General features: G+C 43.8%; 5 protein-coding genes and 1 pseudogene across 27 annotated transcripts in view; 3 read left to right on the top strand and 3 right to left on the bottom strand.

Moving 5' to 3' along the window:
* The window catches only part of LOC103720668 (uncharacterized), a 6,685-nt gene extending 6,422 nt beyond the window's left edge, over positions 1 to 263 (top strand). Inside the window, exon 4 of the transcript XR_015969156.2 lies at positions 1 to 263. This exon is cut by the window's left edge and continues 286 nt beyond it. The gene's annotated coding sequence lies outside the window, so the exon portion shown is untranslated.
* A 5,024-nt stretch (positions 264 to 5,287) lies between these two features.
* LOC103720660 (brassinosteroid LRR receptor kinase BRI1-like) lies at positions 5,288 to 8,975 on the top strand. The gene has a single exon (XM_008810486.6). The coding sequence runs from the start codon at positions 5,385 to 5,387 to the stop codon at positions 8,778 to 8,780; it is 3,396 nt and encodes a 1,131-aa protein (XP_008808708.4). The 5' UTR covers positions 5,288 to 5,384; the 3' UTR covers positions 8,781 to 8,975.
* Positions 8,976 to 16,964: 7,989 nt separating this feature from the next.
* Positions 16,965 to 35,160, bottom strand: LOC103720653 (putative WRKY transcription factor 13). Its single transcript, XM_008810476.5, has 3 exons — positions 34,772 to 35,160; positions 34,128 to 34,394; positions 16,965 to 17,418 (listed from the first exon to the last, which is right to left on the bottom strand). Exons 1-3 carry the CDS (start codon positions 35,044 to 35,046, stop codon positions 17,250 to 17,252), a joined length of 711 nt encoding a protein of 236 aa, XP_008808698.4. The 5' UTR covers positions 35,047 to 35,160; the 3' UTR covers positions 16,965 to 17,249.
* A 7,153-nt stretch (positions 35,161 to 42,313) lies between these two features.
* Positions 42,314 to 53,999, top strand: LOC103720638 (zinc finger A20 and AN1 domain-containing stress-associated protein 6-like). 14 transcript variants are annotated; one of them, XR_015969154.2, is made up of 5 exons: positions 42,314 to 42,463; positions 42,619 to 43,209; positions 46,905 to 48,307; positions 49,891 to 52,492; positions 53,447 to 53,999. XR_015969154.2 is itself a non-coding variant. In XM_088705117.2 (2 exons), exon 1 carries the CDS (start codon positions 42,688 to 42,690, stop codon positions 43,180 to 43,182), a length of 495 nt encoding a protein of 164 aa, XP_088561243.1. In that variant the 5' UTR covers positions 42,329 to 42,687; the 3' UTR covers positions 43,183 to 43,209; positions 44,416 to 44,689. The 14 variants fall into 14 exon arrangements, 2 of the variants coding, with proteins under 2 accessions (XP_088561243.1, XP_008808665.2); XR_015969153.2 differs by having other exon boundaries at positions 42,329 to 42,536; XR_015969148.2 differs by adding an exon at positions 45,361 to 46,348 and having other exon boundaries at positions 42,329 to 43,209.
* On the bottom strand, positions 48,631 to 53,618 carry LOC103720629 (putative disease resistance protein RGA3; annotated as a pseudogene). Its single transcript, XR_016396574.1, has 2 exons — positions 49,926 to 53,618; positions 48,631 to 49,060 (listed from the first exon to the last, which is right to left on the bottom strand). The product of XR_016396574.1 is annotated as a putative disease resistance protein RGA3 (transcript).
* Positions 54,000 to 54,155: 156 nt separating the features above from the next.
* LOC103720600 (type IV inositol polyphosphate 5-phosphatase 3-like) lies at positions 54,156 to 65,230 on the bottom strand. Of its 9 annotated transcripts, XR_015969140.2 has the most exons (12): positions 65,010 to 65,230; positions 64,692 to 64,842; positions 63,956 to 64,027; positions 62,658 to 62,745; positions 62,346 to 62,450; positions 60,848 to 61,691; positions 60,217 to 60,303; positions 59,993 to 60,121; positions 57,945 to 58,053; positions 56,115 to 56,257; positions 55,059 to 55,284; positions 54,156 to 54,558 (listed from the first exon to the last, which is right to left on the bottom strand). XR_015969140.2 is itself a non-coding variant. In XM_026810031.4 (11 exons), exons 2-11 carry the CDS (start codon positions 64,728 to 64,730, stop codon positions 54,535 to 54,537), a joined length of 1,821 nt encoding a protein of 606 aa, XP_026665832.3. In that variant the 5' UTR covers positions 64,731 to 64,842; positions 65,010 to 65,181; the 3' UTR covers positions 54,156 to 54,534. The 9 variants fall into 9 exon arrangements, 8 of the variants coding, with proteins under 8 accessions (XP_026665832.3, XP_008808629.3, XP_008808637.3 ...); XM_026810031.4 differs by lacking the exon at positions 60,217 to 60,303 and having other exon boundaries at positions 59,993 to 60,177; positions 64,706 to 64,842; positions 65,010 to 65,181; XM_008810407.5 differs by lacking the exon at positions 60,217 to 60,303 and having other exon boundaries at positions 59,993 to 60,177; positions 64,692 to 64,797; positions 65,010 to 65,181.
* Positions 65,231 to 70,422: the final 5,192 nt, after the last annotated feature.

Here is a 70,422-nt window from a genome sequence, read left to right as displayed (position 1 = left end):
CAAAACGTCGGTCAGTCTCTTTTGAGGAACAGCGGGAACGTCACCATGAGACCGGCATGTTTAGTTTGTTGATGTCAAGAATATCATAAACTGGGCCAACTGCGCTGGCTGGTTATTCTCACCAGTTTTCACTTTGAACAGCTCGAGAGGTTGCTGGTTTTGCACGCAGTACGAAGTGCACCCTCATTTTGCTGACGCGAGCTTTGGCTGTGATAGTGAGAGGAGGAAAGAACAAAGATGATGAAGTAGGGATGAAAATTGATCAAATAATATCTATCCGGATTCATTTTGGTATTCAAATCTATCCGAATATAGACAGAAATTTGAGCATCCAATTGATATCCATATCCATATTTGTTAAAAAAAATAAATATAAATAAACAACTATCTGATCTGTATCCGAATATCCAATTTTATTCGTAATTCTATTTAATTTTATATAGTATTTATGAATTTTTAGAAAAAATAAATGACTATAACGATTTGTTATTAATTTGATTCATCGTTCACCTAATAATATATATGATTCTCTTGTCATAAAGCTTAATTATCGGATTTATATCTGTATTTATATCTATCTTTCGGTATTGATTTGTATCCATATCTATTTAAAATAAGTATGAATATAAATTTTTGTATTCGACTAATATCTATATCCATATTTGTAATCGTCAAATAAAATAAATATGAATATGGATATGGGCTACTTTCTCCGCCCAAAATGGACCAGTCTTTTGGGTAATCGGAAGACCAGAGAACGGAAGGACAGAGTTTAGGTCCCAGGCCACGTTCCGCAATCGAAGGGCCAGCACCCCATGCGCCTGGACCCAGGGCAGTTTGATGGTCCTTTCAGGGGCCACTCTTTGATTTCTCTGAAGGTCTCGTCTGGCTAGGAGACACCAACCAAAAAAATAGCAGCACCATACTTCAGTGGCGACTGCTGTGCCATTAACACCATGTGATGTGAGGTCCGCGCGCACCGGCCCCAGGCCATAATCGGTAGCTCAAGAAAGCCATAAGTGCCTCACTCGATTAGAACTCTGAATAGAGGCTCCCTGGGACGCAGAGAACGCACAATGAAACAGATGTGAAGGAAACTAGAAAGTCGAAAATTTCGCGACCGCGGATGGCTCTAGAAAATAAACATAACGAGAGATTAAATTTGATAAGATTGTCGTGATTAAGGATGGGGTAACTTTTATTGCTCGAGCAAGATCAAGCTTCATTAGATTCGCATATATAGCATCGGTTTATCTTTTTAGATGGATCATCGATATAATAGTAAGTCCATCTTTAACCGCAATTCATGCAGTATTTTTGACGATAGAAGATTACATCATCAGTCATGCATGGTCCCGGAATTGGAAGTTGATGGTAAATTACCCCTCCACCGAAGGCGATCGAGCTCACTCGCTTCCGCTCCACCATCTCTGCCCCTCCCCCATGCACAAGCGCACGATGCCGGGCGCAGAGAAGCGGCGAGGGGCGAGGGGCGAGGGGAAGGGCAGCGGAGAGTGCATCGTGGAGGCCGCCTGCGGCCCGGCTGGCAAGGCAAGGCAGTGGTCTAGATGGGCTTGCAGGCGGCCACCAACGCCGGTGAGGGTCACAATACTCTCTCCGATACGTCGAGCCCCCACCTGGACTATAGCTCTTATGTTTCGGAACTTACCTTTAGGATTCATTTGGTTCGCAGAAAAAAAAAAAAGAGGAGAAAAGTGTGGTCAACAGGAAAGTAATGAGATGCCTCTTGTTTGGTTGAAGTTTTCAAAGAAGAGAGACGGAAAAGTTATACTCTCATTAAAATATGATTCCCATATTTCATTGAAAAATTTTTTCCATGAGAAACATGGAAAAGTTATTTTCCAATGAGGCGAGAATCACTCCATTTTTATTTTTTCTCAAAAAAACCCTTCAGCATTAAAGAAGCATTAAAGAGGTATTAAACACCTAATTTTTATTAAAGGTATAATAACAATTATACATAACTTTCTCAGAAAAGTGGATGGTCAACCAAATATAAGCACTTTGGAAATCTGTCACTTTTCCATGGTTATTCAAACATGCTAAAAGTACTTTCATAGGCATCATCTTCCTAGGAATCTGCTTCCTAGAAATCATATTTCTAGGAGGAAAAATGCTTCCCACGAACCAAACGAGCCCTTATTTTTTCCTTCGACAACCATGCCTTTTTTTTTTGGGAGGAAAAGCTACGAATATATCTAAGGAATAAGCATCAGTTAAGGCATTAAAGACATAATTTTTATTAAGGATATAATAAGAATTATACATAACTTTCTCAGGAAAGTGGATGGTCAACCAAATATAAGCACTTTAAAAATCTGTCACTTTTCCATGGTCATCCAAACATGCCAAAAGTACTATCTTAGGCTTCATCTTTCTAAGAATCTGCTTCCCAGGAGTCATATTCCTAGGAGAAAAAATGCTTCCCGCGAACCAAACGAGCCCTTATTTTTTCCTTCGGCAACCATGCTTTTTTTTTGGGGGGGAGAAAAAGCTACGAAGATATCTAAGGATTAAGCATCAGTTAACTTTGTGCCAGCCACCGTAGTAAGATAGAGAATGCAACTGTTATCCAGAATGATTGTGCATAAAATATCTGTAGATGGCTTTTCAAGTCAAGCGGTGGAAACCACCAAGCTGGAGCACGGTAGGGGCAAAGAGAATCAGAATTACTAAGCCAGCACAACAGTCTTATGAAAAGTTATAGTTGCCGATGTATGATATTCTCATTGGACTTGTTGTGAGGTCAGATTTCACCTATAATGTATTGAGGTTGGTTGGAACCAAAGTGCGTTGAGGTCAGATGGGATCGAGGTGAACTGAGATCGGTTGAACTGAAAATGGAAGACAGGGTCAACCTGCAAAAAAAATCTAATTGCCGGAGGTTTACCGGTGTTGTTGTTGTGGGGACCTTCCGATGTTTAAGTCAGAGGTCTAGAGCAATAGTAAAAAAAAGGAGAATAATGCGAAGCGAAGAGTCTTAGATTACTTGCCTTAGGTCCTCGAATTATTTCTATATATAGGATAAAGTTAGTGTCCATTATTTGGTTTATCGAGTACTGTTGTAACTGCATATGACAATCAATCGTGCATTAACCGCATAATAACGGCTCGCCATAATTAATACTTGGCGATAATTGCGCCGATCGTGCATACTGATGCAATTGCCGGTGCCATTATTACCATTCATGCAATGATGTTCAGTGTTATTCTCATTTCAGACTGTCTAGAATGATACCTTGGTCCAAATCGAACTCATTTTTTGGGCTAAAATCAAGATCAAGATAGTTGGCCGAAGTTGGGATGACTAATATTTGCCCTATCAAGACTCACATTTGATAACCTATATTACGATAGGTATTAGTTAGAAGGGATGCATCTGATGAAAGATTAGCTCGTGTAATTCTTTTTGTGCGAGACTTTGCACTGCTCATCTACGACCTCATTTGTACGTGATAAGCATGAAAGGCGATACCCTCACATCCTCCAACCACCAAACAGAAGACACTCGAGTGTGCAGTTCACTGCCTTTTTATCCCTCCTCTCGCTCTCTCTCTTGTTCTGTTACGCCGAGTGGCAGCATCAGACGGCCCATCTCGCCATCATTAAAAAGGGTGGGTCCCTTTCCCTTCCCCCCTCTATTTTGTCCTCTCCTCCCAATTATTGCTTATTATGACCCTCGCACGTGCGACAACCCGCTCCCATCCACGCTTCCACAGCCGAAAAGGAGCGGATACACCTAAAGTTGGGTGCGCCATCAATCCAACGGCGCTTCTTGACCCCTTCTCTCCCTCTTTTAGATCGGCGGGTCCACACCTTAAATTTTTAACCCTTATCCCTCATCACAGATCGAACGGCCTTGATCAGCGCTGACGAGAACCTACCGGTGCTGGCTTGCTCAAAACGGGGATGGCCCCGATGTGGGGTCCTTTCTATATGCGCCACATCACGGTACGCAGACAGCCGCACGTGTTCGTCCCGTTTGTGGGTCCCACCTTTCTCCCTCACCAGTCACCTCCCATCTTTCTCTATCTCCCCCTCAGGTTTTCACCGCCCCTTTTAAAAGAATTGAGAAGCCCCACTTGCCAGTTTTCGTACTCCCTCATTTTTTTCCGGGGTTTGAAGTTATTCTAGTGGTCCAATTTTTGGGTAAATAATGTCGGTGTATGTAGACCAGGAAAGGCAGCCAATGGGGGGCTTAGATCATAGGCCACGTCATCTCGGCTTCCAGCTATATTTATTGCACGGGCGTGCGTGGCCATAACTCTGCTGTACAGTGCTGTTTTGCCCGTTCAGTCTTACGACCGGAGAGATTTCTACTTGCTTTGCTCGGATCACCAGTATTGCCCTGAAAAATTTACACGCATATCGGGGCAGTATAATTTTCTTAACTCTGTGCTTCTTCCATTTTAACCTTTTTTTTTTTTTCGCTATGGATAATTTTTCGGATATTTTTTAATCCTCTTTTTTGCCTCCTTTTCCCGCCCTGTCTTCTGCTTTCCCTTTCTACGCTTCCGGTGGACTCGTCAGTCCCATCTACCATATCTCACCTTCCATTTTCGGCAAATTTGAAAATCGAACGGTTCGAAAGTAGACGGCCGAGATCGATCCTCCACCGACTCCCGAGATCTCGTACGATGTTGACAATTCATTCCATGTTTTAGCCCGACGCAGTCTTCACCCATACGTAAAAATAAAAAATAATACTAAAAAAAAGCCAATTTTACTTTCACTTTTTACCCAGGCATTGCTCCAAATGACCAAAACGCCCTCAGCTCGAGGAATTGCCTCGGAAAGTAGTGACGGCTATTTCGTAAACCCATTCGCTCTCAACTCCCCACGATTGGACCATGCGGGCCATCCTGCTCCTCATAAAATTACTAAAAGACCCTCCACTATCTGCAGAGCACTTAGCTCCTATAAATTGTAAAATTACCCCGACATATAGGGGCAATTTGGGTACATGGCCACGTAGAGGAAAGGACCGGAACCACGTGACTCCACCTCGAGCAGAGCACCCTCCACGTCGCGAATCTGGGCCGGATAGCGCACCATCCCTGCATCCCTGCCGTTCGTTCGGCGAACCCCCGTCGAAGATCCGAACCGGGGGTGCGTTGGTAATTGGAATTATGGATAAAATTAGATTATCCTGATAGTCAATTAATTAAATTTAGAAAGCGGAAATTAGACGGGCACATGGCCGGTGGGCCCACAACAGCTCTCTCCGCCTCCTCCTCCACTGCCCGATAAATAAGCCGGCCTCTGCCTCCCTCTCAACCTTTCGACTTAACCCCCGGCCACCTCCGTGACTCTGTCCGTCTCTAATGGCGGAATCCAAACCCTAGAAACGCTATCTTCCCGCCATGAGTGGAAGAGACCGAGACCTCGACGGCCCCTCAATGGACATCCTCCCTCTTCTCCTTCTACTGCTGCTACTCTTCCTAGGTCTTGGATCGAGCGAGTTCGGGGACTTGGAGCTTCTGAACTCCTTCAAGAGTTCTCTGCCCAGCCCCCAGGTCCTCCGGAGCTGGGACGCGAGCCAGAGCCCTTGCTCCTTCGCCGGCGTCAGCTGCAAGGCCGGCCGCGTCGTCGGCGTCGCCTTCCAGAGCATCGCCCTCAGCGCTGACTTCCGCTCCGTCTCCTCTTCTCTCTTGAGCCTTGGGAGTCTCGAGTTTCTCTCCCTCCGCTCCGTTAACCTCACCGGAAGTCTCTCAGCGGCGGGGTCCCTGTGCGCCGGCCAACTCGCCGTGCTGGACCTCGCCGATAATGCCCTCAGAGGGTCGGTCGCTGATGTTTATAACCTTGCCGGCACCTGCAGGGGTTTGAGATCGCTCAACCTCTCCGGCAACTTCGTCGGGATCCCTCCCGCCGGGAAAAACCCCTCCGGCGGCGGCGGGTTCTCGCTGGAGACCCTCGACCTCTCCTTCAACAAGATCTCCGGCGAGGCCGACCTCCGGCGGTTGCTCTCGAGCCTCGGCCTCCTCCGGCGACTGTACTTGACCGGAAACCGGCTCACCGGCGGGATCCCGGTGATTAGCAACTGCTCCGGCCTTCAACGCCTGGACCTCTCCGCGAACGAGCTTGCCGGCGATATCGTGGCCGGAGTCTTCGGCGGGTGCCGGAGTTTGAGCTATCTGAACCTCTCTGCCAACCACTTCATCGGTACTCTTCCCGCCGACCTGTCTTCTTGTTCCGCCCTGACCTCCCTTGCTCTCTCCAACAACAACTTCTCCGGCGTGTTCCCCTTCGAGACCCTATCCTCTTCCCTGCCGAATCTCGTGGTTCTTGACCTCTCGTTCAACAACTTCTCCGGGCCCCTTTCGAACTCGGTCTCGAAGCTCCCGATGCTGGAGCTGCTCGATCTCAGCTCCAATGGCTTCTCGGGGTCTCTCCCCTCGTCACTTTGCCAAAGCTATGAAACTAGCTTGGAAGAGCTCTACCTTCAGAACAACCAGTTCACCGGTCGCGTTCCGGAGTTCCTCAGCAACTGCTCCAAATTGGTCTCGCTCGATCTCAGCTTCAATTACCTCAGCGGAGCCATTCCCGCCGCCCTGGGCTCGCTATCTTCCCTCCGCGACCTCATCATGTGGCAGAATTTGCTGGAGGGCGAGATCCCGGCGCAGCTGTCCACCATCCGGAGCCTCGAAAACGTCATCCTCGACAACAATGGGCTGACGGGATCCATCCCGGCCGGCCTCCGCAACTGTACAAATTTGAACTGGATCTCGCTGTCGAGTAACCACCTGAGAGGCCCCATCCCCTCCTGGATCGGCCGGCTTGGCAACCTCGCCATCCTTAAGCTCGGAAACAACTCTTTCTCCGGTCCGATTCCGCCGGAGCTCGGGGACTGCAAGAGCTTGATTTGGCTGGACCTGAACAACAACCAGCTGAACGGGACCATCCCGCCGGCCCTCGCCAGGCAGTCGGGCAAGATCGCCGTCGGCTTGGTCACGGGGAAGCGGTATGTGTACCTAAAGAACGACGGGAGCAGCGAGTGCCGCGGGTCCGGGAGCCTTCTGGAGTTCGCCGGGATACGGCCGGAGGATCTGAACCGACTGCCGAGCCGGCGGTTCTGCAACTTCACCAGGGTGTACAAGGGGAGCGCCCAGTACACCTTCAACAACAATGGCTCGATGATCTTCCTCGACCTGTCTTACAACCAGCTGGTCGGCGAGATCCCCCGGGAGCTTGGGAGCATGTACCACGCCATGATCTTGAACCTGGGCCACAATATGCTGTCCGGACCGATCCCGTCGGACCTGGGGAGCTTGCACTATGTTGGCGTCTTGGATCTTTCTCATAATGCTCTCCAAGGTCCGATCCCGTCGTCCTTCTCTGGCCTCTCCATGCTTTCCGAGATCGATCTCTCCAACAACAGGCTCAACGGGACCATCCCTGTGTTGGGGCAGCTGGCCACGTTCCCGCGGTACCGGTACGACAACAACTCCGGCCTCTGCGGCTTCCCTCTCCCATCTTGTGAAGGGATTGCGGACGCCAGCTCGAGCGGCCAGCATCGAACGTCTCGCCGCCGGCAGGCCTCCCTCGCGGGGAGCGTCGCGACGGGATTGCTCGTCTCCCTCCTCTGCGTTTTCGGTCTCATCGTCGTCGCGGTGGAGGCCAGAAAGAGGAAGAGGCGGAAAAAAGAGAGCAATAATAACAGCTCAGGAGATTTCTACGTCGACAGCAGTCGATCTCACTCTGGCACCGCCAACTCCAACTGGAAGCTGACGGCCACGAAGGAGGCCTCGAGCATCAACCTCGCCACATTCGAGAAGGCTCCTCGGAAACTCACGTTTGCCGATCTCCTCGAGGCGACCAGCGGCTTCCACAACGACAGCCTCATCGGCTCCGGTGGGTTCGGGGACGTCTACAAGGCCCAGCTCAAGGATGGCAGCGTCGTTGCCATCAAGAAACTGATACATGTAAGCGGGCAGGGCGACCGGGAGTTCATGGCCGAGATGGAGACCATAGGAAAGATCAAGCACCGCAACCTGGTTCCTTTATTGGGCTACTGCAAAGTTGGCGAAGAGCGGCTTCTGGTCTACGAATACATGAAGTACGGAAGTCTAGAGGATGTCTTGCACGACCGCAAGAAAGCCGGGATCAAGCTAAATTGGGCGGCAAGAAGGAAGGTTGCGGTCGGGGCAGCGAGGGGTCTGGCATTCCTCCACAACTGCATCCCCCACATAATTCACAGAGATATGAAGTCCAGCAACGTCCTCCTCGACGAGAACTTGGAAGCCAGGGTCTCCGATTTCGGAATGGCGAGACTTATGAGCGCGGCGGACACACATTTGAGCGTGTCCACTCTTGCGGGCACACCAGGTTACGTCCCACCGGAGTACTACCAGAGCTTCCGGTGCACCACCAAAGGGGATGTCTATAGCTACGGCGTGGTCTTGCTCGAGCTGCTCACAGGGAGGCAGCCCACGGACTCGTCGGACTTCGGGGACAATAACCTGGTCGGGTGGGTGAAGCAGCACTCAAAGCCCAGAATCAGTGATGTCTTTGATCCAGAGCTATTGAAGGAGGGTCCTGGTCTGGAGCTAGAGCTCTTGGAGCACCTTAAAATTGCTTGCGCCTGCCTCGACGACAGGCCATCGCGGCGCCCCTCGATGCTCAAGGTGATGGCGATGTTCAAGGAGATTCAGGCGGGTTCGGCGGTGGATTCCAAGGCCTCGGCCCCTCTACCCTCGGTTGATGGGAGTTTCGGGGTGGGCGATATGAGCCTCGAGGAAGGCAAAGAGGAGAAGGACTGAAGAGCGGGAGGAAATAACGACGGCAAAAATCCTCTCCAGAGGAGGGCACTTGGTTTCAGCCATCAGCCAGTTTTCCTTGTACAGATAAAAGTGATTTTCCTTCAAATCCCAAGTGTGCATTTAGAAATAATTCGGTGCTTCCTGTACCACCTTCGATCAAACTTTTGAAATCCTCCTTGCATATATTTTCCGAAGCAATTGCCTCTTAGCGTGGATTGGCGCCTTGCTAAGAAAAGCACAATTAGTTCCGATAAACTCATTTGATTTACATGCGCCGGCGATGAGGAAGATGACCCATGCACAAAGTGTTTGTGCTCCAAAGTTGCTTAGAAGCTCTCTAGTTTATGCTGTAGATTACTTGGACCTCGTTGTCTCAAACATTTTCCCGTACAATGAAGTGCTCTGCCGACCGTCCCTTTGCACAGAGTTCCTCCTGCCATTTGACTGCTCTTCCCATGCGCCCTTTCCATCCGAAAGCAAGCTTCTAGCTTTTGTCTAAACTCTAAAGGACTTCAAATCCCAGTGATCATTAAAGGATGATACGCTTCGGGACTCTGTGGGGACACCAACGGCAAAACTGGCATCATACGTCTTGGTCACCAGGTGGGGTTGCATAGCTTAGAGCATATGCACTGCTGAACACCCATTCTGCCCCTACTCATGACTAGCTCATCTTTGTTCAGCGCTTTGACTGGTCAAAGGGTCACTCATTGCATTTGTCATCTTATCAAATCTCTCATCTGCACCGTGATTTCAGAGCATACGCACAGTTTTCTAATCAAAGCAAGCCATACTTACATCTGCTCATGCACAATATAGTTGTATATTAATAGCAGTTTGCCAATATATTATAGTTCTTTCCTGTTTAGAACTTCTGGCATTTTTAATCGGCATCCTCCATGCATTGTACTTCCATTCAAAGAAACTTAACCCAAGATTCTGTCATCGCATTCGATCGCTCATTTCATGATCCGATCGGGGAGAGAAAGATAAGTAGAAGAGATAGAATTTTGAGAATGTACGATTTAAATCTTCTTTTTTTCTTTTATTGATAATCAAAATATTAAGGTACATAACTTTTATTTATAATAGTGAAGTCCGTCCTTGTATAATTTGGATCGCATTTCTCTTTCTAATCCTACTATGACTCTCTTTTCTAAAATAGACATCATTAGTAAAAAAAATTGAAAAAAAATACAAATCTTGAGATGGTAAATCTTGATTATTATATCAAATCTGCCTTCTATTGCTTTACCCGATTCTTCTCGGATAGAAGCTACGTCCAATCAAAATCTTACCTGAAAAGAAAACTTTCAGTTTGATTGGCTCGTTTGAGGCTCCAAACAATGAAATTTGGGTTCGATCACTAGGGGCGCTGCCTCCTAAAGAACGAGGCGTCATGTCATAAATTTCAAAACAATCTCCGATTTTTTTTTAAAAAAAAAGATTATCTCAATCGAACAACGTATGACCTAGTTATGATTTTCGAAATTTTGGCATACGACTCAGCTTTCTGATATGGCGGATCTTACTTCTGAACTCTATCTAGCCCAGCTCGTAGTGGCTAAAATGATGCACATCGATGTAGAAATCATGTTGGATCATTAGAAAACTCTTCTTCTTTGATACGTGGCCGTCCCTCCCTTGGCCCGTCAATGATTCCACTGGTCAGACTGCCATTAGTCTCCTAGTCTCATTCCTCGGGAGGGAGTAGTTCACCTAATTACATGACTGCCGATGGAAAAGTACAAGTCTGTTGTATTGAGTCTCCAATGTACTTACAACCACATAAACGACTTAAATTTCTCTTACTATAATTGATGATCTCCTTATTATGACAAATCTACTTGACCATGATAAGCTCCTTGTTATAATTGGCACATTCCCTTCTCTCTCAAGTAGAAGAAGCCTGTCTGCTTCCTGGCATTCTTGAAGCTGTTCTCAATCCTTTTCGAGTATTCCAGTGGTTACAAAAACTTGCTCCCTACTGACCATTTACGTTCAATCTTTATCATGTAATGCAATTCGTATGTCTATGTTGCTGCACGAAAATTGAAAAAAAATAGTTTATTCTAAAAACAGGAGGGGAAGGCACTTTGAAGGGAGCTCTCCCACAGATACTTTGTATTAGGGAGAAACGAAGCATTGCTTGCTTCTTTCTTAAATCATCTCCGAAACTTTTCCCTTTTCTCCTTGGCTTGACTTAATAAATTGCGATCCATAAAATATCTTTGGTTCACCCAACTCAAGGGATCGATGCAGCTTCCTTGAAAGCTCACTGCATTCAACTCAACAGAGACAAGTACACTAATCTAAGCCTGCCTCCCTCTCCCTACAGTTTATTACTACAACTTGGATAGAGGCTAATGGACGTCAATGAAGCTATCCAAACAAACAAATACTTAAAAAAAAAAAAAGTTTGACGTGTTTTGCATGAGATTCTGTACATGGAACGACAACCACGTACTGACAGCCCCAGTGGCAAGCTGCTCAACGTTCGCCTATGGTTTGTTTGGGGTAAATGCTCGTCTGTGAGTGCTTGAGAAGGTTTCTGTGATGTTTTAATTAAGCTGCTGAGGAAGTTGCATGCCTTGGGAACTTGTAGCTGGATTCTTTGATGTAATGCTACATGGCTCGATCTTTGTGCTGGCATGTGTTGTGTCATTGTGTGTGCTCTGGCTCTGTGCTTCCGCTAGGACTGAATCCATAAATAACAATCGAACAAGTGAGTTCGTGAATGCCTTCTCCCAGACAGTGAAGGTTAAGTTTCAGAGGTGAATGATTCAGCACAGGCATATAATTTCACAGATTGGTGTAGATCAATAGGAGGCTGAGAGATTCAGAGGATGAAGCACTCGAAAGCGAGAGAGTTGGGATGTCATTGTTTCATTAAGAGACATGTAATCTTCTTTACATCCTCTCGAGAAGACATCCTGTCACAATGTTCTTTTTTTTACAATGATTGGGATTTCATCAATCTAAGAACCGATCATAGCGACTGATTATAGACCTTTTTTTTCTTCACAAGCCATATTTATATGCTAGTATTGGTCAAAATCACATGTACATGTTCATTTAATTTAATTCTTGCAGATGAACAACTGTGTACCATCTTACAAGGACTTGGTCCTCTCCAACCAACTAAAATATAATGAGAGGCAAATTGCAGTCCAATTGGCACATCTGTCGTCCTACTTCACGTGAGGAGAGAGGCATCAAAATATATTAATTAACGGAAGGACGGAGTCCTGACATAAGGTACTCTCTGCGTCACTGAATTCTTTCGTACATTTAGAAGTGCCCAAAAGTCTATCAGCCCGTAGCTAAAATAATCACAAGTTACTCAATGTTACGTTACATCACCAAGCAGAATGATGTTACCAAGGGGAACAGCTCTCCATCCATCTCTCTCGCTCTCCGTGCGCGCGCGCGGCCGCAATGGCCTTTTCACGGCAAGAGGTCAATGATTCCAATTCCCAAAGATGCCCCGATGGGATAAAACTGGCTGATTTTAAAAGCTAAGGAATAGAAAAGGGTGAGGTTTTCTCATTACTCATTACTTATATCCAAGGGAATATCCATCCTAAATCATTACTTCCCTTTGATTCCATAAGACGCTAATATGTGTTCATTAGCAGCGAAAGAATTCTCCCCAATCCAAAACCACCAACAAGGGAAAAATGAATGGGAAATGCCAATGACGGTGCAATGGCCCACTATTTACTGCTCGAATCCTCATCAAAAAGACCTTGTAACAAATACTACTTTCCACGTATTAGAATCAAAGGATCGAGCATAGCTGACATGGTGGATAGCACAAGGGAATTTTGGCTATGGCGCGTTGAAACGAAGAAGGACAACTATAGATGTGGAGATAAGATTGAGAATGCCAAAGCTTTCTCTAAACTACATTCATCCAATGTACTCTTGATGATTTAGAGTATTTGTTTGACTCTCTGGTTGAGGTGGAGTTAAACGCCTTTTTTTTTTTTTTTTTTATAGGTCGGATAGATTATATACTTCTAATGACCAATAAAATCAGAAAACAAGAAATGATTTAGGAGAAGAATGGTCTCGTAGCTATTTCAAAAAAAACCACCAGAATGTTGAGCAATAAAGAATGCAACCCAATCAACTACTCTATCTGCTTTCTTGTATTTTTTTCAGAATTTAGACGCCAGTAAAAGATGCCATTATAGATCTTATGGGCCATGCAATGATGGCTGGACTCATGGGCCTGCATTTTGTTTTATTTAGATGGATCTTGTGCCCATATTGAGGCTAGCTTCCGAGCAGATTCTCTGTTCTTAGTTGCACTAGCTCTTTTAAGATCACTAAGAAATAAAAAATAAAACTCCAAACCACCTGATTTTGGAGTTCTTTTAAAGATGCATCAAGGAATGGCTTGAGGTTGGAAGAGCTGGCTCCTTCTTTACCATGCCTGACCATTTAGCAAGTGACAATTAATGGACTCCACCCTGACCCCGCCAGCCTACCATGATTAAAAAGTTTCTTTCATGTTGCTGTGCCATAAAAGTGGGTAAAGCTTAAAGACCACGGTGGTTACAGGTGGGGGAGCCTAGGCGATTACCGGCCATGACATGCTGCAGGTGCATGGAAGAAGAAGGAAGCAGCTTTGAGTTCTTAAGCAAGCTATGGTTCAAGCCTACACATTGTACGATAAAGGCTTAGCCAACCCCAAACTGAAGGAATTATAGATGCATTTTACATCATTATGAGCATAGAAGCTCGTATCTTCAGCGAGCGCAGGGTGTCACCGAAGTTTGTTGCGGAGTTTGCTCGGGCACATGACACGTAGATCAGGCCCACCCACCCTTCAGATAGATCTTTGATAGCTCGGGATACCTGGGGTTCCCTCTCTGCTCCGTCAGCTCCTCAGACGGTATTTTCACCTGGGAGCCCCCACCCCCAAGCTTCCTCAAGGTCAACTTCGATGGATCGATGCTGAATGGCGGTACGCGGGGCAGTGCAGGTTTTGTTATACGGGATCCGCACTCCAGGGTGGCGGCGGCAGGTGGCTGCCAGCTGTTTGACACGTTGGTTCCAGAGGCAGAGTTGTGAGCGCGCAGCCTGGGCGGATCTTCGACATGCGTGGATAGTGCTGCAGGCCAGTTCGATCATTCTGGAAGGCGACTCGGCCACGATCATCGGATGGATTCCGGTGGGGGGTCGAGGGGTGAAAGCACAGACCACCCCTTGATCCGGGACATAAGGATGTTGATGAGAGATGAGGGGTCTTCCAGGCCAAGCATGTATTCAGAAAAGCCGATGGGGCGGCTGACTGGATGGCTGCCTACACGGCCTACCACTCAGGGTACAACCTTTGGTCCGGAGAAAGGGAGTTACTATTGGCACTCCGCAAGCTGTTGTATTTTGATTTTATTGGATGTATCCGTATACGTACTATATGAAGTACCTGTTTTAAGCGCAAAAAAGAAGAAGAAAAAGACTATCATTGTAAACAATAAAACTACTATATTCCTAATCTTCTACTTAAGATCTCGAAGACTACATATTTGAGCACTTTCCATGTTGCTCTTGTTTAGAAAAATCTGAAAAATAAATGAGCTAGGCCGAACAACACATGATGAAACCTTTTTATTTTTCTAAAAATTATTTATAAAATTTTTAGTATTTTTGGAAGCATAGATTTTATGCTTTCAAAAAATAGTGAAAATAAACCCAACAAACAGTAATTATTTTGTGCAAATACTATCTTCAGCATCAGTCACCATATGATATTTCATTAATTTATGAAGAAATAAAAGCATAAAAAAAAAGTAATAACAAACAGGTCCATGGCCGGTCATCTTAGATCCAGCCTTTGATCCTTAAACATACAAGGTGATAGAGATATTTTCAAAATAAGGACGGAAAACTTGACACCACCTGAAACAGCGAAACTTCACCCGAAACCCCACCCAAAACCCAACTTGGCCCTACCTGGGTCAACTTTGGGCCAAAGTCATCTTTTACTTAGTGGTAGGTATGGTTCAGATTTTTTGACTCGTACTTTGAATGGATCGGATAAGGATCATTGACCTGTCTCAGGTCATCAGAATAGGATTCTATTTAGATCAAAGTAACTTAAGTCAGATTGAAACATGATTTTTGATAATTTTTTTTAAAAGAGTGGCCTTTTATTTAGTACTAGTTATTTAAATCATTTTAAAAATTAATTATTAAGAATTATAAAAATTAATTATTAAGAATTATAAAAATTAGATTCAATAGACCATGTTAGGTCTATTAGAGTTTAAGTCTTACAAAAATAGAATCCCATGTGAAATATAACAAATTTATTTTTTCATAACGATCATTCTCTTTCAATAATACTTTAAGCCTTTTTTTTTATTTTGTGGTCAATTTGTTTAGAGTATAAAAGATATTTATACATTTTTTTCTTCAAAAAATCGATGTTAGACCAAATTTAAGTCAGTCTAGAAAGTATGCTTTTTATATTATTTTTTTATAGTCAACTAAATATGTCATAACTATTTTTTCAAATATAATATATTCCTGCATCAACTTTTCAAAAAATACATTCCAGTAAAATAAATTTTTTTTCTGCGAACTAAACGAGTCCTACGCGTGCTAAGCTATATTTGCAGGAACTTACTAGCAAAAATCTTCTTCTTCTCCATTGAATGGATTTAAAGAATAAATTAACCTCATCCCAGGGATCAGCTGTCAATTTTTTGATTTTCTATTTTAAGATTGGAAAATTTTGGAATGTATTTTCCTTGAAGTACAAAACAAAAAAAAAAAATCTATGAAATTTTTTTCCAAAAATATTCTTTTATTTAATACTTTAATAGCTTTTTTTTTTGTTGATTTTCTATCACATGCTTTTTCCAGCAGAATTTTAGTTCGTGTTGGAAGTGCATATAAAGCACATTATAATTTTCTGTGATGTAAAATTCAAGGTGTTGGATGAAGTGCTTGATAGAGGTGTCATGAATATGTCAAGAAACCATCATTCATCTATGCAATGTAAGCCGGAGTCCGAATGATTGCAACCAAAAAAAAAACAATACAAATTTTCATTAACTGAAATATTTTTAGCTACAAAGCCTAGAAGATTAATAACTAAGGTTTCCCTCACAAAATAATCCATCACCACAGATTATAGTTTAGGGCAACATAATTGAATTATCAGTTGAAAGCTAAGTTGAATATTGCCACCTGATTGCAAGTCAAGTTTTCTTGTACCATAAATTAGTGAAGGAACAGCACATAAGTTGCAAATTCTTCAAGTTTTTAAGATGGCAAGTATAAGCATTATCAAGAATTTATTATCTAACATAGAAAGTATCTCAAGAAACCCTGATCTTGATTACAGTCCAACTAGACCTAGCAACAAAACATACAACCATGTAATAGAACTTGTTGGCCTAATAGCACATGACAAATCTCTTAAATTTAAATGACAATAAGGGTTGCAAATGAACACTCTTTGGAGGAAAATATTGATTTCTTGTTAAACTTTTTTCCTTGCTTTTTTTTTTCTTCTAATACAACATCTGTCACTTTATTGCAACTGATGCAGTTTTCAGATAATTTTGATTATAGATTAAGTTAGTAGATTCACATGCGCATCATAACTAGTATTTATAAATCTTTATAACTATCAGTAATATAAACATAAAGCGTTTAAGGACAATGAGTCTCTTTCTTTCCTTTCATGAGTTGGGATCTCCTAGACTTTGTACCTATTTCGTGTTGCTTTTTCAATCAGGTGCGAATCAACATAATCACTCATGATGAAGACCACTCAGCAGCCTCTCCAACATGCCATTCCAAATACAACTTACTTCGTTTTGCTCTAATTAGGGAGGAAAAAATGGCTTAACTTGAACACACCTTGTTTAGATGTTGTAAGTTCAAAAATCCTCAGCATTATCCATCTATGTCGCTATCAATTTATACATTATCCTGAGTTATTTAAAAACAAATGACCAAGGATATATAGCACATTCGACACAAATCAATAGTTTTCCTTTTGCTCTAGATCTCCCCTCATCTTATCAAGTAATATTTGATTTGCAGTTCAGTGCTCCAATCAAGGATGCATGTGTACCTGCTAATTATTGGTAATTTTCTATAGTTATTTTCCTCTACATGTTCATCATAGCAATGATATGAACTCTACATGCAACTGTAGAAGTAAAAGAAGTTTCCAAATCCATAACCAAATTAACACCAGCTCAATTACACATCAAAATTAAGTACAACTGGGCATGGATCCCTCTGACTTCTGACTGGGTCCAACCCAATTCTAGCAGTTCTACCAGTTAGAAATTAAGTATAACTGGGGAAGTACTTCACAGATGTCCAAAAAACAAGCACATCTAATGGTTAACATTTGAATGAAGTGATCATGACACACAACCATCGCAGAAGTCTGAAAGGGAACTCACGAAGGCTGTATTGCACAATCTAAAGAGACTACCACAACAAATTGATATGATCTGAAGCCCGCGAGTCATCCTCATCATGTGAAGGAGAATGTGTGTGTCTGCCCTCATAAGTTGTGATGACCATCCGGGGATCCTCTGCAAATCTCTCAACCCTCTTCTTCACTCGGCAGTTGTCCTCTGTGCATCGGTAGTAGCTCCTATTCACAATGAAGTCATCTTCAGACAGTAGTATAAACTATTACCACAGTCAGCATTCAGGGAGAAGACAGATGCAATGCTCAGTAAAAAGGAAAAGAAAAAGAGGTTCTGCAAAGGATACAACCCCCTTCGCAAGAAGCCATAAATCGTTCATGGACTTCATTCTTGAGAAAAAAATGAGCCAAAGCCTAAATTCATCAAAGATTCATGAGCTTGATTATATTGAATGGTTAAGATATAAACTTGAAGAGTACTGCATCATTTCTTTCAAACTTAACGTTCGTAAAAGAAGATGACAGGATAGTAATAATGACGACGATAGTAGTAGTAGTAGTAAGAGTCACAAGAAATATGGTTATGGGGTGTTAAATTGATGCAATACTTATCAACAATTTGACTAATTATCACCAAACACACGCCCACACGGGTCCTCGCATACTCTCTCCATTCAAGCTCCGATATTTTTGTCAGACTAAGAATTCAAATCCATCCAAATCTAATTACAAGTATCATGATTGACCCATGGTCAACCTCTATGAACCTGTGCTGTAGTGTCCCCTAGTCCATATAGGCTATGGACCGAGTTTGCTCTAATATCATTTGTAACAACCCAAGGCATCACCTAAAAAATCTAGCCAAAAGATATATTTTAGATTCCTTAGTCCTGTATAAGTATCCAAGATCTCCTTGGCAAATAACAAATGTGGGACTAAAGACACGCTCACACAGATCCTCATAGCCATCTCCATCAGTATTTTCGTTACTGTGGGAGCCCCAACACCACAAAGAAACCACGAACAGAGATCACTGTACAGGATGTACCACCTGAAACCATCGCATTCAGACGTTGTGTGATGAGCTGCCATCATGGCTAAAACCACAGGATCCAGTTAGGATCCAATGCCCCATTAATGAGGTAACAGATAGCCGGGGGAAATAGTGTACAGTGACACGCCACTTGACATGGAAGGAGGCCTATGTATTTCCCTGGCAGTGATGATTTCGGCATTGATGAGGCATCTTGTTGTTATATTTGTCTTCATGAATTAGGGTAGTTTACACACATAGAAAATATAATGAAAATTTCCAAGTTTGAGAGATGATATTTTCCCGAAGAAAAAAAAAGTGAGAGCGGAGACAGGTGAGAGCGGATTTATTTATTTATTTATTTATTTATGACTTTTAAATATGTGGTATCTCAAAACATAGATCATCAATGCTCAGGGTTAGATAGGATCTACACCTAAATAGATGAATGATGGGCCATGAAGTAGCACGAGGAAGGTTTCCGTTGAGAGGCTTTGTCCATGTACTCTTTTCCATATGAGTTAGCAAAGATAAAAATATCTACTTTCTTTCATCCCTCTTCCTTATTTTGCAGGGATTAGATATATATCAAATAATATATCAAAGTGAAGGCTGCTTTGAAAAACATTGTTCTGCAAAGCAGCTATTTTGTTGTGACCATCATCTAATTCAAGATCTTCTCATTGTACCAAGAAAATGGAATCCAAATGCTGACCAAGACTATATCAAAGTGAAGGCTGCTTTGAAAAACATTGTTCTGCAAAGCAGCTATATATTTTGTTGTGATCATAATCTAATTCAAGATCTTCTCATTGTACCAAGAAAGTGGAATCCAAATGCTGACCAAGACTGACTACATTTAATTTGGTTACAGATAGACCATTTTATAGCTCCTAATACATATTGATATCGATTTATTGTACCAAAGGAAATTGGTTCTTTCATGGTTGAGGAGCCTGGAAGAGAGTATCGATTCTTTCTTTGCATGACAGATTGTTCTTCCTTAAATTATGTTTTTCTTGAATCCCAATAATCAATACAGACATACTGGTAAGAATAATGGCAAAAAACAAATCATGATTGTTGATGCATGTATTTGTTGCTGGAAATTGGACCCGGGGGCAATCTTCGGTCGAGGAGAGGGAGCGACTGTTAGTCCTCACGGCGGGGCGGCGGTCTGTCGGCGGGCGGCGTCCTCCGTCCGGGGCGGTCGGAGAGAAGGAACAGCAGGTCCTCGCAGCGGGGCGGCGATCCGTTGGCTGGCGGCGTCCTCCGTCCGGGTGCCTGCACACGAACCGGTGGCCGGGTTCTCCGGCGCCGGCCCTCCGACGCTCAAGTCAGGGAGGGGGCAAATAGTGGGGAGAAGGAGATAAACAGTGATTTTTGGGTGTATGAATGTTCCAATCCCCTCTTGAGAGGCCAAGGCTCCCTTTTATATGCGGGGGTCGGTTTACCTGTGATGTAACAGGGCGAGGCCGTGGTACGGCTTGGCATGTTGTTCAGGTCGGCGCTCGGTCAGGCGAATCATTGCACTGATATCGGCGGTATGGCCGAGATCAGAGACTTATCATAATCGACTAGACCCTGCTGGGTCGATTTGCCGTGGAGAGCTGGGGATCCGTAGATGTCAGGAGCCATGCGCATTTATTGTGGAGTAAGTCGGAGATCCGCATTTATTATGGAGTAAGCCGGAGATTCGCATTTATTGTTGAGTGTGCCGGAAGATTACAGCAGCCATGCGCAATAAATGCCGGAGGGGTGTTAGAGTACGGTCCTCGGACATCGGGGTTTCTCTTAGGTCGGAGGTTTCGGGGTCGGTCGTCTTGTGGCCGAGCGTCCCGAGGTCGGACGCTGACTTCGGCTGTCCGGGGTCGGAGGTTGTACGGCTTCTTAGGGGCATTTATGTCATTTGGGGGGAAACTTTATTCCCCCCAACACTACCCCCCGACTTCCGAGTTCGAGCGGCTTGTGGGGCTCGGACGTGGGAAGTAAAGTCTGTCACTAAGGTTGGGGGGGAAGGTCTCGCCCGCCCCCTTGTGCTTTTCGGAGCTTTCATGGTGAGATACGCGCCCTTTGGCGTCTCGAGGCTGCTTTATTCGGTGAGCTAATGATGGAGCTCGTATCATCATGCTTCTTGAATCGCCAGGATCATTTTACGGCGGATTAATGATGGGGGACCTCGAGCTCGTCGAGGCGGTGTCTCGATACCGTAATCGACGTTTCTGGCTCATTAATGAGTGTGCCGTTACGGGGTTTGAAACAGACACGCGGCGCGACCCGAGGTCGGACGCTTTCGATTTCATGTTACTGGATCATAATTCCGAAGAAGTGGAGGCCTCATCGGGGCTCCACGTGTCCCAGATCTTATTAAACGAGGGGAGCGGGGGTTATGTCCGCTCGTTCCTCAAGACGATTTGATTCTGTGGACCCATGATGAGGCCCCGAGATCCGATGGGACAACGCTTCGATTTCGTATCCGATTCATTAAACCGGAGTGAATACGGTGCCTCGGCTTCCGAGGTCGACACGTGGCGCAACTCGGTCGGGGAGATGGGAACCGACCCCGTCGATCTGGGCCGTCAGGGGGGTCTATATAAACCCCACGAGTCTGCCCTAAAGGTCTTGTTTGGCTGCCTCTTATTTTCGTCGTCTTTCCCCCCTGCTTCCTCCCTCAGCTGAATCTTGCTGGTGGTGCCCGGAGCGATTTCCGGCAATGTCCAGTAGGTTTTCTTCCTGTTTTCACTAGGGTTTCCTCTTTTCTCCTCCTCGTCAACTTCCATTTTCTATTCTTAACTTTTGCTCCACTCTTCCGTGAGAATGGGTTCCGGTCCCGAAGAGGTTGGGTCGAGTCTGTCGGAAGAGGAGCTGGAGTTAATCCGCCCCCGTTTCTTCTTCCAGCCCGGGTTTCGCCTTGAAACCGCAGGGCCGGAAGACAGGGTGACGCGGCCGCCCCCAGGTCAGATCGCGGTTTACCGCGAGACACTTTGGGCGGGCCTGCGTTTTTCCGCCCATGAGTTCGTGAGCAACTTGCTGGCCGAGTACCAGCTCGTCCCGGCGCAGTTGGCTCCGAACTCATGGAGGACCATAATTGGGTTTTTATCCCTGTGCCTCGGGCACGGGATCCCGATTTCGGTAGGCCTTTTTCGCCGGTGTTTTCTGTTAAAGAAAAATCCGGCGGACGTAGGGTGGTTGTATTTCGCCTTTCGGGGCGGTATGTCACTCTTCCGGGGCGCCCCTTCCTCAATTCACGAGTGGAAGAGGAAGTTTTTCTTTTTGGCGTCTGCGGCGCCTTGGGGGTTCGAGCCAAGGTGGGGACACCCTCGGCTGAAGGCCCTCAACAAACTCTCCGAGCCCACGGGGAGGGAGCTGAGGACCCTGGACTCTTTGCGAGCCCTCGGGAGGGGCAACGACCTGACCGAGCTCCTGCGGGAGGACGCCCTGGCGAGCGTGGGTCTGAGCTCGGCGCGCCCCGAGGGTAAGGGCGGTTGCATTATTCTATTTATTTATTTCTTGTTCTCCGTCTTTACGGTCACTGGTCTGACTCTTAACAAAATTCTTGATTTCAGATATTCCACGCATGCCGACCAGCAACACATCACTTTTCTCTCGCCTGAGGAGGCGAGAGGCCGAGGCCGGGGGTGCTGCGCCCCAGCCTCGGAAGAGGGTGAGGACGGACGGCGCTTCTTCGTCGGCCGGGACGAGTGGCCCCGAGGCGGGGGCCCTTGCAGCCGACCCGAGGCGGGAGCGGGTTGTTGGTGATGCGGGCCCGTCGGCCCCTCCTTGCCCTACCCCCCTTTCCCAGCGGGGGGAGCCGTCCGTGTTCCGGCCGCAGCAGCCAGGACTCGGGCTTACCCGAGGCACCGAGGCGAGCGGCTCCGGGACCTCGGGTTCGATCGTGCCGAGCTCTTCCCGGGCTTTCCGAGAAGAGTCGGTCGAGCCGGACTCTTCTATTCCCGAGGGGCGCTCGGCCTTTCAAGATGCCGAGGTCGCACGCTCCATGTTGCGGCGTGCGGTGCTTCCAGCAGACCGGGCCGTGTTCCGGGGTATTTCGCTGGAGGAGGTCGTCGGCAGTGCTTACTGCAACACCGCCCGGGTAAGCTTCCTTCTTAATTTCCCCAAGTTTTTAGCGTACATATGTGCTTTTCAACTCACAATACCCTCGTTTCTTTCTTTTCAGCATATTCTCGAGCTCGACACCATGGCGTTCATCGCCCATGGGTATCGGGAAGAAGTTCAACAGCTCGGCCAGCAACTGGAGCCGGCCAAGAAAAGAGTCGCCGAGCTGGAGGCGGCGTTGGCCGCGGCCGAGGCTCGGTGGACAGCCACCGAGGCTGAGCGCCTTGCCATGGTGGGGGCGCTCGAGGAGGAGAAGGCGGCTCATGCCCTGACCAGGGCAACCATGCGCGGCACGGAGGCGCGCTTAGGGGAGGTCCAGGCCAGGGTTGCGGCCCTCGAGTATGAGGAGGGGGTCTTGCGCCTCCGAGTCGGGCAACTTGAGGCCCGGGAGAGGAGGGCCCTCGAACGAGCCGAGCATGCTGTGGAACTCTTCAAAGAGTCGCAAGAGTTCCGCGACATGTTGGAGGAGGAGACGGTCGACGGTTTCCTTCGAGGCTTCGAGAACTTCCGGGAGCAGGTGCGCCGGTACCGCCCTCAGTACGATTTCTCGACGGTCCGTCCGAGGGAGGACCGGGGCTGGGGGTCCGACGTGCAAGCCCTTCCTGCCATCCTGACGTCCGAGGCGGGAATATACGAGCAGGACCCCGCCGAGCCTTCGACGGGGGTAGCCGAGGCGGACGGTGTCATGGAGGCGGCTCCGGCAGCCGAGGTCGACGCTGTCCCGGAGGCGGCGCCCGAAGCTCCTGCTCCCGGCCCCGAGCCTGTTCCGGAGGAAGATCATGAGGTCATCAATGTGCCGGATGACCCCCCGGATGTGGCTCCCACCGCTTAGGACTTAAGCATATTTTTCTTTTCTTTTTCATTGTATCCGGGGTCGGCCCTTGAGTGGCCGACTTCCAATTTTGTAATTGGCCTTCCGGCCCTTTGTTAATGAAGAAATGTTTTTGTCATTCTGTGTTCATCTTTTCCTCTGTTGTCGTAGATGAGGCTAGAACTTTAGCTAACCGCCTCGACGACCTCTAACTTCGTATTTTAACCTTTGGGCTGCTTAACGAAGCTGCCCTTTTCCCTGGCTATATCTTAGCCTTCTCGGATTCCAGTCGTCTCGACCAAAGGGAGCTCCGAGCTTAGGTTTCTAGAAAATTTCTCTAAGTCCTATAACTCGGATCTTAGAGTCGTGGGAGTTGCCACGTTTGGCCTTTAGGAAAATCTTAAGGCACCGAGGTCGGGCCTTAGCCCTTCAAGTGGGACCGGAATAGGTCTATTCGTGCCGCTATTCGGGGAGTTTAGTCGGGTTTCCGAACTCAACTCCGAACCTCTCATAGGGAGCGCGGGCTAATAAACAAGTTATTGCCGAAGGTTTTCATAGTTATCGTTCTCGGACCCTGCCGAGATTTCGGTGAACAAGGCTGGGATTCCCAAAGATTGCCTTGGTACCTGTGCTTGGCTGGTACATTCGTGGCCGGGACCACTTTCTCAGCTGGACGTCGGAGTTTACTTAGAAGAGCCGTGTTGGGCCCTACTTTATGAAGCCTTAGTACGGATTGCGGAGACTTGACGAACAGAGCAGGCATGATGAAGTTGGGAGGTCGGTCTTAAGCCGACCCAGCGAAGAAGCCCGGCTTTGGGGCAAAATAAGACTCCAACATTGGACGAGATCCCGCTTGGCAATGTGTAGATAAACTCCCTGAAATGAACATTGACGAGGAGGAGAAAAGAGGAAACCGGGGGGTAGTGTTGGGTGTACCTCTTGCATTCTCGGGGTCATGCTTCGCATGGTGGAGTAGGTCGCTTCCCTTCCTCGTCGACCTCCGGAGTCATTTTTGACTTGTAAAAGGGGCTCGGGCTTCCCATGGACCCGGCGACTCCTGCCGGAGTTGAGAGGATCTGGGGAGGCTCTGTTGATTTGTAGCCCTTTTTGAGATCGAGGGGGCTTAAGACCCTATGGTCGGACCTCGGAGCGCCTCAACCTTGGTTGAGGGATCCCACGTCAGGTCGGCGGGTTCGTGGACGCTTTGCTGACCTGTGATACCTCCCGAGGTCGAGGGAGTCTGGTTCTCTACGGTCGACCCTCGGGGCATCCCGACCTTAGTCGAGGGATCGTCCGTCAGGTCGGCTGGTCTGGGCACGCTCTACCGACCGGCGACGCTTCCCGAGGCCGAGGGAGTCTGGTTCTCTACGGTCGACCCTCGGGGCATCCCGACCTTAGTCGAGGGATCGCTCGCTTCGGGGATCGGGGATCGTCGACCGCTCCCGGGGGTCCACTTTGTGGCGCCCCGGGTGGAGCCACCCTTTCCACCCCTCACGGCGCCTTCCCGAGGTCGAGGGAGTCTGGTTCTCTACGGTCGACCCTCGGGGCATCCCGACCTTAGTCGAGGGATCGTTCGTCAGGTCGGCTGGTCTGGGCACGCTCTACCGACCGGCGACGCTTCCTGAGGTCGAGGGAGTCTGGTTCTCTACGGTCGACCCTCGGGGCATCCCGACCTTGGTCGAGGGATCGCTCGCTTCGGGGATCGGGGATCGTCGACCGCTCCCGGGGGTCCACTTTGTGGCGCCCCGGGTGGAGCCACCCTTTCCACCCCTCACGGCGCCTTCCCGAGGTCGAGGGAGTCTGGTTCTCTACGGTCGACCCTCGGGGCATCCCGACCTTAGTCGAGGGATCGTTCGTCAGGTCGGCTGGTCTGGGCACGCTCTACCGACCGGCGACGCTTCCCGAGGTCGAGGGAGTCTGGTTCTCTACGGTCGACCCTCGGGGCATCCCGACCTTGGTCGAGGGATCGCTCGCTTCGGGGATCGGGGATCGTCGACCGCTCCCGGGGGTCCACTTTGTGGCGCCCCGGGTGGAGCCACCCTTTCCACCCCTCACGGCGCCTTCCCGAGGTCGAGGGAGTCTGGTTCTCTACGGTCGACCCTCGGGGCATCCCGACCTTAGTCGAGGAGGCGCTACGGGGGGCTGCGAAGGTACTACCCCGTTGTTGGTGTTGAGCGCCACGGGGGACTGCGAAGGTACTACCCCGTCTTCCCGAAGTGTCGAGGGGTCTGGGCACGCACTGTCGACACTCGGGGCATCTCGACCTTAGTCGAGGAATCTTGCACCAGTCGACGTTTCACCGTCCTGCGATTCTTCCCGAGGTCGAGGGAGTTTGGGACTCTACGGTCGAGCCTCGAGGCATCCCGATTTTGGCCGGGGAATCTGAGGATCACAGACGACCCAATATTAGAAGAGGATTACAGTCATCAAAATGAGGGAAATATTTGCAGAAAAAGGAGCTGAGTCCATTATCCTGATTATCTTGAACCCCTTGGGGTCTCACTGGTAGTACATTCGTAAATTTTCGGAGTTCCAGCTTCGTGGGATCAGAGTCCCTTCCAGGGACTTCAATTTGTACGCCCCTGGCCGTTGTACCCGGGCGATTTGATACGGTCCTTCCCAGTTTGGGGCGAGCTTTTCTTGCTGGGTTGGTTGAGAAGCCTCGGCTTTCCTGAGGACGAGGTCCCCTACTTTGAAGAGCTTGGGCTTAACTCTGGAGTTGTAGTATTGGGCCGTTCGCTGTTGATATCTCGCCATGCGCACCCGGGCGACCTCTCTTGTCTCTTCGACGAGGTCCAAATTGCTCCTGAGCTGGGAGGAATTGGTATCGGGGTCGTAATGCTCCACCCTCGGAGAAGGCAAGCCGATCTCCAATGGGATGACGGCCTCAGTGCCGTATGCTAGGTTGAAGGGGGTCTCTCCCGTGGGCAGTCGGAACGTGGTCCGGTACGCCCAAAGGACATTGTACAAGTCCTCGACCCACTGTCCTTTGGACCGATCAAGCCTAGCTTTGAGTCCCTGCAAAATAGTTCGGTTAGTTACCTCAGTTTCCCCGTTTGTCTGGGGATGGGCAACCGAGGTGAAGCGATGATCAATGCCGAGCTCAGAGCAAAACTCCCTGAAATGAACATTGTCAAATTGTCGACCATTGTCAGATATAAGGATACGGGGTAGTCCGAATCGGCAGATTATAGACTTCCACACGAAGTCCCGCATCTTTTGCTCGGTGATCCGGGCAACAGGTTCGGCCTCGACCCATTTGGTGAAGTAGTCGATGGAGACGACCAGGAACTTTCTCTGTCCGGTGGCCAGGGGAAAGGGCCCCAGGATGTCGATCCCCCATTGGGCAAACGGCCAGGGGGCGATGATGGAGGTCAGCAGAGCTGAAGGTCGGCGCTGGATATTGGCGTTTCGTTGGCACCGATCGCACTTGCGGACGAAATCTGTTGCGTCCTTCTGGAGTGTGGGCCAGTAGTATCCCTGCCGCAGGATCTTATGGGCCAAGGCTCGACCCCCCAGGTGATTTCCACAGATCCCTTCATGGACCTCTCGGAGGGCGTAGTCCGCCTCGGAGGGGCGGAGGCATCTGAGAAGGGGAGAAGTAAATGATTGTCGATAGAGTTTATTCTCGTACAAGACATACCGGGGAGCCTGGCGCTTGATTCGGCGAGCCTCCGTCTCGTCATGAGGTAGAGTTCCGTCCTGAAGATAGCAGACGAGCCCGTCGATCCAGCTTGGCTCGGAGTCGATGCACATAGTAGGCTCGGGTTCCTCCGTGCTGGGGACCCGAAGATACTCGAGCGCTGTTCCCTTGGGAAGCTCGCTCATGCGGGAGGTGGCCAGTTTGGATAGCAAGTCTGCCCTGAGGTTTTCCGCTCTGGGAATATACTGAATATTGAAAGAATTCAGGGCAGATGTGAGTTCCCGCACCTTTTGGAGATACTTTTGCATGGATGGCTCTTTAGCTTCAAAATCTCCTTGGACCTGGTTCACCACCAGCTGGGAGTCGCTGAAGGCCGTCAGGCCTCCCACTTTTAGTTCTTTCGCCAGCTTGAGCCCGGCGATGAGAGCCTCATACTCGGCCTCATTGTTCGAGGCCGGGAACTCGAGGCGCAGAGCTTGCTCGGCCACCACTCCATCTGGACTGGTGAGGATAAGTCCGGCCCCGCTGCCCCCCGGGGTCGAAGACCCGTCCGAGTGCAGGACCCATGGCTGCTTCGGGGTCTCCTCCACGGACTCAGATGGCGGCTCGGGGTCGTCCGGAAGGGTGCACTCCACGATGAAGTCGGCGAGTATCTGAGCTTTGACAGCCGGCCTGGGCCGATATTCTAGGTCGAATTCCCCGAGCTCGACCGCCCATTTGGTGATCCTCCCCGCACGATCCGACCTCTGCAATATCTGCTTCATAGGCTGGTCGGTTAATATAGCTATCGTGTGGGCTTGGAAGTAAGGCCTGAGTCTCCGACCCGAGATGATGAGAGCGAAGATGGTCTTCTCAAGTTTAGAATATCGGGTCTCAGCATCCCTGAGGACCCGGCTGGTGTAATAGACCGGCTTTTGGAGCTTGTCTTCTTCCCGGACGAGGACCGAGCTTACTGCAGCTGGGGAGACGGCCAGATATAAGTAAAGAATTTCGCCCTTCTGGGGCTTGGTGAGCAGCGGGGGAGAGGCCAGAAGGCTCCGAAGCTCTTCAAAGGCTTGCTGGCATTCTTCTGTCCACCGGAAGTCTTTCGGCCGTTTGAGGCTCTTGAAGAAGGGGAGGCAACGCTCGGCTGATCGAGAAACAAACCTTCCCAGGGCGGCTACCCGCCCCGCGAGCCGCTGCACCTCCTTAACTGTCTTTGGAGGCGACATCTCTTGCAGTGCCCGGATTTTCTCTGGGTTGGCTTCAATTCCGCGTTGGGTCACTATGAAACCCAGGAACTTGCCCGAGGTGACTCCGAACGCACACTTCGCCGGATTGAGTTTCACTTGGTATTTTCTGAGCTTGGCGAATGTCTCGTTGAGATCGGCTATGTGGTGTTCCGCCGCTTGGCTTTTTACCAGCATGTCGTCCACATAGACTTCCATGTTTCGGCCGATCTGGTCTTTAAAGATTTGGCTGACCAGTCTCTGATAGGTGGCCCCAGCGTTTTTCAGGCCAAAGGGCATCACCTTGTAGCAGTAGGTGCCCTTGTCGGTGATGAAGGCCGTCTTCTCCTCGTCTTCTGGCGCCATTCGGATTTGGTTGTATCCTGAAAAGGCGTCCATAAAAGTTAGCAGTTGGTGTCCTGAAGTGGAGTCGACGAGCTGGTCGATGCTCGGGAGAGGGAAGCTGTCTTTTGGGCAGGCCTTGTTCAAGTCGGTGTAGTCCACGCACATACGCCATTTTCCATTGGCCTTCTTTACGAGGACTACGTTGGCGAGCCAATCCGGGTAGGAGACCTCCCGGATGAAGCCGGCTCCGAGGAGTTTGTCCACCTCCTCGGCCGCAGCTCGTTGTCGCTCAGGGGCGGAGCCTCTTTTCTTCTGCTTTACGGGCCTGCTGGTTGGCCTCACCTGGAGTCGGTGGACCATGACCTCGGGGTCAATTCCTGGCATGTCCGCGGGCGACCAGGCGAAGACGTCAGCGTTGTCCCGCAGGAAGCTGACGAGGCGATTCCTCTCATGGGCGCCGAGGCCGGAGCCAACCTGCACGGTTAGCTCGGGAAAATTTTCTTGTAGTGGGATTTGAATAAGGAGCTCACCGGGCTCTACTTGCTTCTTCCAGAGGGTGTCCCTCGCATCGAGGGTTTCTATGGGCAGTGAAGGGCCCATCGGGCGGTCTGGTGCCTCGGCTGGTTGCTTTACTGTGTGGGCCGCCATGTAGCATTGCTTGGCGACCAGTTGGTCTCCGCGGACCTCGCCCACTCCTTGGCCGGTGGGGAACCGCATGAGCAAATGGCGAGTTGAAACCACGGCTCGAAGGGCGTTTAACCCTGGGCGCTCAAGGATGGCGTTGTAGACCGAGGGGTGACGGACCACCAGGAAGTCCATCCTCACAGTGCTCTCCCGGGGGGCGAGGCCAACTGTGACAAGGAAGCTAGCCTTACCTTCAACCGGGACCGCATCTCCGGTAAACCCGACCAGCGGGGCATTGATTCTCCGGAGGTGTCCTTCTGTCAACCCCATTTTTTGGTAGGCATGGTAGTACAAAATGTTGGCTGAGCTTCCATTGTCAACTAGGACACGCTTTACATCAAACCTATTTACAACCATTGAGATGACCACAGCGTCATCGTGAGGGGTCTCGACCCCTTCTAAGTCCTCGTCCGAGAACGAGATGACTTCATCAGTGCGTGGGCGCTTCGGGGGTGCTCCCTGGGCGGCTGTTCCTGCCGAGGTCCGCCCAATCATGTTGATGGTGCCGGCGATAGGCCTGTTGCCGCCAGGATTTTCGGTTGGCGCGACATTCTCCGCCGGCCTCCTTTCCTCATGTCGGTTCCTCACGAACCGGTTCAGTACTCCCCGTCTGATGAGCGCTTCTATCTCGTCCCGGAGTTGAGAGCAGTCCTCCGTGTCGTGCCCGTGATCTCGGTGGAAGCGGCAGTACTTCCTGGAATTTCGGGGAAATCCCGTGTCTCGCATAGGAGGCGGGGGTCGGAAGAAGTCCCGACCCTCAATTTCCATCAGGATCTCGGCCCGAGGAGCATTGACGGGTGTATAGTTCTCGTACCTCGCCTGGTACGTCCGGGGCCGTGGTGGAGACCTCGGACGAGGAGGTGTCCTCTGCTGAGGTCGCCCCTGCTGACGGGGCGGGCTCCTCAGTCTGGGGAGATTCTTCTCTCGGCGGGGAGACCGGCTCCTTTGTCGACCGCGCTCCTCGCGGCGCTTCTTCCGCTTCTTCGAGGTGGGCTCGCTTGCCCCCTGCCTGGAGGCGACTGCCTCCTCGGCCTTGGCGTACTTCCGGGCTCGGGCCAGCATTTCGGTGAAGTCGGCCGGGAAGCTCTTCTCGATGGAGAAGAGGAATCGGTAGGAGCGGACCCCAGTCTTCAGAGCCGACATGGCTATCGACTGGTCTAGCTCGCGAACCTCCCATGTGGCGGCGGTAAAGCGGTCCAGGTACTCTTTGAGGGACTCCCCCTCCTTCTGCTTGATGTCCAGGAGGGAGTCTGATGTCCGTCGCTGGCGCTGGCTGGCAGCAAAGTTGGTGGCGAACTGCCTGCCGAGCTGCTCAAAAGAGGACACCGTGTTCGGCTTCAGACCAGAGAACCAAAGCCGAGCGGTCCCTCGGAGGGTTGCTGGGAAGGCCTTGCAGAGTATGGCCTCCGAGGACCCTTGTAGGGCCATGAGGGCCCGATAACTCTCCAAGTGGTCGAGGGGGTCGGTGATTCCGCTGTAGGGCTCCACCTGGGGCATTTTGAACCTCGCGGGAACTGGCTCGTCCTCGATCTGGCGGGAGAAGGGGGACTTGGTAGTGAACTCAAAGTCCCCTTCCTGTCTTGCCTTCTTGCTGTGGAGTGCCGCAATCTGGCGCTCCAGATGCTCGACTTTTCGGTCGAGCTCCCCCACCCGTGGGATTGTCGCTGTGGTATGCGGCAGCTCACGGTGATCCGGGGCTGACTCCGCCTCAGAAAGTTGGGGTCTCCGGTCGAAACCTTCTCCCGGTAACTCTCTCCGGGGAGAAGCTCGTTCTCCATTGTTGGCTCTGGAGGAGCCATGCAAATTTTGGCTGGGGAGAACCGGGTCGTTGGGGAGACACTCCGGCGAGGCCTGGGCCTGCGAGGGAAGCGCCGGTAAAGCCTCCACGCGCCGCAGGCCCTGAACGGCGGCGGCCAGGGCCTGGACTTGCTGTGCCAGGGCATTGAACTGTTCCGGCTGGACCTGAGGAGCTGGGTCAGCCGGAGTTGGAGAATTCTGGACGGAGTGTCCAAGACTTTGCGGGGGACGCCGGGAGACGTTAGAGGCTCCCTTACTTCTCAACTTCATGACTGCTACTCGGGCCCTTCCTCTAGCGCCAACTGTTGCTGGAAATTGGACCCGGGGGCAATCTTCGGTCGAGGAGAGGGAGCGATTATTAGTCCTCACGGCGGGGCGGCGGTCTGTCGGCGGGCGGCGTCCTCCGTCCGGGGCGGTCGGAGAGAAGGAACAGCAGGTCCTCGCAGCAGGGCGGCGATCCGTTGGCTGGCGGCGTCCTCCGTCCGGGTGCCTGCACACGAACTGGTGGCCGGGTTCTCTGGCGCCGGCCCTCCGACGCTCAAGTCAGGGAGGAGGCAAATAGTGGGGAGAAGGAGATAAACAGTGATTTTTGGGTGTATGAATGTTCCAATCCCCTCTTGAGAGGCCAAGGCTCCCTTTTATATGCGGGGGTCGGTTTACCTGTGATGTAACAGGGCGAGGCCGTGGTACGGCTTGGCATGTTGTTCAGGTCGGCGCTCGGTCAGGCGAATCATTGCACTGATGTCGGCGGTATGGCCGAGATCAGAGACTTATCATAATCGACTAGACCCTGCTGGGTCGATTTGCCGTGGAGAGCTGGGGATCCGTAGATGTCAGGAGCCATGCGCATTTATTGTGGAGTAAGTCGGAGATCCGCATTTATTATGGAGTAAGCCGGAGATTCGCATTTATTGTTGAGTGTGCCGGAAGATTACAGCGGCCATGCGCAATAAATGCCGGAGGGGTGTTAGAGTACGGTCCTCGGACATCGGGGTTTCTCTTAGGTCGGAGGTTTCGGGGTCGGTCGTCTTGTGGCCGAGCGTCCCGAGGTCGGACGCTGACTTCGGCTGTCCGGGGTCGGAGGTTGTACGGCTTCTTAGGGGCATTTATGTCATTTGGGGGGAAACTTTATTCCCCCCAACAGTATTCATATCAAAGAGGTAAAAACACTAGGTTCAGAGTACCATATAAGCTCAAAAAGTCAGAGTGTGCTGCATTACCCTGCTTCGCAGATCATGAGTTTTCTACTAATCATTTCCTCTTCTTAGTGTCATTTCTTTCCTAGAATATAGGCAGGAACGAGGAAAAGAAAACGAATTTTAAGTGAACTTGTGGCTCTTACATTATAAAATTAGACACATGAAAGCAGATGCTGCTTTTCTATAATTCAGATGTCTTTCCTCCCTAAAAATAAGACTTAAGAAATAGGATATGGATTAGTTATTCACATGGTGTGGTTTGACGTAACTATTATATCAAACGCCTGCTGTGAGCTGCTAGCCTTTACTCTCGAAATGAGTTTTTTTTTTTTTTTTCTTTCTTTCTTGAGGAAAAAAGTCGTTTCTCAAAATGTTGTCCCTAACTATGAGTATTCAAGAAACTTGCAAATGTTTCATGTAAAGGGCTATCTAGTTCAATCTCACTTTGAAGTCTGAGTATTAGGAGAAGATCCAGAAGGCCAAGTTCTTATTATTTATTTAGTTAGTTAGTTAGCTAGCTAGTTATGAGAAAGATGGGAAACCTTTCACTACTTCATTAGGACTGAAAATGGAGAAGGCTGATAGAGTTTTCTGTTCTTGTTTTACATCCGATGTTTTGCTGGTTTCTGAGATTTCCTCTCATTCACTTGGATTTTCTTGTAACATCGGTTTGGATTTTCTTGTGAGCAGTGTAAACGATAATGGGAGCCTGATAAAAATTACTGTTGGTTTTCTATCGGTCTTTATATATTTCAAGTCTGTTCAACTGAATCAAGGGTCATCCATGGACTCTATGGTAAATACAAGATTATGCCGTTTTGTCTTAATGCTACAGCTATTCCTAGGTTTAAACAGTTGATGCAAATGATCTTATAAACATTAGTTTAAGCTTGAAATTAACTTCTTGGACGGCCTCTTATAGTCTCTGAGACTTTGATGAATGTCCTAAGACATATCATGATTTCTGCAGCAGTTCCTGTGTGTATGTGACCATGTAGTTGTGAGCCTAGATAACGACTGTGAATGTAGTCATCAAATCTTAGTGACAGAGAGGAGTCCATAATATTTTCCTATGTTACTGAAATTCTGACAAATAAATTAATTCACGTAAAACTGTAAAAGATGAATGTTAACACTAAACTACATAAATCAAAGAATTTTTAGATGGGAAATAAAAATGGAAAATTTGCACATAAAGCAATGTTTGCTAAGAGATTGATGTTTTAGAATCCAAAACCCCGTGCAGCGTTAAACCTAATAAAAGTTGTATATTGGTAATCATGCATCTAATTCTCTTGTCGAGTATGATAAATATACTCTTAAAATTGAATATGAAGTAATTGTAAAATATTAGTATATAGCCTTCTGATGTATGAACAAATATAGTTCCTTGACTTCAAAAGGACTTATTCTATCCAACTCAAGAGCTAAAAACAAATAATTCATGTTATATTTATCAAAATCTCATAGCGAAAAATATGTCATACCCTTCCTATATAGATCTCCTTGATTTAACATGGTTTCCGGAGCTAATATGTACCTTATTCGGATGCATATTGGTATCATAACTTAATGAAACAAAGTTTTAGATAAAGAAACCTAATTCTCCTTAAAAAAGATATGGGGCCATAGTGTGTTTTGCCTGTTTCGGTTGTTTCATTGGCAAAGTCATGAAGGTCATGTCACGACTCACAAATCAATAAAGCATGACATCTATAATCCACCAAGCATCACAGAAATAAAAAGATGATTATTTCTCATGTCAAGTCTGTCAAAACCGATGCATGCATGGGGGTGCGCAAAGTGTGCCGCGAAGGCTTTTTATGCCTGCATGGGATCCTTGCTTTTGTCTTTCAGAAAACCTACGAGCTGAGAACGGGAAAGTGATGCGTCCAAAGCAATAAAATAATTCATGGACAATGCACAGTAAATCTAGTCTCCTGCCGTCGTTACCATGCAGGCCATTAAGATTAAGAAAAAAGGATTAAAATATATAGCCGAGACTGGATTCAGGCTGCAATATGAGAAAAAGGAAAGAGAAAGAGGCCCGAACAGAGTGCAGTCCGGCCCCCTTTTTTTTTCTTTTGTAAAGGTATACCTCGGGTGTTGGGTGTTCTTTACAAACTTCTGGCCGTACTTCCGCCACTTGTAGCCATCATCCAACACATCCACTTCGCTCAAGGTTTTGAAGCAAAATCTTGGGTCCCTCACGTTCTTCCTTGTCTTCACCTTCTTCATTCCTATAGCACCAACTGGTAGTCTATGGATGTCATGATTACTACTATTGTTTTTCTTGTTGTGATCATCCTCTGCGCCGGCTGATGATCTCTTGTCACCTAGATCCCCCTCCTGTTCACTCCATGACCTGGAAACCACATAAACAACCAGAACTCATGAAGGAGAGGGAGAGGGGTGGGGGGGGGGGGGGGGGGGGGGGGGCGAGAGAGAGAGAGAGAGAATTGTTTTGATGTGAAGTTTTATATATTAGATGGAAAATAGGGGAGAGCTTTCTGATGAAATTCTCAAACAGTAGTCGTTCTGAGAAGAAGAAGAAGAACCAAACTTTGAACCCTCAGAAAGGAGGTTGCAGCATGCATGGAGATCGAAGAGACAGCAAACCAAAGATGTCTTCAACAAAGATTTTGTGGAATTACTGATGAAGTAGATCGCATATATAGGAGTAAACGATTATGGATATCTTTTTGCACCTTATTTTGTTCTGGGATGTTATAGGGTTCTTACCATAAATTATTACTAGATCTTTGCTCTGAAGAAGCTCCAAATTGACCTATACCATCATCATCAGAGGGCGCAGCCCTATATCGGGGTAGCATGGAAGGAAGGCCTTCCCTTAAGTAAGAGGCAAATCCTTTACCCATGTCGAGGCCTCCAGTAGTTTGCTGAATCCCATGTGGAGGAAAGCTCGGATGAGAGAGAGGTAAGATCTGGGCGCAAAAGCTCATGTGATCCTCCACCAACCCTTGGTTGAGGACAGCACTGACTTTGGAAGGAAACATCTCCCTTTGCTTTCACCCTCTTCCAGTTTTTCTTCTGCAGGGAAATGTGGTGGAGAACTTTCAATAAAAGAGGACTTGTACAGGAAGCCCGATGCTTCAATGTGGAGTACCATCCCATGTTCAGTTCAATGGCCAAATTGTCCTCCACCAATTCGAAGAATGACAGCGTTAGGATCTTCTGTGAAACTCTTGGACAGTGATCATGTTATGATGCCTCCATCACCTTAAAATATTATAACTGACATTCCCCAGAGAGGTAGAGGACTAATATTAGAGTCCCACTTTAGCTCTTGGATACGGTTCATCTTTACCGACACTAACAATCACTAGAGCCCCCCTCTCTTCTCGAAGTAGGATGTCCTATATATTGAGCCCACCTCATGGTCAGAGAGGACAGTGTGAAATGATCGGGCAGATTTTTAAGATACTAGATCGATCTAATATCAACTATTTGTGAGTTGATGTTATATCCCTAGTTAATGCAGTTGTTGGTAAGAAGGAAACATATGTTATGAAATTTAGCTAGATAGCTAGTTGGTGAATAGGAAAGGTACCTAATTAATAGGAAAGCCCTACATCATCGGTTACATCATTAATTTTATTGTTAAATTTCTGATGTTTTATTTCATTACGATTAAAATTTTTATGGTATTTATTGTTTTATGTTGATTTTATTTTGAGATGTCTAAAAGAAGTACATTTCTTCTGAATAAAGTAGTTATTTTATTAAAAGATACATCCAAGCTTTTTTAGGCTTGCTTTTTTTTTTTTTTTGTTAAAGTGCGTACCCTTTGGTAAAAGAGACATAGAGGGATTTTTGTAAAGAACCACAAGTAGCCTAAGAGTGCGAGGTGTGGTTTACCCTAATGATAACACCTTTTTGCTTAGCAATAAGAGATCTTAAGTTTACGAGTCTCTGAAATACTTAGCTTAGGTAATTTCAGCTTAGGTGAATCACCATCCATTTCTCTCAAAAAAAAGTTAGTCTAAAGTGATAGAATTTGACGGGATTACAAGAATTTATTATTTCATCTTCCATTTTTGAAGTTCTGCTTTTAAGTAATTTTCTTCAGCATTTAGGTCAAATCAGTAATTAAAGTTTAAAACAGACTCTTGCTTACAGTTTCAGTTTAACATTTTTCTTAGAATAATGTTTCACGCAAAAAACAAGAATGATCTAACAAAGTGGATCATGTAAGGGAGCTACACTCAAGGCTTTTCTTAAGTCAGATATTGATTGCTTTGGTGTTTCTAACGTCAAGATCAATTTAGATTCCATTTCATCATATCCAAGATAGATTATGGAGAAAGAATGAGTATGGTTGTAATATTTTTAAATCTCAGTTGATATAATAGGAACCATATCTGGAAAACTCAACTAATGATGTAAAACAATAATCGATCGAAATAATAAAAGTCAAGACATTGCATAACCAAGCATCCAGTATCTCAAACGAGATGAAAACTTTGGATATGGTCATCATATCATGTATTATTAATTGATAATATTGTTTATACAATCATGATGCCATGTTTTATTGCAAATACGCATATATTATTGTAACCATGCAGTCACACCGAATTAATGATGATTGATATGTAATGATTTAAAATTTTCCAGAAGAGTACTGCATATGATATGAAAAGGAGGGGGGGTGTACACATTACTAGGGCTGCCTTTGAGCAGCCTATGTGCCAAGCAATGATGGAGAGAATCTTGGGTGCAAATCTTGCTCCCCCATCACGGTCGGCACCGAAGGGCATCATTTTGACTGGGCAAGCGTGTTGACTCCCCTCGCCAAAAGTGCCAAAAAGCCCTTCCCCTTTCCATTCTCAAATTATCGGAAACTCCCTCCACCCAGCTTTATTCATCTTCCGAAATATATTATAACTTGGAAGGCATCGCATTCCTTCAACAGCCTCCAGATATCATCTAAAAATAAATAATAATCTACACCAATTTCTCACCATCCATCGCATATTGACCACCATGCGCACGTGTGCAAACTCAAAGCACGTGTGCATGAGTTGATTCACTTTTTCGGAAGCTCCAGCCGGTCTGCAGCAGGATAATAGCTATGGCCTGTACGTTGTTCGTTATGTTCCAAAGTACTGTTAAAAGAAAATACTTCGAGGTGTCTGCAATGTGCAGATGAGAAGTTTATCAAATTTATTATTGCTAGTTTTACAGTCCCGTGATTTGATTATCTGATCTTTGAAATTATTTAGTCATTGCCTTCTCCCAGATGATTTGGGATTTTTTTTTTTTGTCACTGATCAGAACCCGACAACGGTGTCGAACAATTGTGTTCAGTTGTTCCTTGTCATCATATACTTTAGAAACTTTTTAAAAACAGTGAAGTCTTAACTTTTGTATTGTCATATTTCTCATTAAGTTGAATAGATTAGGATGGAGATGTCCTTCCTTTTCTTGAAAAAAAAATGCGCAGCTCCATAGTCAGCCAATCCCCTGTCTTTGATGATTAATCCTCCCTTGCAATAAACTTCTTTTGCCACCTCGCAAGAGAATTGCTCGTAATAGAACTCTGTGGCATTATTTTTTTTAAAAAAAGTTTAGATAAACTGAAAAGTTTTAGCCACAGTTCCATATAATAAAATAGTATAGATTAGCCATTCCTTTATTCGTAGAGGCACTTCCAAATTAAGCAGGGTAACCATCAAGTGTCAGATATAAAACATTATATTCTTATAATTAATAGGAACAATTAACAGCATGAGATGAATATTTACCATGCATCAACTCCATTAATGAGATTTTTTCCTCCAAAAATGTATTTCACTCCAAACTCCAAACACCAATGCATGGATGGAGAAAAAGAATGCCAAAAATCTAACCAATCTTAATTTAACGTTCACGTTTCATTTCCATGCAAGAGCTGTCTCTAAAAACCATGTAAATGGAAAACCGAGGCTGGTCCTTGTTGATGCGTACAAGGAACTGACTTGCTTCCAATCGTCGCCACTTTTCCACGGTCAGAGATAACGTCAAGACAACCTCGTTTTCTGAAATCGTGGGGCTCTTGTCATCACAACATTTCTCGATGTACAAGACTCATACTCTAGTACCATGTAAGCCTTACGCATGCATGGCATCACTCGTTTGAGCACGGAGGAATAATATTTTAGATCAGTTCTATCTGACCAGTCTATGTTCGCCTTCGTAGGTTCGGCCTAACGAGAAGAGGTTAAGCATAAAAAATAAAATAATGATGAGGTGCTTAAAGCAGCGTCATCCTATTCTTATTGTTCTCCCCTGAGACACCAAATGGCTACAGGTGCAGGGACAACCACACCATGCATCACAATGTTGGCCCTCGATGACACCCCTAGCCATAAGGTTAGGGTTGTATCTTTCACGCCAAAGGAGGATTCACCTTCTTTCAAGCAAATCCACTATTGGATCTTTCTGAGATTTATGCATGTGGATGAATGGTAAAATTTGGAGCACCATAAGACCTGTGTTGTGTGAAGAAAGGTGAATCTTCTTTTGCGTGAAGGATACAACCCCCATCCAGCTATATAGAGACCACTATGATTATCATTGCACCAAGGTTCATCTTCGCATGCTCTCTTATAGTTGCAAACTATCTATCAAGATTGAGATATTACAATTATATAGACATTTGAGTGGGACATGTTTGAATCCACTATAAAAACTTAGATCATATGCACACTATACCCATCATGAGGCCAAATACGGCATTGCATGCCCCCCCTTTTTTTTTCAGAAATTGATGATCACCATGTAATTGCAAGAAGTTACACTACTCTCTCTAAAATACAACCGGATCGATCATCTACTGCCAAATCACTAAGGCCTATGCCTAGTTCATGTGTTACAAATTCTTAAGCCCAGGACCCATGAAGCACCGGACTCATCCGGACTTCATTGTCTCAAGCCTGGCCCATTCTCAAATAGGCTCCCAGGCCCATTTTTCTTTGGGATTTATAGAATCTCCGAGAACTATTTCTTTGGGATCTATAGTCGCGATTAGCGAACCGTTTCATTTGAACTCCATAGCTATCAGGACGCATGTCGCAGCCGAAGATGATCACGGAGTACAGGAGGAGTGGAGCGATGCCATCCACGTTTATCGACTCTGGTCGCGTGGACTCCGCCCTCCAGTTGCTCGACGAAATGACCCAAAAGAACTCAACATCTCACACATCGTTGATTCCTGGCCTCTTTGCTTTGGTCTAAAGCACGCCAGCTCTTCTTTTTCTTCTCCGGAGCAGAATGTGTTATCGTGGATTCCGATGATATCTTGATACGCACAAAACAATGAGCCTCCTCAGGGCTCTACAGCTTTTCTCTTTTTAAGTGCTTTGCTCAGAGTGCTGCAGTTTGCATCCAAGAACTTGTCGGGGCATCAAATACAGTCTTTTGTAGTAAAAGCTTTTGGATGAAGAAGGTGAAGATTCTATCATTGTTCCGAGCTCTTTGGTTCATGTGAATGCCAAATTGTGCAACCTGGTCAATGCGGAAGAGATTTTTGATGGAATGAATGGGAAGGATTTGGGATCATAAAAAGCTATGATGGACAAATATGCCCAGCCCTTTGTTGATCGACAAAGCTCTCGAGATCTTTTACTCTATGAAATAGAAAGATACTGTGTCATGGAACATAGTGATGTCGTGGGTGGTAGGAAAGCCGCTGAGGAGAGAAGGCTCTAAGGCTCTCACTTGTTAGGATTGGGACGAAGCACGAAGCCCAGCTCATCTACGTTCACGATCGTTTCCAAGTTCTTCTGCTACTTGAACAATGCTTGAATTGGAAGACAGTACATGCAATCATAGTAAAGAACGGTCTTTATCAGGGCAACATCTTGTTTGCAACTCCTTGTTTACCATGGGTGCAAGCTGTGGATAGCCCTGGAATTAAAGCAGGTGTTCAATGAGATGCCAAAGAAAGATGTACGTGGTCTCATGGAATTCAGTGGTTCAAGGTCTTAGACAAGATGGGCATATCAGAAAAAGCTTTGAGGATAGTAGAGAAAGCTTTGGATTCATAGAATTTCGATCACAATATATTCACTGATATACTAAATAGATGCGGCCATGGTGGTCTAGTTAATGAAGGCTTGGATTATTTCCACTCCATGAGTAAGAGATATGGCACTGACTCAAGCTTACATCATTACATTCGTGTTGCCGATTTGCATGGAATAGCTGGTAGGCTAAAAGAAGCTCATAATTTGCTTTGTGGCAAGCCTATTGCAGCTAACGCCGTTGCATCGCATGCTCTTCTCAATGCATGTTTGATCCATGGTGATGCTGCTACGGAAGAACTGTAGAAAAAGAGCTCTTGACGTTGCAGTCTTGTAATGCCGGGGGCTACTTTGGATTGGCAAATATCTATGGTAGAACGGATCGGATGGAGTAATCTAGGAAGCTCTTTGACTTGATGAAGAAGAAAAATTCGATCAAGGAACCTGGATGCAGCTGGGTTGTATAAACTTAGAAACTTATCTAAATTAGCTTTACTTCACCTTGAAGTGAATCCTCATTTTGCAGGGAACCATGGAATTGCTTCCATCGTGCATCATGTACTCAATTGTCTATAATTCTCTGGTGGATATAGGAATACATGTAGAGCTGGTAATTAGGAGGGGAAGAAAAGTACAGAGGAAGTTGAAGGATTTGAGCATGGTTGCTTTGGATTCAAGGGTTGAAAAGGGAGAGAATCTTTTGCATGTACACCTTTTGAAACATGTTTTTGTATGCCTATTCTATCTTTGTAAATTGTATATTTCAACATCTTTGCCCTTTTGGTTGATCTTATATTCGTAAACATTATAAAGTTACTTTTCAAGTGCAAAAGCATATAATACCCTTTTACATCTGCACAAAGTCTCTTCTGAATTGCATAGCCACATACTGCGGATAGGGACATGGCGGTAATTTTGTAGGATAGGTTATGTTGTAACCCAACTAAATTGTAGTTAATCTAACTGCGTTGGGAGATTGAAATGAGAGTATAATGACATAGGAGACTGATATCTATGGATATACTTTCGTGCACAACAACGCATGTTTAAGGAGCAAGAATAAAAATAATATTTTAAATTGTAGTGTATATAGATATAAGAAGATGCTATCAAGGAAATATAGGAAATTGAATAATGTTATCTATATAAAATGTAAAAAATAAATATTAATTAGTTTGGAATAGTTTAATTGACTTATATTTGGAGAATCGTGCGAAAGCTGAACAATTAAAATTAAAAAGTAGAGATAAAAGAACTAACATATTATCTCTTCTTTTTTTTTTTTTTTTTGGTAGAACCGTAGAACTGTGTTTGTTGATCGGCTAGGTTGCCATTTTTAATTGGACTAAAGTTGATAAATTGAATTAAAAAAGAAAACTAAAGTTTAGGAGGATGTATATTAAATAGTATATCGGCATCTTACTGCACTCGAACGTGAGTACACCACGAACGATCAGAATGCAAAACACGATCTAGATCTTGCGGAACGGATCAGCGTCCTTCCATAAGAAGGCCCCAAAGTGATGTGCTGCAAAGAAGACGATTTAGTCCGTCGCACTGTTCGCCTCTTGAAATATGTGTGTAATCCAAAATAAGTTAAGACCTTCCAGAAGGTGGTGTATATCTCAGATTAGTGGGTGTAGATCTGATCTATTATGCCCATTCCTGATTCAATCAATTCTTGTAGCTGAACTGCCCTCTAAAAGTATTCGCTGAGCCTTTAAGTGCACTCTAGCATGAACGAGTTCCTCCTACTCGGCACATAGCTCCACCACTAGGACAAACTCATTAAATATGAGTCGTTCCTCTGCCGCAATCAGCATGAGATTTTGGTTTCTGATTATAAAGCCAATGCTATTGCCAGTCTTTTGAGGTTTTGTCATAGAAGTTTATCTTAAAAAATAATAATAAAAAAAAAACACAGCACATTTCATAGGGACGTGGAAACAAAAAGAGTGGCAGGTGAATGGTTCCTTAAGCCCACTAGGCCGACACGCACCGACTGTTTCCAATACTTTCCGCCGCCTCGTGCGACAGCCTCTAACCACCGTACAGTGAGGAAAGCTTCTACTCTCGCGCCGGGCAGCGGGCAGATGACCGGAACCCGGAGAAGACGCAATCTAGAGCGTCATCATCCATCTCTTCGATTCCTGCCGTCCGATATCGACCTTTCAACCACGGCATACCGTCCGATCCCAATGCCTTTCCTCCCAGCAAAAAAATAAAAATAAAAATAAAAATGAAGGAATCACACATTCACACGATAAGGGTCGGTTAAATTCCCTCTCCCTCTCCCTCAGTGTCTCTGCGCCCGGGGAGATCTCTCGACTCCGAGCCCTCCTCTCTCCTCTTCCCCTCTCTTCTCGAACCTTAAGGTTTTCCGAACTCTATCGGGCCATCCCGATCGGTTAGCTCTTCCTCGAACTCTCTCGATTTCTATTCCGATCTGTCCGAGAACGAGGATTCTCGATTGGATTGAGGTCTCGAAATGATCGGCTCCGGCTGCCGGTTGTTCGATTCGGATCGGTTAGGTTTTGACTCTGATGATTGATTCCTTAGCAGGAATTGATTGGAAAAGCGCCGATTGATCGATCGATCTGTCTGTCCCGAGCTAGGATTTCTTCGCCGGAGATGGAGCAGGAGAGCCAGAAGAGGGAGGCTGAGGAGACCGAGTTCCAAACCCCCAACATGCCAACCCTCTGCGCCAACAACTGCGGCTTCTTCGGAAGCCCTGCGACCAACAATCTCTGCTCCAAATGCTACAAAGACTACTTCTTGAGCAAGTCCAAGGCTTCCGTCGAGACTTTGCTGGTTCCGCCGCCGGTGGAGGCCAAGAAGGTCGAGGAGAAGCCTGCGGGAGGCGACGGGGAGGCCGAAGGTGGTAGCTTTACCGACGAAGCGGCTCCATCGGAAGGATCTCCGGTGAAGAAGCCCCCGAATCGGTGCAGCTTCTGCAACAAGAGGGTCGGGTTGATGGGGTTCAAATGCCGCTGTGGGGAGGTGTTCTGCTCGCTTCACCGATACTCTGATAAGCACGATTGCGCCTTTGATTACAGGGGCGCTGGGCAGGATGCGATTGCCAAGGCGAACCCGGTCGTGAAGGCCGACAAGGTCGAGAAGATCTGACGGAGCGCGGCCAGCTGTGGAACATCGGTATGTCCCTGGAAAAATTATGGTGTTATCTCTCTGGAGAACAAGTGTTTAGGTCCTCTCTCTATTTGATTCCATTTGTCGCTGGGTTTTGTATAGTTGGTTTTCTTCTATCTAGCATTTGGATTGGGAGCTTTTGGTTACATAATTTAAATCTACATGTACACAACTTGGTCATATATATCTTTAGGTGTTACTACTTATGCTATGGTCTTGAGGATTTGGTTGTATGGGATGCGTATGTTTTGTGGGGTTACAATGGAGCATTTTTCCCAAGCAAAATCACTTAGAATTGAACTAAGAAGAGGTAGCCTATGGCAGCACACAAAATTCCGAGAAGATAATAGAGAATCTGGACTAAAACATATGAATGAGTAAAGAAAGCCAAAAACCCACAGGGAAGAACACAAGATTACCAGATGAAAAAGGCGACGCAGATAAAAGTATAAAACAGCCAAAACCAAACAAAAGACAGGAACCCAATTCAGGAAAAGCAACAAATTTGGTAACATAAAATGCTTATCCATATGAGAGAATTCAAGAAGTAAAACCAGGAGGTAAAAGTCATTTTATTACCCTAACACATAGGGGGGAAAAAAAGGAGAGAACTTCTAAAGAGTGTCATGAATCCTGGCGTCCTTACCTGCTAATAGCCATTAGAATTGGATATGCCAGCATAATGTATTCATTTTGGTGAGTTTGGAGTTCTTTCTTCTCTGTGCTGAGGGATTCCACCTTACCCATTACTTGGCAACCCTGGCCCAAACTAAATAGCAAGGTAGGGTTGCTGCAGCAGTTTGTGTCCAGGGCACCTTGTAGGGCAAACATTGAGCAGCAATTGCAATACAGTATGTTTTCTTAGGGAAAGATTGGGCATGCAATGAAGTAGCGAGTGGGATAAGAAAACTTTCTATTATAGAAAACAAGCAATTACAATTGTTAGTTTAATGGAAATCTTTTATAATTTAGTTTGATGATCTGATATGTGCATGTGTAAGCCCTTCCATGTATCAGGATATACTGTTAACCCTATTTTAGTGAAGTAGCATGGACATAACCATGCATGATTTGTAGACATGCGGACACTAGATGGATCATGACTGCAGGTAGTGATGTTAGCAGGGCTGCCTACAATGATAATGAGTGCTATGTTTATTGGATGATGATTGGCTCTCAATACCTTTTATGATTTGAACTGACGACGTGTAGTTCCCAGGTATTTTGTTGAGGCAACACCAAGCTGATGAGGAGGATGATGATGATGATGATGATGATCACCTTGGTCATGTTTAGAGTAATGGGCCTGATTGTTGGATACTGTAGCAATGAATATTATTTGGCTTGCCACATATTATCTGCAATCACTATGCACATTGGTTATGACATCATATTTTATCTGAACATTTTTATGGAAAGTAGACACTTGTGTTGTTCTTCACTTTTCGATTAGATGGATATGGAATGAGTGATTACTTTTGTCATACTTCAGTTGGACCTTGCAAAGAGAGAGCATTAACATTTGAAAACACCTCATATGGGTGTTGCTGATTAATATAGGTAGATTCAAAGCAAATCAGCCATACAATACATATAGTTGTTGGCAATAAATTTTTTAACCATCTTGGTAACTTAGATGTGTCATGAATGCTTGACTTTTCGGTTGGTGTTTGAGAATTATGTGGTATGTCTCATTAATACTTTAAATCATAATGCCCTGTCACACAATTTGTACTACTTGCTATTGCAGCTTTTGACATTTTTATTTTCTTTTACCCTTTTCATAATATATATACATATATATTCCTGAGATATTCTAAGGGAAGGTTTCCAAATCTTCTTGAGTTACTCTAACCATTCAATCAAAAAGAAGGTCCCATTGGTACCAAAACTTGCAAAGATATCTGCTTTTTTTTTTCCTCCACAGGGAATCCTCTCTCTTTAAACCTGACGACTTAAGCTATTGTTCTGGGATCTTTAACATCAAGTCAAGAAGGTTTTGTCGGTAGACTGAAATGAATTTGTTTTTGTTGTTTATTGAGAATCCTGAAGATCAATAAATCATGGATAAACGTTGCAGTTTATGTTTCATACGACAATGAGGCTGATGTAGGTATTAGGGAGTTGACAGCTTTTTCCTCCTTCTTTTTTTGGCAGTCAGGGAGTTGATAACTTTTGTCCGTTTGGAGGAACTTATTACCATCAAGCCATGACTAATAGACTGAAGCGTGAATCTTCTAATTTTAAGAATTTTGAATTTATTGGAGGATGATGAGAAACATCTTGACAGTCTCTTGTCAATGTGGGGAAAATGAATATTTTTCGGATTGCTTTAGCAAAAATCTTATGAGAATGTGGATATGAATTATGTTGTTATTGGAAAATGTCATTGATATCATCAACACATTCAGAAATTAATCCCCAGCATGCTTGTCCTGCATGGTAGGAAATCTAAAATTCCCATCGATGGGACCCATAATCTTTTCATACACTGCAAACCCTGCCATTCCTCACTCTGGTAGCTGTGAGATTATTCGAAGGGACACGTACCCGACACAAGATAGCTAAAGCTAGAAGAATTTTGGTGGCCTAAGCCACTTGGCTATAGATTGGAGGTTCCAAATGAACTAGGATGTAGCTGTCGATAGAAAGAGATCGGAAGGATGCTCTTGTGCACATCATCAAAAATCATTTCTTTTAGAGGGTATATAATTGGTGGGTGCAGCATCTTGGTAGCCTAGGCATGACGTCTTATTATTCTCTTTTGGCGTTCCATCCGGACTCCGGAGCCTGGGTTCGGACGTAATTGGCGCTGTCCTCGGTCTGGGTCTATATTTGGCCAAACGCGTGGTGATTCTCTCGGAGTTCCGTAGGGAATTTGTTGATTTGATTGAGGTGGCCATGGCCAAGCGACGCCAAGCTGGCCGAATGCGTAGAGTCCGCTCATGGGGTTGCGGGTTGGAATTTGCAATCCGCGGTTTCAAAATTTGGGGAAACAAAAAATAAGCCATATAGGATTTGAACCACACACGAAACATGCGCCGTGCTGCCCCGTGCACGTCACGGGAGAGGGATTCCATGGTTCCATTTGTGTACTCATGATGCCAAAGTTCTTGATGTTTATATCTTGTTCATCTGGGTGTGGGTATGATCTCAGTTTTTCTCCGCCATGATGGAAAATGCTTAGAAAAAGTATAAAAAATTTTATTTATTTGTTTGTCAAATTATTTTTTAGATTGAGATGCTCGTGTCAGCCTACCCAAACTTCAACCTACCCATCTCATTATCTATCTGAATCAAGCCGGTCAAACCAAAAAATTTTATTGAGAAAAAAAAAATCAAAAATCAAAAATATTGAGAGTCAACTAAGTACCTTCTTTTTTTTTCCTCTCATTTGCCGGCGGGAGCCATAGTTGGCCGCAAGGTGAGAAGATTTTAAAATTGTTGAGGTATATGGTATCTCAATCAATTTATGCTTTTAAAATCTCATAATATTAGCCAATAAAATGAAAAAATAAAAGCTAATTCTAACTTCATTCAGTCACACTGCTCAAAAGCTTGCTGCACAATGTCATGTCGCTTGGGCCTATGGGGCATGATTTTGTGGTGTTTCTTTTCTGCTGGACTTTTCCATCGCATATGCTCAACATCTAGGGCCGATCTTTTAATTTATTTAACCCTTTATCTACCTTTATCTGCAGGAACATGTGAATGGAATTGACTTTGATTATGTGGAGTATGCGAGACACAGGTTTTAGCAGCGTTATCGATAAACGTTAGGTGGTGAAGAAGGAATGCTTCATTGAGGCCAATAGCACAGTTGACTGAATGATATTTTGTGTGGTCAATCATTCAAGAATATGTCTTTTCTATTTTATTGTTACATATTTTGTTTACTAATTCCCACAAATGTATTTATATTCATTTGGTTTAATTTATTCTTTTTAGTAAAAAGAAAAAAGAATGCCAAGTTTTAAAGGTGCATAGAATAATGTAGTTGTATTACATTGTGGTAAAGTTAACGCTGTTGTTTTTAATAAACGTTATCCTGCTGTATTATAAAATGAGAGCATCTTTACATTTTTTTTTTTATTCGATCGTTCCTAATTTAATCCAAATGCTTCTCTTATGGGCCGTGCATCAGTCACCAGCTGGCTCGTGTTTGCATTCATGGAGTTCTTCCTGTGGCTAATCCTGCACGCAGATTGAGCATCGCTCATTTCAAAAGAAAAGCCAGCCGAATAGAACTTCACAAGTTAGATTTGGCTTTTTTTCGGAATTCTAATCCAACTAGTTTACTTATACCATGTTTTTATTTTTTCTATGCATAAAATAATTTATCCAGCTGCATGTTTCTATGAGCCGAAACGATAATTTAACCATATTAAACTCTCTCTTTTTCTACGGACTAAATCCTACCTATCCTTCAAATTTATAATAGCCGTTATCATCGAGTCCTGTTTCTTCTTGAATTGCAAAAACAAATGATTATTTAATTCGATAATGAAGTAAAAAATTCCACGTTCTCAAGTACAACTAAAGATTGATGTAATCTGGTGTGCGGGTTAAAGTCAAAAAAAAAAAAAAAAACGCTTCGTGCACGAGGATAATTCTATTATTATGTCAGCATGAGTATAGTTAATTTTGGTCAGGTGGAAACTTAGAAATATATTTTTGGTTAAAACATCAAGACTATTCCTGAGATTTATACTCAGGAATAGATTTATATTCTCAGCCGGCCTCGGTAGGGGCAGAGGAGTTCTCCGAGAAGAGAAAGAAGAGGAGCTCTGCCGTTCGCTTCAAGAGTCTACTTGGTAGAAGCCAAATGGGACCAGCGGACTCTTTGTGCTTTTCTCTGCCCTTGGTGTCAGAAGCTCTCCTCCTCATGTCTGCGACTCTGCGTCCTCGGCTTCCAGCCTCGGCACAAGACAACAAACAGGACGAATCCAGAAGGTAACTACTTACAGAATATGCGATGACTGGAGGACTGCTGTCGTGAATTTAGAAAATATACACTCGTCTGTGTCGCAGGGATTCGAACTTATTCCTTGCGAGGTTGCCCGAAGGGCATCTCATGCATTCTGCACGCCAACTGTTTGTTCAAGTAACTGCTTTTACTCCTTTGTTGTCTTCTTTGTTTTTTAAATAATGTTGAAATTCAGTGGCTATGGTTTCTGAATGAATATATATATATATATATATATGTGTGTGTGTGTGTGTGTGTGTGTGTGTTTTTGTGTTGGTTTGATTGATCTTGTTCTTTAGAAATGATTTTTGTGGGATGGCAAATTTGCAAATGGAACTATGTGAAGAAATTTGAAGCTGATGACCAATTATCAAGCTAAAATTGATCCAATGTCAACAGAATCATATTGATGTAAATGTAAGACGACTAAGAGCAATGATTGTTGGATTCTGTAAGACGAGTAAATGTAATATCTGTATTTGTTCTGATCCGAACGATGTTTAATGACATGACATCTTGTGTAACAAAAAAAAAAGAAAGAAAAGAAACGATGACATGATATCTTGCAAATTCGACACGTCTGACAGCATAACATAATCTATCGATAAGACAAAGCATTAGACTTTTGCTTCCATGAAAACAAGCGATAGAGAAGAAAAACCATTGATCGTCAAAGGCTTTCCAATCAGCAAGCAAGCAATTAAGATCAATAAGAAGTATATGACACCTTAAACATATCATCTTGTGGCTGAGAGATAAAAGTAGAATGTTACCTTGATGCGGCAAATCAAACTCATGCTTGGAGATTAATGAAAAACCTGCTCCATGGGATGGACTCTGCAATTTGACCTTTTCAACTGTTTCTTCAATATAAGATGCTATCATACACCCCTACAAATGCCATTGTTATGTATTAAAAGATTTAATTTATATTGATCCTTCATCAAACGAACCCAGTTTTATTTCTTATATGAAATAGTAATGTTGATTGTGCTTTTCAATCAAACAAACTTAAGAAATAGGATGATTTATATTAGCAAAAGCAACCATGTTACATGCATTATCATTTTCTTATTACAAACTGTAACAAGCGATCTATTCGACACATTGGATTTGACATACTGCCATGACATTGCCAGATCATGGTCAACATCCTTCAAATGTTTTCTGCTTTTAGGGAATGATTGGTATTGCTTCTGCTTTATAAAAAGAGAAGATTCTCCTAGAATAGCTTTTGTGACATTTTCTTCTGGCAAAAGAACTTTGAGATGATATTATTAAAACATTCTTTTTGGAAAGGGCTTTTTTACTTCTAAAAGTCGTAAAAGCACTTCTTTAAGCAATACCAGTCACGCCCCTTTTTTTGGGAAAAAGAAAGTTTGCTACCTTTCCTCGGGCATACCTTGTAAGTACTCCTATGATCTATCAATTTATTATGTTTGATCTTGATGATGATAAATCAAATCTAATGAGAGGATGGGTTTCAAGAAAACCGCAACATTGAGAGGAAGAGAAGAAAAAAAGAATGTAGTGAAGACCTCTAATCGGATGTCCTTGAATTTGTACTTGTTTGGCAAGGATTTTACTGCATAACTTGTCTCTGTGGTTTCCTTATGATTGTTTGTGTGAAATCCTAAGGTGTCTTTCTTAGTTATAACATATTTCATTACATGTCATGTTAAACTAGGAAGTGATTCAGCTGAATATTAATTTTTTTGCAGATGTAGAATATAAAGATTGCGGGAGTTGTACTCACCAATTTCAGCAACTGCAGGACCAGAACTGATGGAAGCTAGCAATTCCAGCATCTCTTCAGTTTTATTAGCTGCGTGGGACCCACCGCTGGTCAGTATATCCAGTTTAGGGATATAAGCAATCTTAGGCCAATCCGGGCCTGCATCTTTCCTGCACCGGTCCTCCAATATGGGGCAATCTCTGATATCCAACATGTTAAGTGAGCCAGGTAGACCATTCTCTGGTAGTGACTGGATCTGTGGGCAGTTCTGTAGATACAGGCGCTCAAGAGAGGTAAGCCTATATAATGCAGCTGGAAGAAACTGGAGATTTACGCAGTCATAAATATGTAGGCTTTGGAGTGATGTCAGCTTTTGCAGCTCTTCCTCCTCTTCAGCAAAGGATGTCATCTGGGGACAACTATGGATTCGCAGAGCCAAGAGGGAGGTGAGATTGTGCAGGAGCCCTGCAAGTGGAGTGTTGTTAATCTCAAGATATTCAAGTGACGAGGATGGCAGAAGCGAAGAAGACTTCAGCTTGGGACAGTTCTCTACTGTCAAGTGCTTGAGGGAGGTGAGAGCCCGAAACTGTAGCATCGCTAGTTCTCTGCAGCCACTAACTGTCAGTTCCTCGAGTGCTGTCAGGTTAAACAATGTCTTTTCTGGAAGAGATGATATGTTCAGACAGTCAGAAATGGACAAGGAATAGAGAGATGTGAGATTTTGCAGACATCTCATTCTGAGTTCTGGACAGCCTCCGATTTTGAGATGCGCAAGCAAAGGTAACCTATCCTCCAGTAATGCTGTGAGCTTGGGACAATTCTCCATAGTCAGGGATTTGAGGCTGAGTAGTGCAGGTAATCCCCCTTCCTCTGAGGAATGGACGAGCTCTGGACAATCAGTGATGGTTAATTTTTCAAGGGATCTCAGATTGTGTTGCAGAAACCCGTCACATAGGGAAGTTAGTTTAGGACACTCGGTAATCTCCAAGCTAGAAAGTGATGATGGTGAATTGCTGTTTGGTTTTATCCCCCGGCATCCCCATAGATCTGGTAGAGCAACCAATCCAACTTTCCTTATCCACAACCTTGCTAATGTACTAGGGAGTGGGGGCATTCTCTGCAGTTTGGGGCAGGATAAGATTAGAAGCTCTTGCAGGCTTGGAAACAATTGTCCTCCCTCTGTGCCGGACCATTCCTCCCACTCCGGCATCTCATCAAATGACAACTCCACCAAAGATGGGAAACCATCTGCTTCAGTGCCATAAAAGTGATGATCAACTTTCTTTACTCCATCCATCCCACTTATATCTAGACACCTGAGGAAGCGAAGCTGTCCAAGTGAGGGGAGGAATTCCCAATTTTTGCAATTTCGAAGGCAAAGAATTTCTAGATTCAAGAGAGTGGTTTCTCATCCAGCTTGGAGACCTGCTGCCAGCATTATACCAAATGCTTAGCTCCCTCAGATTTATATGCGGCTGAAGGCCTTCAAGTACTTCCCCATGAAGTTCGTCTATCGAATTGCTCCGGGTTATATATGTCCATTCCAATGTCAGTATATGAAGGCGCTTCTTATCATTCAATCTAGCTTTTTGAGCCTCTTCCCTGCTGATCACATTTTCTAGCTGTGAAATGTGAATCTTTTGAAGCTCTGACATATCCTTTAGCTCGACTATCTTGTGTCCACCCTCTTTATGTACCTTAAATTTCACTAACTCATCAAGTTAATCTTCCAATTCCAGCTACAGTGGAAATCGACTCAGCATTTGCTTTAAGATGGCGTAGGTTGATCAATTTTGTAATGCTTTTCGGTAGTTCACGAACTGGGCATGCTTCAAGCTTCAGAGTTTGCAGATTGTGGAGGTTTCCTGTTGTTTCAGGTAGTTTTGCGATGCCTGTGTAAGAGACGTCCAGGTAACGAAGATGCTTTAAATTACCGATAGAACTTGGCACATCTTTTATGTCATTGTGACTCAAGTCCAGCACCCGTAGGTATTTTAGCTTTATAAACAACTCTTCAGGAATGTGATCGAATGCAGACTTACAGTCAGGCAAGAAAAGGAGCGTGCGCAGTCTTCTGAATTTTAGCAAGTTGCTGAATACAGTTGGCTCCAGATTGTCAGAAACCAGAGACAAGTGAAGAGCCTTTTCAGTGATCTTGTGCATCCTGCCATTGCCTACTTTAAAGCATTCATCAAGAGAAACAGATTGTGCTAGGTCATGGATCATATTGTGCATGAAGTAGCTTTCCTCAACTCGTTGGAAGAATGATCTACACAACAGATTGTTAAAACATTCGCTTCCAACATCTTCAATTGGTCTTCTTCCCTGAGGTCGAATGAAGCCGTGTGCTATCCACATTTGGATCAACTTGGATTTCTCGAATTTATGTTCTTTTGGAAACAAGGAGCAATATGCGAAACACTGCTTCAGATGTGCAGGTAGTTGCTGATAGCTCAATCTTAGAGCTGACATTATGTTTTTCGCATTGTGCGGTGGCAGCTCGCATATCTCGCTCTCCCAGATGGTTCTCCAGCTGTCTTCATCTGCTTTGGAATACAGGAGGCCTCCCAGTATCTTTGCAGCTAGAGGTAAGCCTTTAATCTTGCTAACTATTTCCTTGCCAATTTCCTCTAATCTTGGATGCCCACTGGAGTTTCCATTTGCGAATGCGAATCTTTTAAATATCAGCCAGCAATCTTGGTCTGATAGGCCCTCCAAACAATACAACGAAGTCGCGTCCATGATGTTTGCCACCTTTTTGTTTTGTGCCGTTATTAAGATCTTGCTGCCCCTTTTCCCATGCATCAAGGGGAGGAATACTTGCTCCCATTGGTTGCGATCCTCATTCCAGACATCGTCCAGTACCAGCAAATACCTCTTTCCTTGCAGCTGTCCTCTGAGATTCTCTTGAACCATATTCCAATTCGCGAGTTCGGATTGCCTCCCCTTAGAAGCAGATTCCATGATCTCTCTGGCGATCCTTCTGACACCCAAATCCTTTGACACATGAACCCACATCTTGAGATCGAAGTGGCTGCCTGTTCTTGGATCATTGTAGACGAGCTGCGCAAGAGTTGTTTTCCCAAGCCCGGCCATGCCAACTATTAGCAGTGCCGAGACATTTCCATGGCCAACTTGATTTGAATCATCAGCAACCAGCATTTCTAATACATCTTCCTTATCCTGCTCTCGACCAAATACACAAGATTCATCAACGAGAGAGCTGCTGAACTCTTGGCTCTCCACTGCTTCTGCTTGTCCTGCATGATCCCTCAACTCTCCTAGCTTGAAGTCGTCCCTGTCCTTCGCTATGTCATCCAGCCTTTCTCGGATCGCAGCCATCTTTTTCGAGATCTCATGATTGAATAGAACTTGATTGGGACTGAGAGAGGATAAAAAGCTCACCTGCTTGCCGCTCTCCACTTGCTGCCGGAGGACTTCGGCTTCAAACCCGTCCAGTATATCATCCGCATCATAGGCTGCATCTTTCAGCTCCTTGAGCCACATCTTCAAGCTCTGATCTCTGATCTCTCTGGTTTCAGTGTCCTCGACGACGGAAAGGATCTTCAGCAGCGTGCGGCGCAGCCGGTTCAGCTCGTGCTCGACGCCCCACAGCGATCCAAACTCCTGCAGCGTGGGGGAAGCCAACTTGTCGAACAACACCTGAAGCGAGGCGGATAGGAATGCTCCACCGACCGTGAGTGCCGCTGCCATCTTCCTCTCCAGCTCCTACGGCCTCTCCAACCAAGAGAATCCCTCCGGCCTATGATGGTCTTCATGCGGACATATGCCGCCGCCGTTGACCTTGACTTGCGATGGGACCAAACAAGGATTCACCTCCCTTCGCGCCAAGCAGCCGTTGGATCATCATCCACCGCAGAGCTCTCAAAGCGCATGCGGGTTGGTGGCCTGTTTTCTTTCTATTGCCGACCTTGACGCATTCCATGGCGAGCGTTCGCCGGCATATTTCTATTTCAGTGTTTTGGGGGCGTCTCGCACATATTTTAACTGCTACGGAAATATTAAGGGCAGACTTCTTTTGATTTTGAGTAAGATTTCCTTACCCCTCTACTGAATGGATGAGATTACGTGCAATTGTTCAATAAAGATAGCCATGTTAAGTTAATATTTATAAGCATTAGTAACAAAACCCTGGGCGGCCAACCTGATGAGGTTCATTGACTCAACAAGATGGGAAAGGGATAAAAGAAAGAAAAAAAAAAGGCTTTACTTGGAAGAACAGCGGGATTCTGAACGGCAAAACGTGTTTTGGCAGTCAGAACGCTAAATTTACAATGACAATTTACATATCCAAGCATGACCTCATCTGTGCAAGGGGCGGCAGGACATGCTTCTCCAGGTTAATGTTTTTCTCTTTTGAGGATAGAAGGAAATCCCACCTACACATAAGTACTGGGGAAATTCCCCTCAAAAATTATATTTACTTGGACAAAATATAGGAGACTAACACCCCTTCAAGTCTTGAACCCAAGATGTCACTTGTAAATAGAGGGGCGCTACCGCTCAGGTCCATCTCCTCTGGGTTATGTTATGAACAGCAGCAGCACTGATTCAAGGAAATACCATCCGACCATCCTTCTGTCCTCGTATACTCATGGGCGATGCCATGCTATTGCTCCCATTCTGACATTTCCTGCATGACCATTAAGAAAAGTTCAAAATTATCAAAAAGATCATCATATCGTTGGGAAGTACAATGCAAACAATTGACGTATGTTCAATAATCAATAAATGGACGAGGGCAAAACTTTGTCAACATAAATCATGAAAACTCATTCTATATTGCAGCTACAGGACTTGTTTCCTCGTCACTTTAATTTTTCAAGGTGTAGTTGGATGTACTCGGGAAAAAAAAAAAAGAGGCAGATATTTGTACTGCAGTTGAAAGGCAGATGCCAGTGCAACAGCTTGTGAGTCTTCTGAAAGCCTGGGGGGCAACATAAATAAACATCTTGAATGGTGGTTGCTTCCACCCCTCAGAGGAAAGTTATGGATCATGAAACCAGATATCAGCTGATGAAAACACTGACCATGATCCATTTAGCTGGTGAGGGTTTTAACGTTTCATCAACTGAATTAACTAAAGTTGCAAAGAGACGGTTGACCGAGCATTTACATAGGCAGGAAACTGACCTCTCCTAGCCTCAGTCCGCTCATCCCAACATCATTATCTGCCTCTGAAAGTTCTTCTATCTCTGCATCTGTGAATGTGAGAGCTCTTTGAAGTTTTCTAGGGCAGAAAACCTCAACCTCAGCCAAGTAAACAGCAGTGACAGGACGGTGATCTGAAAGCTTTAGTTCACTTCTCTTGTAATTCAGCAGCTTCATACCCTTTCCGAATGAAAGAATGCGATCACACCTAAAGAAACAACTGCAGTTACTATAGTTTTTAAGAAAGATATCCTATCACCATGAACCGGGAGAAAAATAAAAACTGGAATTCTACCAGTACTCTGCACAATGTGTTGGTCAAGAATAGCTTCTTGCACCAGAAAACAATGAAGATGGAAAAGACACTACCAAATGATGCATGTCTTCAAGATACTAGACAATAGGTTGACTTTGCAGCTTAAAAAGTGAAAATATATGGTTCAAACTTTTTCTGAATTACAACCGAAAGCAAAAATATGGTTGTTAACACTGTAAAATTATTGAAGCTCTGCAGTACACAAAATCAATGGCCACAATGGTTTCAATGGCATGCATGTTTGCTTTAGTTTAAAAAGCATATATCAAAAATTGAGGCTATTAGGAAAACACCTAGCTCCTTTAAAAGCAAGGTTCTCAGCCATTTCTTTAATATTAAGGATGCAATTATTAAGCCAAATTAAATTTTTTTATGAAAGGATTTCATTTGGAAGGCAAGCCCAAAGGCCTAAGAAGTACTAAACAACATAGAATATAACTCTAGCTGGTTGATCGAACCTCGACAAATCTTTCATTTTTTAACTGTGATGAGCCATTATTTGTTTTTTTTCGCTATTAAATGTCCATGATATAGTGGTAAAAAGTTTTCTCGTATAGTAAATACAAATGATATCAGGGAAGAAACATATGATGCTAACAAAATTCTAATCGTAAGTTATCATGATGAATTATTAGGTTTTCTAATCGTAATGTTACTTTTATGTCATCAACAAAAGGACAGTGAAAAATAGCATGACAAAATAGATAGTTAGGAGCTTGTACCATGCAGGAGTTCGCCTTCCTGCCTTTGGATCATCTCCAGTATACCTCTCTGAATTAACCTCATACTTATAAGTAGGAGGAAAGTTTATAATTCCTTCTAACCATCCATCAAAAGCACGTCCTTTCTTTAGCTCCAGCTTTAGCTGTCATGACATGAAATAGCAAAAAGTATTGTAAAATCACTCCACTAAAGTCAAATAATTGATTGACTGAAAAATCTAATAAATCATAACTCATGAATATGAAAAACATCATAACACTTCTTGCGTAATCACCATGATGACCTCATAAACATGTGCCGGTGCGGAATACACAGAGGGATAAAAAGGGAGGAAGAAGAAATCTTATCCATCTAATTACTTTAAATGCACGTTACTAAGGAACAACTCCAACTTAGCCACCAAATTTCAGGCAAATTCACTGTTATTTTACTTAATTTAATTCTACTATCATATATTATGAAAGATTAATAAGTAATCGAATTGTCAGGTTTTCTGATTCAAAAAATTCATTACAGTATTGCATTTTAATATTGTAGCACTAATAGTACTCAAAATCCGTAATGAATTTATTAACTTGGAGCAGCTTTATGCAGCTCTTCTAGATTTAGCCAACCACTTCATGAAATAGTTGCTCTCACATGAACATGAATGTGCAATTTCTGGAAACTAGAGAAAAAAGAATGGAGAAATGTGTCAAGAACTTTTGAGTTTCGAGGACAAAGTGGAAGGTAACATCCACAAGAGATGACACTCAAGAGAACTCATAAATGCAGGGAAAGAAGCTATAAAGAGCTAGTAATTGCATGACATACGATAATATATGTCATGCTGAAACTGCTGGTCCATCATATTGTCAGAACATAACAGTCCAGATTATTCAATCAAGACATACATTTGATCTCGTATAAGAAAGACAGTAAGAAAGAAATCTCTATAATGGACAGTTTGCAACTACCTGTATTGGCTCATTATATAGAGTAATATCAGTGCGTATCGCCTGATGTAGCCAATGCACTTACTTTCTTTTCATTTTTGTCGAATTTCCATTTATCTTGATTTCCCTACAGTTTTTTATTTGGTTGATGCTCCAAAGCAACCAACTCTAAAGTGTGCTCCAGGAATCTTATTTTCTATCTTCATATTATTTTGTTCATTTTCAGCTGCAAATATTAAAGTAAGAGAAATACGCAATCTGGCCATCCACGGTGCTTCACCCTAAAATGTATATTGGATCTTTTAGACAGTGGACTTTGGAGTGTTAAAATGAAATAAATCATAATACAGCTTTTAGGGCATAATCAATGACGTCAGATGTGCACAGATATGATAAATATTAAAGGATTGAAGTTTCCACAATATGACCCTTTCATATTGATTTTAGAGAAAATCAATCCAGACCCGCAGCTTCTGAGTTTTAACCACTTCCAACCTTTGGGTTTCAAATCATTTTGGTCATTCCAGTATATACTAACCACAACACTGATCGACTCCAGCAAGTTTTGAAGATTTTTTTTTTCTATTAGCGAAGTCATTGACGAATGAACGAATAGAAATTTCGTGAATCAATTAGTAATCTATGACCCACCGCCTCAAGATTATAAATGCCCCAGTCAACCAGTTGAGATGCAGATGAGATAAACATTTATTATATGATCATGATAAGATAAAAGAAAAGGACATTTGTGAACTCTTCAAATTTGTCAGTTCAGATTATCATGGGAGAGTTCATTAGGAACTCAAAAGTAAGTAAGCAATACTAAATGATACAGATGTTTTTAAAAGAATCAATAAACAGTGATATAAGCAAAATAATGGAGTAGTTAGTTACCTGATCCTTCTCAACCAGCTTAGCCCAATCCCTTTTGGAGATGAGTTCATGTGTTGTTTCATATGATAAGTTGATGCGATAATTTAGATCTCCTAACCAAATAATCCTACTGAAAAGTTTGAAATAAAATTGTTAAGATTAAAACTATCAAGTTTAGGAAGCACGTAAGAAAATCACAAAGTCAAGCAGGAAAAAAGTTTTGAACAGTTTCGGGTTTTTTCCCAGGCTGGACATAATTCAATCAATTAACAGAATACGGGATATCTTACATATAATATGCATTTAAATATCTTAGAAAGTGTTTCACCTTATAGGCTGTTGTATTCAGCATTCCGAACAAGAATGCCCTTTTTATTGATGTGGGATCCCCATCATTGGTTTGATGATTATAGGTACCAAGTAACATGAGCCTACCAGAAAATGCAGATGTCCCATAATAGCAATGTACTTACTTGCAGACTAGGATATGCATGGTTTTGATCTTTTTAGTGATATTATAGGATTAATTGCATCATTCTATCATGAAGGCTGGATAACAATAATGAACTCTTATCCCAACCAACTATGGCTGGATTTAAGTATCCCTTTTAGCCATTAATCCAATTAGAGGCTACATTTCCTATCAATGAAAGATTTAACAAAACCTATGTCACAACATTTTTTCGAACTTTTCCTCATATATATCTATGTATGTATATACGTATGTATGTATTATGTGTAACTATACATGTATGTATGTGCCTTCCATTCCTCTCAGTTTAATTCCAAACACAAGAGCAGCCACAAATTTTAATCATAGCTGCCTTTATATCACATGCCATGGTCTGAGAAATATATTTGGTTAAGGGTAACATAGGCACAAACGAAGTTCTAAAGGAAAATAAAGAAATCCTCAAATGCTCTGATTGCTTGAAAAATCCAAAAGTGGCACCAGAAAATTCATACTAGTCCAATTGACTGGAAAAGGCACTCTCATCGAATTGGACTGAATTTTCTTGACTGATCAGAGATAGAAAAAAAAACTTAATGCTAAGAGCAAGGTTTTAAATCCCATAGGACAGGGTTGTCCCGGTTAGCCCATGGAACGGGACACATCACCATCCTACTCCATCCCAACACTTGGGATACCATGGCTAAGAGAACTAGTTTTCGGCCAAACTGCCACCTTGAACTCAGGGCTCTAAAAGAGGTTCAGAACAGTGATAATCAAATCCTTAGCTGGTACTGACATGGAAAGTGATGCCACATTGAGTTAGCAAAATTAATATCGCTCAACCAAACCAATGAAGTATATCTCATACAGCAAGGTAAGCTTAGCTGCACAATATCCTTTACAATGTCAAAATTTGAATCAGAAAATTCTTAAAAATGCACTCTGCAAATCAGCCAAATTCGTGGCAGTGAGGTAGATATTTCTGGATGTACATATATCTACCTTTGATTTGTATAATAGGACAGTGAACTTTGCAAAGTTTTAACATTAAAAGGCACAGCAAGAAGCAGTTCTCACATCTAAACATAGTCCAAAAAGTTGGGGTTATTATAGCAATTATGCTGATCAAAATAATAAATCAGAAAACTTATACAGAAATTTTCCCTCGTTCTCACTTTGGCAGTATTATGTATCTAACGATTCAATTCTGCCATGTTTCATGACACTGAAAAGCTGCAGCTATCAATAAAAAGATGGATAAAAGAATATTTGATCAGTCATTTTTGCTAAGTTCATTATTCATAATAAGTAACATTAAGGTAAGTAATTATGGTGGTAAATAAGGAACTCCTGCATTGTTGAATTGTTCATTTTATGAGAGTATAATCATATAGGATTTTTCACAATGCATACTTCAATTAACTCACTTATCCTGGAATAATATTCAGATATTAATTTTTGTCAACATATAGCACCAGTGCTTTACATCCACGTGCAAAGAAATAACGAGGTAGGAAAAACTAATGCAGCATCCATGACGATTTCACCATAAAATGGATTTCAGACATCATAAATGTCAGTATTTCCAGACAAGGCAGAGCTTTGCTTTACTTACTCATGGTCATAGATTGTTTTTGACATTCCAATACTGGAAGCTGAACTAAATTGTGTTCTCCGGTGAATTTCTTGCACATCAGCATTTCTTCGAAGTGCATCTCCATCCTTTTCTCCAGATGTCAGATGACTACATATAAAGCAAAAAAGTGTCTGATATATAGACATGCTGACTGATATTGATCCCTGGAGTATGTATGAGGAAGGATAGTTGGAAGTCATTACCTCTATAATTTATATCACAAGAAAATATATAATGAGGATATTAAGTGACATACAAGACCATGCTGGCGCATCTGGATTCAACTGTACCTTCATTATTTTTTCCAAATGAGGAACCGAAAAAAAATCAAACAGATAGCATACTACTGATAATTGAGACTCTCATTAACTTCAACAAGACCTCAGGTCACTAAGGGCACGTATAAAATTCAGAATGAAAAAAATTGACGCATGCATGAAGCTAAGAGTGAGTTATCAAATGGACAATGGAGGGTATCAGGAACTACTCTTGATAGTGATACGAAGCTTCATACCAACTTATATTACACAAAGATATAGCATTTTTCCCCCAGCATAACCTACTCAGATTTTTTCAGATTGAACCTACAATTGATTGCAGTTGAATGACATATGAGAAAGATAAATTTTAATCTTATATAACTATTGATCATTGAAGTGTTCGAGGGTTGACTCAAACCCAAATACAAGAGAAAACAAGGAATCCATTTCCAAAATAACTACCTAAAGAAGAATTTGTATTTTGTAACTATCACATATGGAAAAAAAGAAATATAAAATACAGAGAAGTTCTCAAAACATGAAGAGCGGAGTTTAAAATCAAAAGGAACCTGACCTTGTTGCCAATGTATCCCATGACACCTACGCCAACTGTTGATACCTTCAAGTTTTGAATATGCTTGCGCAAGCTTCTACGGACCCATATTGAAAGATAAATCCCAACCATTTGCTTGCTTATTATTCTCACAAAAGATGATCTTTTCTTTCTGTTTACGACAGTATCCAAATTAACTGCAGGAATTGAATCCAACACTGAAGAATTTTTGAAATCCCCATGTCTTGACTTGAATGAAGTCCAAGTTTTAAGAGACTTCACTGAACCGAATGGTATTGAATTATCCAAAGCATGTTGGGCCAACATGTCCAATGGTTGTTCTGGCCATATTAATCCAGTCCTCTCTGAGCTGCTAAGCATCATGGTCAGCTTCTTTTGTTGGTCAACTAATGATTCTGAACTTACTTCACATTTTTTAAAACTTAGATAAGACTTATCAAGCATCTTTAGGGAAGAATTCTTGTTATCTTCCAGCTCTTGTTTCATATTACTTGCATCAGCTCTAAAAGAAGAATGGAATGCTAAATTGCAATCTGAATCATCTGCACGAGCATTAAGTCCATCTTCGTCTGTATCAATAGTAGAAGGCTGCTCATCTGATGGATGAATTTCCTCATCACTGTCACTACCAGACTCAGGCAATAGATCATCTTCAATGACAAGAGCATCATCAGATGGCTTGAACCTTGATGGCGAAGGAGGGTCACTGTAACATTTGTACTTTGTTTTCATTGGTTGAATCTTATCCAGTGTTTCTCGAATAGTATACTCCCATCTTGGAACTGGGCGGTTGTCCTCAGCACCAAAAATGTTCCCAGCATTTAATGGTACAATTTCCTGAAAACTGCAAGATATAGAGCATATCTCAAATAGCCATTATAAGCTACAGGATACAGACAAGTATTGAATATGGTAGACAGAGAAAATCAAAATTAGAAATAAATCATAAGAATCAAATAGAACCTCTTTCTCAATCTTAAGAAAACTGCAACTATCTCAAATGCTATTTGCCTACTCGATGCACCCAATGACACAAGCAAAATGTGCAGCCCTAAATTTTCAAGAGGGGTGGTTATAAATAATGAATTGGGAGCCTGACCTAGTACACATGTAACCAGAGCTCTCGAGAGTAAATTTTAGGTCAAATCATCAAACATCACATTTTTAACCAAAATAATAGTGATTAAAAAAATGACTCTCCTAGCATTCCTTAAACTTACAAGGCATTCTCTCATTTTGTTCTGTTAATTGTAGCATGATCCATCAAAAGTTTCAGTTTTTATTATAGTGCTTGGGAGCACCTGTTCACTCTTTACGAGCTTGTGTGTGCAGGGTGAGTTGGATGTAGATATTGGTACATGTCCATTATCTCATACGAACACATAACTTAGTTCGTCAAGGTGAATAAATGCAACTCTTGAAGCCAGGGAGTCAAACACCCAGCTTAGCCATTAACAATGATGTTCCACATATTAAAATAGTAAAAAAGGGTGCTTACCCGAGCACATAGATATCAGCAGGCTCCTCCATATAAAGCCACTCTCTGATGTCTAGGTCTTCTGGTGGAAGTTTCCCTCCAACATTCCATGATCCTACGCAAATCCTGTACAAGAACAAGAGCTCCAGATCAGATAAGAAAGAATCATTGATTTACTCCTCCCTAGTTATGGCAGTGTGTGCATAAAGGAAAAAAAAGGAAACTATAGGGGAGTACACGGAAAATAGGTTTTCCAAGGAATTCACACAGAGCCCATCTGCAAGCACAAATATACATTTATGGAAAAGGGTCATGTAGAGAACATATGCATGCCTGAATTCTTTGGTATTTATATATTGTGAGCGAAAGGTCTCTGATTTTCGTCTTCGTGACCTATATGGTGTGCCTTCCATGCGGCTATCTGCAGATACAAGGCCCAGGATAAATCAAGCAATTTTGGCTAGTAGGTAGAAACCTCTCATGCATCATTCACATCAGGAATTTAGTAGAAAGAATTCCAATCCATGATAGAGAAAAGTCACAGTACAGCAATTGCCTGTAAAAATATAACCTTGCCTTTTCATTTATATCCATTAGCAACAAAATGATTGTATAAGAAGGCTTGCAGAAACATATGAGTAGGTCTCTTTAGAGGTGAGCTGATGTTCTCAGTAAATGTTTTATTTATTACATACAATCTGAATATGAATGCTTTACTTGCAGTGCTAGAAAAATTAATAAATACTGTTAGATTTACCAAATTAGGAGAACCACAATGGAAAGCCGTTGAACAAGATAACTGGAGTCTGAATATGCTTTTTCATGTTCAAGTATTAATTTCACTAATACAAACTTTCAAGAATTACAAGTTTCTTCAAATACATAGATAGTAGAAGAGAAATGAAGTATCTGCAAATCTTTTCTTTAAAAAAAGTACTACTCCAGTATCCATTAATAGAGTTGCTTTGATTTCATTTTGGTTTCCTCACACAACAACAGGCTCTAAAACCAAATCTATTGTGGATTGATATTACAAAAACAGCTCTGCGATGCAAAAAAAAAATTGAGGCTCTTAGAAAAGCTCAGCATCAACTTTTTATGGCTTTATGTTGGCAAATTTGGCACAAATGAAACTCGTGAATCTTTCCACGACAAAAAAGCTTCCTCCACCACTGTTCTTCATAAATCGCTTCTAACATTTCAGCTCTCGGGAAATCTTTGCACCAGCAAGCTACTGGATAGGTGCAAAGCTTTTGCAATCTCTCTCTCTCTCTCTCTGTGTGTGTGACACTCACTCTTGTTCCAGAATAATACATAGCGACTACTTCTTGACTCTGATCCAAAAACAGTGGCACTGTTCTGTACTTTATGTTCCAAAAAACTCCTTGCACTTATTCTTTTCTTCTCATAATAAGAATGGCGGACAAATAACCCTCTAAAGAGATATTATAAGAACAGAAAAATTCGTGCAATGTTCAAAGAGAACTCTTGTTTTTTTTTATTTTCTCAACTTACATCTAGATCTAACTTTCTTGAATGGGAAAAAAGGAAAAAAATTGAAGAATAAACTGACTAGCGAATCAATATTGCCGATTTCAATAGCCAAAAATACCAAAGCCTCATAAGATTACCACTTGTTGCAGCCCCTAGTCCACCCAACCTCCTTTCTTCATCACGCAATTGACGCTCCCAACCACACATATCTGCAGAATGCCATTACAAGGCCAAGAATCATCATCTCATTAGCAAATCCCTGACACCAGACCCACCAAGAATATAAACAGAAAAATTATCATATCGTATTGAACACAACAGTAGAAGACAAGAAACAAAAACCTTCTGTTGACGAGTAAGGAGGCAACCTTATTACCAAGAAAATAAAATTCAAATCCACAAGCTAAACCACGAAGGAGCTCATGAAACGAAACCCGGAATTTTTCTATTACGCAAGAAACGAAAAAGGAAAGTTTTCATTAAGAAAGCAAAGTTAACGAAAATCGTAATCTCAAGGAAGTGGGCAAGAAGCAAAAATGTATTTTAACATAAGAAAGAGAACCAAAATAGTCCCAAGGAAGAACACAAGAAACATTACCCAGTTGTCGATGAACAGACATTCAAAAGAACAACTTTTCACGAGAAAATTAACAGTAAAAGTAAAAATCAAAATAAACCAAAGAAAGAGCACAAGAAATAAAACTCAGTCGTGGATCAACAATCTTTCTATATATATATATATATATATATATATATATATATATATATATATATATATATATATATATATATATATATATATATATATATATATATATCTTTTTCAGTTTCTTGAATATAATAAAAAACGATCTTTCTGGGGTTCTGGGTGACCTTCGGAGTCGTACTCGCTCTCGGTGGTGTCTCCCTCATCGGCGCTGAAATCGGAATCTCTGGAGCTGATGTTGAGCCATTTGCGGAGGACAATCTTGGGCCACAGCTGCAGGCACGTGCAACCCAAACAACAGATTTCAGCCCAACTCCTCTGCAGTTTCCTCAATTCCATTTAAACTCGAAAAAACAAGAGAACAAAAAATAAAAAAATAAAAAAGCTAGAATCTTGGAGCCAGGGAACCCCCATTGCAAGATTCTCCGGCGGCCATTGGTGTATCCATTCCGAATTGGGTTTAAGGAGAACGGGAGCTCTCGTACCTCTTTTGGCTTCCTTGGTCTCTGGCTCATTGGCTCGAGAAGAAGGCAGCGACAGGAGCCCTTTCCTCGCCCCTTGTTTCGCCTCTTCCCTTGATCTCCGTCAAATGATGAGACCCGAAACTGGTGAACCCAAGAGGCGCCTCCCGGTTGCGGACGTTTTATACTATCTAGACCCAGAGGAGGATGAGATGGGGGGCCCTGGCTCGGGTTGGCGTGCATAACCAATTCTGCTAGACATCTAAGATGTTGACACGTGGAGGCACACCGTTTGATCATGCTAAAGGTTCGAAATGCCATAATAGCCCTTGCCATGCAGCAAAAGTTGTCCATCCAGCTGTTCGTTTCTATAGCAGGGCAAGGAGACAAAGAACTTGATGATCAAGTTCTAACTATAATTAGCAAAATATAATTTTATTCATCAAGCACTCATCTTGGTGCAACATTATAAAAATAAGCAGTTGTAATTGGTGGCATGCACGGCCATGTGATGCACACCGTGTAGAATATATTTCTCTCGGCTTGCATAAAGCTAGAACAACAGCACGATGCCACCGCCTTTCTGTGTATCACAATCATTCATCACTAGTCTATCAGCTTGAGCTTATTGGCAGATGTCTTCCTTGGTTTAATAGAGTTTTAAGGTGCGAAGATATTTAGTCAAGTAGGATGCACTAACTGTTAAGCCCAAATAAAGTTAATGTGCCATTGAAAGATGATGGAGACGCAGACATCAATCATCAAAAATAAGAAACACCTCCTTTTCTACATCAAATATAGCCACGTATATTGTATGGCAACAGAACTTGTCAACTTTCACATTATTTAGTAATAGAAGCAGTAGTTTAGATATCATGTTGCATGAGCGAGATGAGGGTGGAGTGACGAAAGACTGATGCTTTCGGCATGTTCAATACAACAAACGGAGATGGTTTCTGATGATGAGGTTGAGAGGGCCATAAAACAATAATGGTTGTCTGCTTGCTTGAAGGGATAATTGTTTCTTTTTAGAAGTGATTGAAGGAATAATTTTTTTTTTCCTTGCATATATGCGACCCTAAAACAGCTTTTGCAGTGAGAAGCGCCGCGAACCATTGAATTAAAGACTCCAGGGTAAGATTCTCTTTGGTGGGGTTCGACCGGTCTGTAAAGGGAGGCACATGGCCGGCTGCAGCCTTTCTCTGCGGACCAAAAGAAAACTTTGCTTAAATAGGTGGATGGCTGCCCACCAAAAGATTGCAGCACATGAAAAGTAGGTCACTCGACCTGGCTCCCACTTAAAAGGGTCGCAGTTTAAGGTGTCCATTTTGGATGCTTAGAAACTGAAGACATCCAATCTTCTGCTGAAAAGGTTATAAATTCCGAGACCATTCATCTCCCAACTACATCAGGTGGGTTGCCTTCCGATATGTCTCAAAATCGATGTTAGCTGACAAGACAAACCGGCCAATAAAAGCGGGCCACCTAACTACAAGCTGACTGCTTATAAAACTTGCCACGTAGCCGATCTGGAAGGTGTGCATAGAATCCTTTGCATTTCGAACTCTCTCCTCAACTGGCAGCAGCTCGACTATGATTGCTAATTATTTCCGAACAAATGCTATATGCAAGTGATTCGCATAGCCAGGAAGTGCAGGCATGATTCACACGCGAAGTACGTGGACTATTACCATAATGGTTAGTTTGCACATCCAGACTATTCGATGAAAGGCACTAGCCCTCGTCTATATATATTGCATTATCAGAGGCCCTCTAGGTAAGTTCTCTTTTAGCTCTCCTACGTTGTTTTTCTGCTACTCTCAGACAACTTCTTATTTCCTGAAAACTATGTTTGACTTAAGCATCAGAAGGTCCCCCATTGGATATGCTCCCGTGGGTGAATTTTCTTGTCTTTGTCATTTTAGGTTGGATTCAATATTCAAGTACAGTCGGAACAACACCTTCGATGTTCAATGTCAACTCAGAGACACTTGGCATTGAAGCTACCGTCGTCCGAGCGCAATGGCCACCAGACTATCACCGTGGAGGTGTGCGACGATCCTCAGCTAACCTTCTCAATCGGGATGGCAGATGAGCCGAGCACTCCAGCGACCCTGGTCGGGTCAATTTCCAAACGACGATACTTTTGGCTCAAAGCGAGCTAATAATTTTTATTTGAATATTTTCATCGAAATAGGATTGCAAAGCAATTGGGGAGACAGAAGAATAGTTCCAGAATCATATGCTCTATTCTATTGCGCCTTCGCCGGTTGGTGGTCGAGAACCTAACACGTTAGACGACTTTTATTACTAGTAATCGCCATAATATGTTACTCTATATTATCACGGAAAGGGAAAGCACAACTTGCGCAAATAATTAAGAATTAGATGCCATTGTCTGGGTTAGGAGAGCCTTAACTCATTTTAAAGTTAACGTATCAGTGGTCACAAGACTGTTAACAAATGTATTATATTGTATTGAGAATCACCAACTAACTTAAATGGGAGAAGCTGATGTTTTTCAGCCGCCAATTTGTATCTCTCTTGTGATGAATAGACTGAGTTACATTCAAGATATGCATTTAGAACAAGATGATGACAAACATGAAATTCCAGGAGGTAAGACTGAAAGTCATCAAATCAGATTGGATTTATTATGCACAAGTTAGGTATAAAATGGCAAACTAAGCAATGGATCATCTCGAGCCCTAAGGACCAGGCTGAGTCTGCTCTACCTCATTCATGTCGGACCTGGTCTCTTGAGACAACTAAGTCATCTTGTGTCCAAATTGGTTTGATGACAATGGAGCATTTATTTGGATGTTATAAGCTCTTGCTCTTTAGGCAAGAACCAAAGGTTCAATTTCATATGCTGTGACCTATATCGGAGTTGTTTTTTTGGAGGAGGATGAGTTCCTCCTGATTTTTTGAAAAAAAAGAAAGACAAAAAAAGGCTTTAATGAAATTGGTGACTGTTTATGCCTATAGGAGGTGAGAAACTTATTTTTATAGAAAAGCTATTTTTCCATCTCTTCCATTTAAAATTTCTAACCAAACATAAGCTACTTTATCATTTCTTTCATTGATCACACTTTCTCCTCTCCTTTTTTTTCTGCGAACCAAATGAGTCCTCAATGCTCTCCACCCATTGAGAGTTTTGCTAAGGGAATAAATAATTCTAGCTCATGTCGCCAACTGCAGAATCCAAGCTATTTAAAAAAATGTCCAAAAGACAGCTATCCAAATATGCAAGTTGGGAACAACCGGGCCTACTCATCTATATATTGGAGGATAAAGAAAGTTGGTGGCTAAGAACTCCTTCTGCCAGAGCGATTGCCAGAACTAAAAGTTTGACGAATTCAAGCTACCAATCAGTTTGATAAGTGAATACCTGCATCACTAAGAAGTTGAAACTACAAATCATACATAGTAATTCTTGAGAGATGAGAGATTAATTGATTTTAGCAAGTTTCTAAATGTTTATAGCAACATAGGTGTATATATTTAACTAGCGATCAAACTTTGGGCTACACACTGCAACTGCAACTCCTCATCCTATTGGACTATTTGTCCTTCGATTCGCTGCTAAACATATCGGTCTTAATTTTTTTCTTCGCCAGTAAGTGGGAGAAGAAGAGTTTATTTGTCATTTCTCCACATAGTGCTTAGGTTGCAGATGTCATGAACATTTTTTTCAAATATATATATATATATGGTTGTGATTGAGATTGTATGAGATTGTATATATATTCAGCTAAGCTTATCAGAGGTATAAAAAAACCTTCAGATAAGATAATAGCTGAATAGACTAGCCGGATAACGGACAAATTTCAGGTTTGACCTTCTGGTACTCGGCAACTAATATATTTAAGCTGACAGACTAGTGGAGGTGGACCTCAGCATCCATAACAAGTGTAGGTGTGACCTTGGACTCCTTTCACTCCATTCAGCAGAGGCCACAATGATGGATGACATGAGGCTGGCCCCGAGTCGCAAAACTTTGAGAGTGCACGGAGAGAAGAGAGAAGCAAGCCATGATTAGAGTTTGGAACTTCTGAAAGGGCGATGTTGGTGGCACTAACTGTGGCCTTTGTGGTCTGTGACGGTCCCCAATTTGGTCTTTTCTTTTTTTTGGTAATAAAAAAAAAAAAAAAAAAGGAAGAGAGGCGAACCTCATCGGCGTAGCAGCTCCCACTGGATCTTCCTTCTACCAGAAAATGTTCGATACAGACCGTAAATTTTCGCGTACCCTCCCCGACCTATGGGTTCCCCCCGCTAGGATTAACACCCATATGTGAGTACGTCACTCCACCACCACCTCAGTACCGTCAGACCAGATAGCGACTCCACTAGATGTGCCAGGCGGAGGGCATCCGATCTCCATATTTAGTCGACGCTCGCGCGTTTCGAACATGGGCCACTCCGGTACAATCAAAGCTCTGTTCCCACCGTGCTACCAATTTGGTCGTTTAGCCTCAACTACATAAATGCCAATCAGCACTCTTGGCTATTAGTGCTGAGGCACCAAACACGCGGTTAGATAGGTCTCTCAAAAAGGTGATTCGGTTGCAGATCACTTCAGTAAGATATTGTAAGTGGATGGTGCGGCCTTGCCATTTTCTCTTCGGAATACTTTGCTCTTTGACTCTTGAGGATGTATTTATACTAGATTTGTGTGGGAAAAAAAAATGGTAGATTTGGTTGTCCTTAGAAGTGCTAGATGTCACGATCTACAAGTTTGCTGAAAATCTTGATGGAGGTAATCTATCATTCTATCAAAATTGTTATATTATATGATTTAATATATACATTTTAGTTTTAAAAGATGCATCTCTCATTTTTCTCTCATGCAAGTAAGAAGCAAGAACTGAACTGTGTATATGACATCAGTTATAGTAGCGTAAAGCTCTGGAGCCAGAGCTTTACGCGTGAAGCAGGTAGATGCTTATGGATGAAGGGACACTGAAGTTTTGGTTATTGTTAGATTATATGAGCTTTTATATGGTGGAGTTTTTTCTATTTTGACAAATTAATTATACTGACCTTCCTTGAGGTTTGGGGTAATTACGTAACCCCCACCGAATATTTTGGAAATATATATTCCACAATCTAACTTTTGCTGACGTTGTTATTCTCCAAATGAGCTTGCTGACATTGGTAAGGATTGGAGAGGAGGAAAGCATGCACATTAGAATTGACGGCTTCTAGAGATATTCCTCATCTTGGAGAACAAGGATGCCGATAAGCAGCAACATGGTTATCCTCCAATGTTATGGATTGTTTGGCTGCTCTTAAAAGAAACTTAGAAAGTTCCAAAGTAGTGGTTCTTTCTTCAGATCTTCTATTTTTATTCTTCCTCAACTTTCATGCTCTTAGTTGGAGCAAAGTGCTGCCCATTCTGGCATTCCATAGTCTTCTTCACAAAAAGGAGGAAGAA

The sequence above is a fragment of the Phoenix dactylifera genome, chromosome 9 (genome assembly GCF_051530095.1).
Source record: "Phoenix dactylifera cultivar Ajwa chromosome 9, Ajwa_hap1_PhDact_Kaust_v1.1, whole genome shotgun sequence".
Taxonomy (NCBI): Eukaryota; Viridiplantae; Streptophyta; class Magnoliopsida; order Arecales; family Arecaceae; genus Phoenix; species Phoenix dactylifera.
The sequence above is the reverse complement of the archived record's forward strand: the minus strand, read 5'-3'. Positions and strand labels throughout refer to the sequence as shown.

Excerpts from the sequence above, each read along its gene's own strand:
- LOC103720660 (XM_008810486.6), top strand. The coding sequence starts at position 5,385 with ATGAGTGGAAGAGACCGAGACCTCGACGGCCCCTCAATGGACATCCTC.
- LOC103720653 (XM_008810476.5), bottom strand. The coding sequence starts at position 35,046 with ATGTTTCCTTCCAAAGTCAGTGCTGTCCTCAACCAAGGGTTGGTGGAG. Across the intron at positions 34,395-34,771 it reads AGATCTAGTAATAATTTATG|GTCATGGAGTGAACAGGAGG; the intron begins GTAAGAACCCTA and ends TGTGGTTTCCAG. Across the intron at positions 17,419-34,127 it reads AAGAACACCCAACACCCGAG|GAGCTACTACCGATGCACAG; the intron begins GTATACCTTTAC and ends CATTGTGAATAG.
- LOC103720600 (XM_008810381.5), bottom strand. The coding sequence starts at position 65,039 with ATGAGCCAGAGACCAAGGAAGCCAAAAGAG. Across the intron at positions 61,692-62,345 it reads GCTGATATCTATGTGCTCGG|TTTTCAGGAAATTGTACCAT; the intron begins GTAAGCACCCTT and ends TATATCTTGCAG. Across the intron at positions 60,178-60,847 it reads TGGGATACATTGGCAACAAG|GGATCAATATCAGTCAGCAT; the intron begins GTCAGGTTCCTT and ends TACATACTCCAG.
- LOC103720638 (XM_088705117.2), top strand. The coding sequence starts at position 42,688 with ATGGAGCAGGAGAGCCAGAAGAGGGAGGCTGAGGAGACCGAGTTCCAA.